This window comes from Thermobia domestica, chromosome 8 (genome assembly GCF_964235325.1).
Source record: "Thermobia domestica chromosome 8, izTheDome1.hap1.1, whole genome shotgun sequence".
Lineage (NCBI taxonomy): Eukaryota > Metazoa > Arthropoda > Insecta > Zygentoma > Lepismatidae > Thermobia > Thermobia domestica.
The window spans coordinates 148,888,159-148,960,247 of record NC_137461.1 but is presented as its reverse complement, the minus strand read 5'-3'; the positions used below and the strand labels follow the sequence as shown (position 1 = coordinate 148,960,247).

At 37.0% G+C, this 72,089-nt stretch overlaps 1 protein-coding gene across 1 annotated transcript; it reads right to left on the bottom strand.

Annotated features, from left to right (window-relative positions):
• Positions 1-42,861: 42,861 nt before the first annotated feature.
• LOC145692339 (uncharacterized) lies at positions 42,862-50,222 on the bottom strand. Its single transcript, XM_081767636.1, has 3 exons — positions 50,004-50,222; positions 48,061-48,166; positions 42,862-43,013 (listed from the first exon to the last, which is right to left on the bottom strand). Exons 1-3 carry the CDS (start codon positions 50,220-50,222, stop codon positions 42,862-42,864), a joined length of 477 nt encoding a protein of 158 aa, XP_081623762.1.
• Positions 50,223-72,089: the final 21,867 nt, after the last annotated feature.

The following is a 72,089-nucleotide window of genomic DNA, read 5'->3' as shown; positions in this document are numbered from 1 at the left end:
CTGTCTACTAAAATAAAACTTGCCCTTCACTAATGTTTATATGGAATATGAGACTCTTGACTGTGACTGTCTGCAGCAGGGAGCAAGAAGGGATAGTTCACCTCACCACCTCAAAAATATTCGATTTGTTATTTCCACATACTACCCAGCTTAATATACAATGTGTCAAAAAATCAACCTACTAAGTTTAGAACTTTATTTCTTATATCAAATGAAAAAAAAAAAAAAAAAAAAGTTTTGATGAACATACTGTAGGTCAAAAAATGTCTATTTTCAGATTTATAATCCGCCAAAAGTGAGGAAAATCACGTTTTAAAAACACTCTAGCACAAAAGTTATGGGTTCTATCGCACGTGATTCGACGGATTTCGCAGGAACTCGTATGCGCTAGTAATAACTATTTGTGTGTAACAATCTTCTGGTATCCACGAAAAGAGTATCCAATTAATATTTAAAAGTGTATCCTCGTACACTAAGTTACTTTTTACAAATCGTTACGTTGATATCAGGGGATTGTGAAACGTGGGTAATTATTTAGATAAGAGAGAATACTAGGTATTGCCTAATTTTTTCAATCGCTTGCGAAAAGGTCCCATTATTTTTAAGCTAGGGCGTTTTAATTCTTTTTTGGTTTATAATACTGAAAGAACTCTTTTTAAGACCTATATGTATTAAAACGTTTTACTTTCATTTGATATAAACACTCATCTCCCGAAGTTTCAGTTGATTTTTTGACATCCTGTATTAATACTAGGCTTGTATACAAATTTTAAAATAACACTGGCACATGGATTCACAGGAAACCTCATAGATGATATAGTAATTAATGTGAAATATGTAAGCATCTCGTAAATCCATCTTTGATGCTCTCAAGTCGAAATTAATTTGACAAAATTACAGATGTACATGAAAAATTAGTGTTAGAGCTAAGGGAAGTGGAGGAAGAAAATAACACATTTCTTGCAAATTGTCTGAGGGCAATTGCGTATGCTGTGTTGGGCACTCGGTTTCCCCTCCCGGAAATCTCGACTTTTCTGTAAGTTTGGCCTAATTTTAGGGGTAGTTCTGCAAATTGTAATACAATCTGTCCTCATACTGAATTTAGGCCCCCACCAAAAGAATCGGACCGAAAAAAAAAACGAAAGGATTTTTTGGTGGAAAAAAGTAATGAAATTGGTAGGTGGAAAGGTGAAAATAAGCACCATTTTTGGTTTAAATTTGGTGGAATGAAAACTATCTTAATTAATAACACGGTTTCACAAGGGACATAGGTATGTCTGTAATAATTCGCTACTCTGAATTCAAATCTGAAATTAGAATTTCGCTACCAGGCATAGTTTTTTAGTAATACAGGGTGTCCCATAAGTACATGACACTGCTAAATATTCAGAATATTGACGGCATGTACGGTATGTATACATATATACAGAACACGGCGTATATTTAGAAAAGGAAATTTCGAATGTAATATCTGGCAACACTATCAGTTTCTATTTTCAGAGATTAACAAGATTTTCCACCAGTGTTTTATTTTTCCAATGAATCCAATCTGGCACTGACTTTGATTCTTGTGAGATTAAGCTGTTACTTCTACTTACTTAAAACTCAGGTCTTCATGAATGAGAAATCAAGAAAAACATGAACCAGTATGTTATTAGACGACTGCTTATGTATCAGGAGAGACAACAAAGACACCCACTACAAAACATAATATAAACCAGTAACTTCTTAATCGCTATTTCATTCTCAGAGAACTTTTTTGAACATGTGTCTGTACTTATGTAACACCCTGTATTACTGAAAAAGCAACAATGATAACGAAATTTTGATTTTAGACTTCAATTCAGCATGATGAATTACTATAGAACTACAGATCTAGAACTGTAAATGAAGAATGCAAGGGACATTAAACTCTGTGAGTTGATAACTTCAGAGACGTAACTAAGCTATTTTGCGCCCGGGACGAGATATTCTTTTGTCGCCCCCTTCCCCAACGTAAAATGTAAATATATAGCTACAGTAAAAAAATCTTCGTTTTGCACCCTCTCAATCCGACGCCCTGGGCACGTACCCCGTCTATTCACCCTAATTGCGGTCCTGGATAACTGACAGGTGAAAAAAATAAACTGAGTTGATAGTTTCACAATTTTTTTTCTTTTTTGGCTCTATATGGTTCTCTATTTCCCATATGCACATATGCTATAGATTAGGTTTTTTCTAACATTTGCCTAAGCTCTTTTATTTCACGGAAGATAACTTGTGGTTTTAGCTTTAGTCGTGAGTACCAACATTTTGTAGTTTCAGCAAATTTTTGTATGGACACGTTAGTATTTATATTCTCCACAATCTAAGATAGGATGGGAACTTTTCATTTCTACATCTATTTTTTCCTGTGATATATGTTTTGATACCTCTTCTATTATTTTGTGACATATTACACTAGTAAGCATAATTTTATGCACTCTTGCATATAAGAAATGGATGCAATGAACGTTAATACCAGTGGCGGACGGTGGATTGTGGTTTCGGGTGTTGCAGTACAAACGATAAGAGACAGAAGATATAAAGTTGACTCATTGACTAATCAGCATAACTTTAGATGCAAATGCTATGTGACATATTAAATTAAATTAAATTCTGTTTTTAAAAAATAAAAAATGCAGAACATTTTATCCGATTAATCACCTTAATTAATTAGTAAGCTCATTATCCTCTCTTTGATTTGAACAAATCTGACTAATACATGCTGGTTGAACTCTGGTATTCTTATTGTCTGGTCTTTTTCGATGGAAAGCATAACCAATGACTATAACCTTTCTTGGGACATTCAGTTCCTTGCAAGTGTCAATTCTTTCTCATGTGAAAAAAAAAAAAACTTTTCGTCTTTTGCTGAAAGGCACAGGCACAGTTAACATTAATTTCAGTGCGGACGATTCAATCTAGCAAACTCAGTCCCTGACAGTGATCCAAATTCCTCTTCAGCGTTGACTGAAGAGAATTCGTAACAAAGATTAGTGTTACAAAAGAATGTACATTGAACACACTTTATTCACAGTTTATCCAGGAAAATTTAAAATAAATTCAGGAAATGTATCTGGTGCAAACAACACTACTGCCATAAGATATCCTGTAAATTTAAACTGGATTTTTGTTTCGAACACTCTCCTGAATTGCCCTTTGCTTGTTTTGTCTAAGCCTTAATTGCAAATTTTTCCTCAGTTGAAAGTTGGTCAATATGTTTTGGAAGTTGTTTACAGAAGTCATGGTATACAATTCATTCAGAATTTGTAGGTTATTTACAGAATTAAAGCACACGCAAAAAATTAAACCTAATAATTAAAAATCAAAACAGCTGATACAAAAGAGGTACTGGTATATGAATTCCGAATGTCAAATATTCATAAATCAACACACACACATGTGCGTAAAAGAAAAATACTACATTCCAAATCATACGTCTTGGTTGTTACGCAATGCACGATGAACACTATGTACAGATGGTGATCAGAAAAATGAAATCACCTGAACGAAATTGCAACTTACCAAATTAATATGGTGTCGGGTCACCTTTCGCCTTCAGAACAGCCTTGATGTGACGTGAGATGGAGGCATAGAGGTCGTGAATGGTAGCAAGTGGAATTTTACACCATTCCTCGCGCAGAGCATCGGCCAGTTCTCTGAGAGGGGATGGAGGTGGAAATCGTCGCCGGAGTCGTGTTTCCAATACGGACCACAGATGTTCAATTATGTTGAGATTTGGGGATTGGGCGGGCCGGGGGAGGTGTTGAAGTTCATCCAGATGTTCCTCAAACCACGCTGCAACAACGCCAGGTGTGTGAATGGGTGCATTATCATCCTGGAAGATTGCGTCATTGTCCGGGAACCACATCCGGACCATAGGATGCAAGTGGTCTCCTAAAATTGCGACATAATCGTTGGCAGTGATTTGTCCGCTAAGTGTGACCACAGGACCCAATGAAAACCATGATATGGCGGCCCACAGCATCACCGATCCGCCGCCATGTTTCACAGTTGGGCGGAGACACTGCAACTCATAAGCTTCTTTGGGCGTTCTCCACACACAAACACGGTCCGTGGTTGGGAATAGGGTGAAGGATGACTCATCCAACCATATCACTTGTTACCAGTCCTCAGCGGTCCAAGTGGCATGGTCGCGGCACCATTTGCGGCGTCCGAAAGCGTTATGGTCCCTGATGAGCGGTTTGACCCGTGCAACACGACCCCGTAGGTTCATGTTATGTAATTCGCGGTGGACTGTGATTGCCGAAACAGGGTGGGGAAGGTGCTGATTGAGTTCCTCCGTCACTTGCTCCGCAGTGGCACGACGGTTCTGCGCTTTAATACCCGGCCTCACGTGTCACTCATAATTTTCTTCCGCCCACTGTTTCCCCGATGTGGTTTTCCCGTGTGTTGTGTAGGCCGTCATCGCCTTCGACATTGTCCCACGCGACTCATCTAACACAGTAGCCACTGCCGTCACACTCGCTCCACATAATCGCGCACCAAAAATTTACCCTCTTTGAAAATCAGAGAGGTCTCCCATTTTACACTAGCTCCGTCTGCTGCAGCCACTGGACACTGCTGTTCTACTGCGCCTGACGTAGTATGGAGACCGACCTAACACACTACCACCAGCGGTCCGGCGTTGCGGACTTCACGACACCTCTGCCAACCCATACATCTGACGTGTTGCCAACTACAGGTGTTTCCATTTCTCTGATCACCATCTGTACTTCCACATGAGGCGAAACAATGCTTACCAATGTGATATGTTCTGGAAAGGAAAACCTCGAAACCCGCCAGATGAAGGATCAGAATGTAACAGAAGCCAAAAATCAAAGAACATCAAAACAAACATTCCTGCCAGTTCTACACCCAGAAATGTTAACTGGGAGGGTCCAAAGTATTTGAGGGAGGTCCAATACGACTACATAATATGGAACCTGTCTTATTCTGCACCCGAAAAGACGATAAGTAATTCTTACTTATTGTCACCTATATTTTTAGAAAAAATGATAGAACGGTTATTTCTATAAGAAAAGAAAGAGAACATGGTGAGGCGTAAAATAAAATATTTAGCCTACACCAATCGTTTCTCTGTTAAACAAGTATAGTTCGTTAAGAAAGTGTACAAATGTTAGTCAAGTTTCGAAATTTTTGGGAGGTCCGGACCCGGTGGACCCCCTCGTGGATACGCCCCTCAGCATTGCTAACTAGTCCCAAATTCAATGTGGCGTTCCCCATCATACAGTTTTATTTGGAAAATATCAAGAGTATAAAATATACTTATTTTATAAAAGAAATATGTTTATACTAAAATACTATCCACAGAGGGGGGGGGGGCGATTCCACATACTGACTTATTAATATTTGATTCACAAATTACTGTAGAAGAAGCCTTCATTATCAATATAAGCTAAGAATTAACTTGTAAATGCGGGTTTACTTTCATTTGTTTTCTCCTCTACTAGATATTTACTTTCTTATTTTGTTATTCTGCAATCACTTTTTTTTTTTTTTAATTGTCATTATATTGATTTGCTTCAGTATGGTCCCGTAATTTAAAAATATGAATGTATAAAAACAAATTCCATTTGTTAATTGTTAGTGAAAGAAAATTCAGAAATCTTATTTAGCGCGAAAAACCTTCTCGTTCACTGGAAACCGTGCTGTGTTGCAGAAGCACTGCAACGACCAGTCTCTTTAACTTCTGAGATAGGGGAAAGGAGACTCCAATTGTCGCGCTGAAGAAATCTGGTCGTTATATGCTGGCTGCAACACAATATAAATTCGAGACTCTGTGACGGACTATTTTTCGCTTTTTAAAACGGATTAACGGAACAGTTACAGAAGTAAAAATACAGATGGTGATCAGAAAAATGGAAACACCTGAACGAAATTGCAACTTACAAGATTAATATAGCGTCGGGCCACCTTTCGCCTTCAGAACAGCCTTGATGCGACGTGGGATGGAGGCATAGAGGTCGTGAATGGTAGCAAGTGGAATTTTACACCATTCCTCGTGCAGGGCATCGGCCAGTTCTGTGAGAGAGGATGGAAGTGGAAATCGTTGCCGGAGTCGTGTTTCCAAGAGGACCACAGATGTTCAATTATGTTGAGATCTGGGGATTGGGCGGGCCAGGGGAGGTGTTGAAGTTCATCCCGATGTTCCTCAAACCACGCTGCAACAACGCCAGGTGTGTGAATGGGTGCATCATCCTGGAAGATGGCGTCATTGTCCGGGAACAACATCCGGACCATAGGATGCAAGTGGTCTCCTAAAATTGCGACATAATCGTTGGCAGTGATTCGTCCGCTAAGTGTGACCACAGGACCCAATGAAAACCATGATATGGCGGCCCACAGCATCACTGATCCGCCGCCATGTTTCACAGTTGGGCGGAGACACTGCAGATCATAAGCTACTTTGGTCGTTCTCCACACATAAACACGGCCCGTGGTTTGGAATATTGTGAAGGATGACTCATCCGACCATATCACACGTTTCCAGTCCTCAGCGGTCAAAGTGGCATGGTCGCGGCACCATTTGCGGCGTCCGAAAGCGTTATGGTCCCTGATGAGCGGTTTGACCCGTGCAACACGACCCCGTAAGTTCATGTTATGTAATTCGCGGCGGACTGTAATTGTCGAAACAGGGTGCGGGAGGTGCTGATTGAGTTCCTCCGTCACTTGCTCCGCAGTGCCATGACGGTTCTCCGTGACAATGCGTTTTAATACCCGGCGTGACCTGTCACTCATGATTTTCTTCCGCCCACTGTTCCGCTTCCCCGATGTGGCTTTCCCGTGTGTTGTGTAGGGCGTCATCACCTTCGACACAGTCCCACGCGACACATCTAACACAGTAGCCACTGCCGTCACACTCACTCCACATAACCACGCACCAACAATTTGTCCTCTTTGAAAATCTGAGAGGTCTCCCATTTTACACTACCTCCGTCTGCTGCAGCCACTGGACACTGTTGTTCCACTGCGCCTGACGTAGTATGGAAACCGACCTAACACACCACCACCAGCGGCCCGTTGCTGCGGGCGCCACGACACCACTGCCAACCCATACATCTGACGTGTTGCCAACTACAGGTGTTTCCATTTTTCTGATCACCATCTGTATGTTATTTAAAGTGTATATATGCGAATATTAAAAAGTATTTTTTCTGTTCTTTACTACTATTGATAATAATATTTTTTTCTTGAAATATTTTGTTCGTTGCGCAACGCTGCAACGCTAACATTAGCCGCCACTGGTTAATACTGGTGAGAAACGAGAAGGAACTGATGGAAAAGGAACGAAAACAAAATTTGGTACGATAGTGAGCCTTGTAGTCTTAGTTCTGGAAAAAATAGTGGAATAAATCCTGTGTCTATGATGACGCCGGATCTTGTTTATCACAGCTCCTATCAAAACTCCAAAGCTGGCCTCTATCATATTCCAGCGTACCATATTTTTGTGAGCAAGCCAATAGTCTTATGTACTAATTCTTTACTTTGGAGCGACACGGGAGACAGAGAGAATAAAATGTGGTGAACTTAAAATAATAATAATAATAATAATAATAATAATAATAATAATAATAATAAAAATAATTCCTACTTTTCTTTGCACTCGCCTAGAGGCTATGTCGTTCAACGTATATGTGTCAAATTTTAAATTTAAAGTTTTCATAGAAGACCTTAAAGGAATTTTTTTCGAGTTTTCTTCCTACTCCTAAAATAATGGTATTGTGCTGCCAAAATGTCTTGAGCCGTGGCAAAAATGCGAACTAAAACTCACACCCTCGTGTTGAGCCAATAAGGGTTCAGCTGTTGCTAATGTGAGTGAGTGGAGTTCCTTCAGCCGATAGTGAGTGAGAGAATGTGAGTGGAGTTCCTTCAGCCGATAGCAGCGCTTGCAAGGGAAGACTAGGGATCAAGTCAATGTGGTATATGTATAGTTAACTCAAGGGAGAAAATCGAAAAATGCGATTTCCTCAAAACTGGCACTAACGTTTTTTGTTTGTTTGTTCATAAATTGATATTAAATTGACAACACTATAATGTGGTATAGGCCATTTCTCTGAAAAATATCTGCGAGAAGTAGTTTATTCTTGAGAGTGAGTTTTTCCTCCACTATTTTCTCAAAAACGACTGGGGAGATTTTGTTTATATTTCATAAATAAATATTTCACCAATAACCTAAGGATATTGCTTAACTCGTTTGTCCTGAAAAAATGCGATAGGTAGTTTATTTTTGGGTTGAGTTTTCACCGGCGATTTTCTCAAAAACGACACACGCGATTTTCCTCTTATTTCATTGATAAATATTTTGTTAATAACCTAACAATACGGCATAAGTTGTTTTTCCTGAAAAAAATATGCAAGGTGTAGTTTACTCCGGATAGGTGCTGATTGCCACGGGTGCTGACTGCCACAGCCAATTATTGGTGCTGACTGCCACGACTGTCGCTGATTGCAAATATGAAGGTGCTGACTGCCACGAACCTGGGAGAAACTGTATTTGGAAAGAGAGGAATTAATCCCTCATACTAAATTTATGATTATTAATTAATTTAGTAGGGGTTAATTTAGTAATCATCACAGCAAATCTATGTGGCATCCTATAAGTTACAAAGTTGCTCATTAATTGGAACGACATACACTTGGATGTTTATAAAGGGATTGTCTTTTCTGTTATATGTACAATTTGCACATTTCATTGTTTATATTAATTGTTTTATTTCATTATTTAATGGATATGATGGTCTGAAGCCAGCTGACAAGGGAAGTTAAGGAGAAGCACTCGCCTGCAGAGAAATAAGCATGTCATTTGAAGGACCAATTCATGCTGATTACAACAGGCAATAAAACTCCTGTAAGTTGAGAACTGTTAGAGATATTCAGCTTGGAAATTTATATGAGAACATGAGTGGATGCACGTTTCAATGCGTTAAGTATTCTCACCCATGGCGAAGCCTGATGGTTTGAACTTGCTATTGCTTGATCACTGGGGTCCATTCACAGACAAATTGCCCATTACAAGTTGCATGACGGATGGCAAAGACCTAATGGTTGAGAAGATACCAAAGAATTGCACACGATTTGTGCAACCATTTGATGTGTTTTGATTCCGATTAATCAAAGATTATGGCAGGAGATTTGTACATAGTATGAATCTTCTTCATCTGGAGTAATGAAGACCAACGTTACAATGTACCAACTAAACAATCAAATAAAGTTCGTGTCCATACGAATCACTTCCGATCACCGCGATACGTTGGATTGTTTCAGTTTGCGTTCTGCAAGGCAGTTTACGAACAAATTATAGGCCTATAACTTTTGAATCACTTGTCGAATTTGCTTTCTGCTTTGGTTCCCCGAACTGTTCTTTTGACGGATGCAACACAATTGCACATATAAAATGTTCATGGTGCAAGGGAGTATTTTGCCTGCGTCATTTCTTCATAAAACAAGAACAATAGTGATCAATTTTTCATCTCTAACCTATGATTATTGTGAACAATGTAATGACTAATTGTATCTAACAAACCCGTTAGTTATTGCGAAACACTTTTTTTCTGTTACTTCCGATACCCTTCAATTCGTATGTCAATATTCGTTACTAATTGTGTTGTACTTAACACGTATAAATGCGTATGTCCTCATTTCATCATATAAACTTCCAAGTTGAATATCTCGAACCGTTCTCAACCGTACAGGAATTTTATTAGCTTGTTATAATCAGCATGAATTGGGGCTTCAAATGGCATGTTTAGTTTCTCTACAGGCGAGTGCTTTCTCTTGAACTTCCCTTGTGAGGTACAGCCAGCAGTGCTTTTTTGATGGAACTTTCAAGAGCTGCTCGAGACAATTTGCACAGCTGGGCATATATTCCGAAGTTGGGCGTCCGCTTTCGTCAAGTTTTTTTCACTGTTATCTCCTTTCCACACTTTCTGCAATTTGTTATTAGGTTCATTAATCCGTGCTCTTCACAAACTTTTAAAAGATTTTGCTCGTTATCAATGTATTCCTTCACAAATGTTAAAACTGCTAGTTCATTGCCCTTATACATTCGCCATATTGGTAACATAAATGCTCGTTTCTTTCCCACAATGCAACTGTTTGGTTACCTTGCGCCAAGTAGTTCCCTCCGCTCGCCATATAGTCCCATGTTTATAACAGCTTATATATAACAAATAAACAGATTTTTCGACACTCTTATATATTATCAAGTACACAAACGATCAAATTATCCATATATTTCCTGTAAATTTTAAAAAATTTTGCTGGAAATGGACGCCCAACTTTGGAATTTAACCCCACAGCTGTACACAGTCCATGCTGACATAGGGAGTTCAAGTGAGAATACATAAATCGTACCAATTTTGTACGCACCGCTCCCTGACAAAACTGAAAGTACACTCATGTTCAAAATTATTGTCGCATATCAATAACTGTCTTCTTGTAAGAATATAATTTGATAATTTTGCAGAGTACTTTTAATACTTATATTATGTGTATAATCAGGAAATTTTTTTTTGTGATAAATTTCATAGGAAAAGAATTATAAATACGAAAATCGTAATGAGTAAAATAAAATGTAACTAAATGGACAATAAAATTTTATTTTCGTTTTATTGTTCTTATTTACTGCTCTTTTGACATGAAATTTACCACATGCTTGTCTTTGCTGATTATGCACATACTAACATTGTAAGAAATATCGGGCGAATTCGTTATCAAATTATATTACTAGAACAACATATTTATAATCATGTGACAATAATTTTGGACATGAGTGTACATACAGAGACCTGTTTACCTTTGTTAGGTGTTGGTCTGAACAACACGATCCTAAGGATCATCTAGTTTCTTTCATGCTTCTTGGCGCCCGGTAATGTTACGTCTAGCAACTTTCTCTCAGGCTCGTGGCAGTCAGCACGCCATCGTGGCAGTCAGCACCTTGATATTGGCAATCAGCGCCAGTCGTGGCAATCAGCACCAATAATTGGCTGTGGCAGTCAGCACCCGTGACAGTCAGCACCCCACCGTTTACTCCTAGGGGTGAGGTTTTACTCCACGATTTTCTCAAAAATGACTGGTGATTTTGTTCATAGTTTATAAACAATAATTTAATTAATTGTTCTAGTATAGACATACGTCTATTGAAAATACCTTCAAGGGGTGGTTTAGTTTTGGGGACCAGAAACAGATTATTTTTTCCCTATTTCCCAAATACATGTTTCAGTAATTAGAGCGACTTAACATACTTTAGGAAATTGGAAAGAGAAAGTTTAGTGCGGTGGCCCGTACTCTATTTCTTTGTATCTTATTGATGATTGTTTTAATTTGTTGTGAATTAGTAGATTATGGCCTTCGCTACGTCCTACTAAAAATTCTCTGGGTTGTGGGTGGCCGTCTATGGGGCCAATGTTAGGGACCGGACTAGACGTTTAGACTTTATAGTAACGAGTGGATACGTCATACATTTTGTAAGTAATTCAATAGCACTCGCGTCGGAATGTGGTTTTCAATTATACGCACAAGTCGTAAAACTGTATGAAATTTGAGAAACTAAATGAAATACATATCTAAAGAGAATGTTGATTCTTATCTTGAGGAAGCGGGGAATATTATTTTAACTGTTGGCCTATGAAGAATACAAAGAGTCATGACGAATTTTGTTTGTAAAAGGATTTTTCCACCCCTTCAACTTTACAAGTACTCGTATACAAATTTTATGCACAATCGGTTTTCTTTAATCAATTATGCGTCCCAATAATATTAATCAATCTCTGTATATATACTAAAACCGGAATTGGTAGAAACACTCCCGGTTTCAATATTAAAGAACAAAATATTACAATATAGATATCAAACTACTTCACGTGGTATACAAGTGGCTCTACTATTAGTTTGTAAATGTGTTCTACGATTGCCATCGGAAAAGCTTTTTTTTTTTTTTTTTTTTTTTTTAATATTTTGATGTAGTATGGTGCATATTTTGTGAGGTTTCCTTATAGCCATATTTCTTGGGTTCAAACTCAGACGTTAATGAGTGAATTCATCTATTCCATTCCCGATTTAAAAGAAAAAAATCCGGGTTAACTTTAGTTTTAAAAATCTGATTTTCAAAATTGAGAATTTCTCATGCTAGTTGCAATCGAAATTGATGAGGAATGAGGCGTTAAAAATATTTTATAATAATAATAATAATAATAATAATAATAATAATAATAATAATAATAATAATAATAATAATAATAATAATAATAATAATAATAATAATAATAATAATAATAATATCTCTTTACCATGCACTACATCACTAGCTCTATTGAAACAGTAAGATTTCTTCTCCGGACCGATGGGTTTCTATCAGTACAGGGAGATTGTCTCCTAAGAGTATTTTTCAAGCAATGCTATATTTGGCTTAGTCCCTTATGGTTTTCATAATGTATGTTTACAAATTTATTTATTTATTTTATTTATTTACCAACACAACAAAATAAAATGAAATAGCCAACATACATTATGAAAATTATAATGCAGTAGGCCAAACAGAACATTGCTTAAAAAATACTTTTAGGAGACAGTATTCTTTTCCTTTCTTCAATACCTGCCTGGCTTTTCTCCTGCTTGCCACTATTTCTTTTCCCATTTCTTACTACGGTCATATTGATACAATATTCTATAGAAGCATTGTAGAATCTAAAGGCCAAGCTTTACTCGATCACTGATTTACAAAGGTTTTGAGTTTATCGTCCTTTTTCACCACCAGTGTTATACCAGACCTACACCTACAGTTTAAGGTGGAATCTTAATTATCGTAATGCGTTTAAAATTTCGCCCACCAGGATTCGAAGCCGGTACCACGTGGACCAAAGGTGCACCAGGATAATAATAACAAGTGTTATATTTTCCTTAAAAAGTTACTTGTACTCTGCTAACTATTCATATAGACTTCGGCCAGGCTGAAGAAAGAAAAGTGCGAAAATGTTATATTCATTTTGCTTCAGCTTTTTTTTTTTTTTTTTCTAACTGTAATGCACATTCATATCTTCCTTCGATGTGGCAGCAGTAACAGATGCAAAAATGCTATTGCTTTGTGACAACAGACAGCATTTCCAAGAATTATTTTATTCCTCTGTGCTGTGTTTCTTCAACCGTAAATACCGAGAATTCTTGGTAAATCATGATTTGATCATCTTTAGGGATGATGGGAGGTTGAGGCACCCTTGAACAGAGATGGTCATCCTCCCTCATTTTGCCCTCATGAAGGCCGCCCTCACCCTCACCTCACCCTCATTTTAGTAGTTGAGGGTGAGCGTGAGGGAGAGTGAGTGTGAGGGCGTCAATGGAGGGTAAGTGTGAGGGAGGGTGAGGGAAATGCGTCAATGGAGGGTAAGTGTGAGGTAGGGCGTCAATGGAGGGTGAGTGTGATGGAGGGTGAGGGTGAGGGTGAGGGAGGGTTAGGACAATGACCATTTCTGGTATAGAATAATTGGATTGTACTATTATAGAAAAAGATGCAACTCGTGAAATCTCCGTATTAGGTATATTAAAAATCTCACAAAAGCTTATTACAAACCAGGAATTAAAAGGAGGGCGCTGGAAAGAGGACGTGATAAAATGGGGGTCGTTATACGAATTAGGTTGAGAACCACTGAGCTATATCCACAAACTGTAATAGGCAATTTCTTACGTCAAAATAAAGAAAATGTGTATGTTGGCTGGTAGGATACAGGAAACAGGTTCGAAGGTGGAGGTATAGAAGCGTGAAAATATAAATATACATCGCAGCACGCATTTTCCCGAACATGGGAAACAATAGAACTGTTGGTTAATTAGACATTCTTATTCCCACCAACGCATTCTGTATTCACTGTTATTAAGGCTTATTATTGCCTATTTCGCATCCGCCTTTAAAGTGGATTACTACCGGAAAGTCAGTGCAGATTTTAGTTCAATCCTTTAACAACTGTGTAATGGAACCCTACACATTATAAATATTGCACTATAAAATAGAATTCTGTTTCAGCTAAAACAAAAAGATACTGAGTGACTTGGTTACGTATTCCGATATCGAAAAGAAATAACTAACAAAAAAGCTTCATTCGATCTACAATGAATACAGCAAGAAGAAACTTGCTTTTACTGTTAGATCTCACTAGATCTGTGCTCAGTTTGTAAAATATCTATATGTACAAGTGTAAAATATTTTAAAGTAACGATCTCTTTATGAAATAGGAACATGGTATTATGGTTTTTCGTGTTACGTTTCACATTTTATTTAAATTATATTACAGTGGCTCAGTGGTAGAGCGTTCACCTCTGATTCTAGGGGTCTCGGGTTCAAACCCTGCTCCCGCCAAGTGAACTTTGTGGTGGACAAACACCGTGTGCGTGGGTTTTCTCGGGGTTCTCGCGTTTCCTTCTACTTTCTTCATTCCACTATTTCATTCATTACTCATCATCACCGTCTCCTTTAGCCTAACCGGCATAACCGTGGGACGTAAAACTCAAAAATTTCATTTTCATTTTTTACTTCAACCCAAGGGACGCCATGTTCATAATCGTTACTAGTGATGGACAGGATTCATTTTAGTGTGTGATCTTTCCAAAAAACTGTTTTGAAGATTAGTGTTTCCTCTGATAACTCCCATTATCCTTAAACTTCCTGTTAGGTTACGTTAGGCCTGTCCTAATATAGCTTTTGTCTGAGTATGTAGTAAATGTAATATTTTTTTTTTTATTATTATTAACATGGCGGTAGGTGTAGTTATTAAAGGTTAAGTTAAATTTTCAATGTCAGTGTAAGTTAGAACAGTGACTCTTACTTATTCCTGAGTTGATCACAGCTTCCAACGATAAAGGGCTAAATCAATAATTCATAGGGGTTCTTTTACCTTCAGGAAGAGGACCTTTTTCATTAATAGTTTCAATATGTCTCTCGCGCGGCATTAATATAATTCTGTAATTGACAAGCCATGATTTAGTTGACAGAAGTTCCACCTGACTCTGACTTTCTACTCTACCCCACTTCTTAGTTCCCGAGCTGGTTTAGAATGGTGAAATCAGTGATTTGTTCAGTGTGCAAATAGTGAATTCGTATGATAATATGGATTAATATGTTTAGTGATATGTGTTAGCATGTATAACTTTTTTAGTTGATGTTTGATATGTGTAATTTAGTATGTGTTTAGTAGTCGTGATGTGTGTGTGCATGTAAACTTAATCTATTTCAGAACAGTGTATTGTTGTTTGATTATTCATCTTTTTTGATCCGTCGTACTAAGTACATTGATTCATAATGACAATTCATAATAATCCCGTACCATGATTGCATTGCTTATTTAATGATGAAAGAGTACAAAGAATATTTAATAGTGCAAAGTTAGTTTTCGTACTACTATTGCCATCTCGTGTCGGGCTAAGAACAACTCGCTGTTTTGTACCTCAGTAACATAAGGATCTAGTCAACCCGAAAATTACCCTTCTTTAGTAATTATTGATGCTTAAATATTACTTCTGGTCCATATGAATAAATATGTATAAAAATTATATTATAATTCGGTATCTCCGAAAAGCACAATCATTTATATAGTTCAGTGATTGAATTATTAATAATAGTAAACTTTGCTTTTTCCCTTAACCTGAAGTTTGTCTATATGGCTTTTTCTATTGTCAGGCTTCAGTTTCAAATTTTCCCTCTCCGTTGCTTTCTATGAACGATAGCATTGTTGACATTTTCAGAAAATATAATTGCATGCACTTAAGAGGATAATTAATTATATTGAATTTTCATTGCATACAAAATAATTCGAAGCCGTGAAGTGCAATATACTATAGTTTGATTGGAAAGAATATATTATCAGTTCATACAAATTTACGCGTATTGATTAATGTACTATACTAATTTGTTAATTTTAATATATAATAAGACTGCTTTGAACAGTCTTGGGAGTAAATGATAAAGTATAGAGTGTCTGAAAATAAATCGACGTGATGGGAAAATGAATAAATATATTAGTGAGTAATGATAATGTTAACGATATATATATATATATATATATATATATATATATATATATATATATATATATATGTGTGTGTGTGTGTGTGTGTGTGTGTATGTGTGAGTGTGTGTGTGTGTGTGTGTGTGGTAGTGAGTATGAATGAATAAATAATAGGGCACCGTGCATTTGTAAATTTTGCTACAAGGTATTGGTTGTATTTATATAATAATAAATACATTAGTACATTAATCATTACGTTAGAATTTTGTGTGAGGATAGTGTGACATGTAAAAGTGATATATTGTATTTTCACTTCGTGGCTCAACATTTAATAATAATCGGACATACTAACTGATCATCCAGCCTGACGATACGAATGATAGTCATATAGCAAATGATTCCGAATGTTTTACAGTTAAACACAGAACCTAACAGCTGTTTTCAGAATTGGTACAGTTCAAATAGAATCGTTCAGCTTACATTTGCGATACTACTATGCAACTCTAAAAAAATTTTCACGTCACCTTATTAATCGGAACCCATTGCTGGGGCAGTTAATAGTCAATCATTCCACAGGGCTTATTCCTTGTGAGATGGTTGCCTAGAGGGCACGGACTCGTACTTAGGCACTCAGAGATAACGTAGGGTAACGGATTTTAGTAGGCCAACTGTTTCGGCACATATGAAAGTATATTTGGCTGTGAATTATTGTATGTCTAAATTCGACCACTTATCTTTGTAGATTTAGTTTTCTCGTTTATTCTTTTGGCACGCCACTTTTTCTTCCCTACCTATCCCTCTATTCTCTTTTTCAAGATTGTTTCTTTTTCAACCTCCACCCAAGTTTTGAACTTGACAAATATCAACCATTTAACATATATCTTTTGAACCTGAATTATCAACTCAGATGTCACGAGACACGATTCGTGGAGATATTCGTTGGTGTTGAATATTAAGGAAACTTTCTTCCATCATATTTTTTACCCACTGCAATAGCGAGCGATGGTTCTGTACACGATTAAATTTTACTTTCGTTCTTTATTATTATCCATTTGGAATTCTCCGTTCTATTATCAGTTATTTATACCTTTTTTCTATTGGTAACTATAAACTTCAATGTTGTTGTAGTTGTTTGGGTCCAAAAGTAGTATTAACATTTTGGAATCATATATTTATACATATTCTGTTTATGTGCCTGCCATGCGAATTAAATGTCTACAAGTCGAAATAGAATGCCTGAGAATATTAATTTTATCATTATATGCGGTCACTTAGTTATATATGTGATATATTCGGATTTTCTTTCGTGAAGTGTTGCAACCTAAAAGTTTAGTTTGTCGGGGTTATTAATTTGAAAGTTTAAATAATTATTGAGTATATGTATATTAAGATATAATTATGTGTGGAATATAAGTATGATATTAAAATAAAAAGTATAATGGTGAATTGAGTAAACAAATATATGTAAAGGGCCTTGGTACCTACTCCAAATGGTTCTTGGTTACCATAGTCCCGAAATATCCGATAAAATAAAATGTGAATGTTAAAAAAACACCACCGCATGTTAGGTATTCTCTCTAATCTTTGTAATATTATTAAGTAACACATGAAAGAGCTAAAATCGTCTGAATTACACTAATTGCACGTAGCATGGGTTAATGCAGGTCATCATAACACTAATGTATTATTGAATCTACCTTCAAGTTAGTAAACTTAAATCATCCTATAGAATTCCATTTCGATTCATCCCCTTCCCTACGAATCCTCAAACTTAATCAGTGTTTTCCACTTAAGTAGTCGTGTTCTCAATTTAAACGAAAATCCTTCTGGACTTGTGAAATTCTCTTTTCTTTATATATTATCTGAAACTATTGATAAATGTGTGCACCTGGTAATACAAGGTGATATTAACGGAAAGATACTCAGTGAATGGGATAATAAGTGAAATGACCGCATATGTAACATAGTCACCGTGATATTACTGACGAAACTTTGTTCTCTTAATCCCAGAAATGGAATAAATGTATCAGTAAATACCTCTACAGACCGAATAGTGTCGGTTACGATTAATAAACATAACCTCATTTCATTAAAATGAAATGAAGTTAAATGCATGGACACCAGAAAGGGTGCTTTGATGTGTGATATTATAGCTCTTCTAAAAGTACGAGACAGGACTTGTACAATTAATTAAAATTCTTTATATATGAGATAAAGGCTCATTCTAACCTGGTATCCATAATTAGTGTAATTTTCTACAGCACTGGGAGAAGATGAAGTTTACACACTATTAATATAAAATTTGGCACCCTTATTAAGAAATATCTGAATTTTCGAATTTCTAAAGGAATTAGGAGGAAATTGCTGTTTAGCTCCCCTTTTGGGGGTGTAAACACAAAAGTTCATTTTCCTTATAGGACATTCAATGTTAAATTTTGGGAGCAGTTTTCTCCAATAATTATTCGTAAAAATGTTGGGGCAAATGAGTTGTATTTGTTACAAAATGCAAAAACACTCATTCGCAAAGCTAGTAAAGCCGTCTCAAACATTATTTTGGGAAGGCCCCTTTTGGGGGGCAAGGGGCGTAAAAAGGTGGTGGGTGAAGTGTTACCAAAATCCCAAAATTTACTTTCGGAGTGCCAGTAAGCGTCAGATTAATCACGAATGTCACAGAATTAATGCTCCAATGCTCCTTACATGTAAGAGTGACTGATAATGGGGCTACAGCCCCCTTTCAAAAATAAGAAAATCACCATAAATATCCTTAGACGAGAAGAAGGTATTTTTTGTTAATTAATGTGAAATTTGGCGTCATTGTAGCAAAAGAGTATGTGTTTTTGAAATCTGGAATGCTATTTTGGTAACGTACCGTCTTAGGAGGGCACAGGGGTGAAGCATCTGATGATGGGCTTTTATAAAAATTCAAAATTTTGTTCCAGAAATGTCAGTGAGCTTCAGATTATTCACGAATGTCACAGAACTAATATTCCAATGCTCCTTGCATGGTCAGTGACTTATATGGGGCTATAGCCCCGTTTCAAAAATTAAAAAAATCGGCATTAATACCTTAGTATTCACATATGGGAAGAATGATTTTTTCTCAATTAGTGTGAAACTCGGCGTCGACGTCGGGTTAGCCAAAAGTTATGCATGTATCAAATCTGGTATATTATTTTGGTAATGTACCACCTTAAGGGGACACAGGGGTTGAAGCATGTGTTATTGGAGCTTTATAAAAATTTCAAATTTTGTTTTGGAAATTCCAATGTGTGTCAGATTAATCACAAATTAATATTATTAAAATTAATATCCCGATGCTCCCTGCATGTGCCAATGACTGATATGTTCCATAGCCGCCCTTCCAAAAATCACATAATTTACGGTAAATATCCTTAGCAGGGACGTACGGGAAGGAGGTAAATATGCTTTACAATTAATGTGCAATTTGTCATTATCGTAGAAGAATGTTTCGATTTTTTTAAATCTAGTGTAAATGAATATCATCTGTCAATGTAATAGATTGAGGATATAGCTTCGGTTTTTTTTGTTTTTTTTTGGCATCACTGGAATATAATCAAAGAATTTTGCGTTTTTAAAAACCAAATTGGTCTCTTCTTATAGCATAAAGTCACACATAAATTCACCAGCATATTTTTTGCACATCAAGCAAACCAGCTCGAAATACAACACAAAATGACAATGGAATATGCCGGAGGTACCACGAACGAAACAGTTTTAATGATAAGTAATATTTTAAAAATTAAAATATTGTTTTCTTTATTCATAGAAAAAGCGTATCTTTTCCCTACTTCTTCCGCAACAACTGTATGATCCCACTTTCCACGCAGTAGCTTACTCGTATACTGCACGTGTAAGCACATAAGGAAATCGTATACTACGTACACATGGTTGTAGTAAAAACAAATATCTCGCGATGGGGAACCCATGGTACAATTTGTACCATACGGGTGTTTCATGGCACATTGCGTTATAACTCCCCTATTTGAGCTTTTTCGTCCGTGTTTTTTTTTTTTTTTTTTGTTTTGTTTTGTTTTTCAAGTCCAGAGGCATTGTAGAAGACCTTACGTGTGGTTTCACACCTTCCTGCGTCGAGACATAGGAGGTAATGACGTCATAATTCTAAAATATATATTTTCTTTTATTACTTTTTTGGCGGGTCTATGTTCATTATTTTTTGGCGGGCTTATTTTTGCACGTAGAAAATTGAAATTTTGCACAAACATTCAGTCCGCCGAGTAGTATTTACCAGATTTTTTTCAGATTTCTGCATTAAAACAGCGGGGGAACAGAGGGGCAAAAAGTTGAAAAAGGGATATTTTTACCAAAAATCCCTTTCTTCTGGATTTTCCCGCCTTAGATTCATGATGGAGACATGCGAATGGTATCGCCTGAAAGGCAGTTCTATTCTGAAGAGAATGATGTGCGAAACATGACCATAGGGTAATTAGGGAAGTGTCAGGGAATTTTTAGCAAAATATACTTCTGTATAGGGGGATTTTGGACATTTTCGGTATTTTTTTCTTCCTTGTTTATTTTTGCACCTAGAAGATTGAAATTGGGCACAAGCATTCAGTCCTCCGAGGAGTATTTAGCAGACTTTTTTTCGTATTTCTGTGTTAAAACAGGGGGGTACAGAGGGGCTAAAAGTTGAAAAAGGGAAATTTTTACCAAAAAATCACTTTCACGGGATATTCCCGCCTTAGATACATGATGGAGACAAGTGAATGGTATCGCCTGAAAGGCAGTTCTATTGTGAAGAGAATGATGTGCGAACCATGATCCAAGGGTAATTAGGGATGTCTCAGGGAATGTTTACAAAATAATTCTCTCTGTATACGGGAATATGGTAGATTGTCGGTATATATATTTTTGGGCGGGCTTACTTTTGCACCTAGAAGATTGAAATTGTGCATTAACATTCAGCCCACTGAGTAGTATTTATCAGCTTTGTTTCAGATCTCTGCGTTAAAACAGGGGGAGTCCAGAGGGGCTAAACGTTGAAAAAAGGGATATTTAGACCAATAAAATCCCTTTTTTCGGGATTTTCCCACCTTAGATACATGATAGAGACACGTGAGTCATACCACCTGAAAGGCAGTTCTATTCTGAAGAGAATGATGGGAGAAACATGACCCTAGGGTAATTAGAGATGTGTCAGGGAATTTTTTATCAAAATATACTTCTGTATAGAGGAATATGGGACATTTTCGGTATTTTTTTTTTTTTTTTGGCGAGCTTATTTTTGCACCTAACAGATTGAAACTGTGCACAAACATTCAGTCCACCGAGTAGTGTTTAACAGATGTTATAAGATTTCTGCGTTAAAAAAGAGGGTCCAGAGGGGCTAAAAGTTGAAAAAAGGGATATTTAGACCAAAAATCCCTTTTTCGGGATTTTCCCGCCTTAGATACATGATGGAGACATGTGAATGGTACCGCCTGAAAGGCAGTTCTATTCTGAAGAGAATGATTGGCGGATTATAGTCCTAGGGTATATAGGGATGTCTCAGGAATTTTTTTTTACGTGAGATCATGGTGTTTTGCGGTAATTTGGGGCATTGTGAGTATTGTAGATAAAATTTCTCCTGCCCTTAGTATTCAAGATAGAAACTTGAAATTTGGCACACACATTCAGTATACCAAGTACTATTTATCAGATTTTTTGACATCCCTACGTTCACACAGGACCGCTCCAGAGAGGCCCAAAGTGTGAAAAAAAATCACCCGAAATTTTCCGTTTGATATCATTTTTCCCTCTCCTGGTATATGATATGAGCATGCAAGTAATACCTTTTGAATGCCAGATCCATTCTAAAAGAATAAGGTATGAACCATGATCCTAAGATAAATAGTGACGATGCAGTAGCCGCTTGACTGAAAGTCTAAAAAATACCCCCAAAACCCCGGATCCCTTAATAGCTAAATAACCCATCACCGCTAATGTATTTCTACTCAAACGGGAAGTGGTAGAAATATAATAGTATTTCATGTTTCAATATCGATCTTCACAGAGCGAATACTAATAGGTAGAGAGAAATGCATTTTTGATATGGACTGATTGTTCCAAAAGTAGGTGTCATCTTGACAGTTCTTCCTCTATACAAACCGAAAATAGTAGAAATCTACGTTTCCTATAGTGGCAAATGATAATAACAAGTGAGAAGCAATTAAATAAAACCGAATTCAGTATCGCGATAATAAACTCTATTTCCGACTTTATTCCTCTGGTGCAACCAAAGTGGTAGAAAGGAAAATACTACTTCCGATTCTAATATTAATTTTCATAAAGGGAAAAGATAATAGGGGTGACAAACTGTTTATGGTAAGGATTCAAAATCATAAGAATATTTTTCATCTCAGTTCCATTCTTCTATTGGAGCCAGGAGTAGTAATAACTACTACAACCTCCGGTTTCAACATTGATTCCTACATATTAGCAATTGCAAGAGATAGGAAGAAATAGCGAAACATAATTGTCTTTGAAGAGGATTTACCATTCGATGGATAGGTTGCATTCCTCCTACTATCACTCTATTAATGCGGGAAGTTACAGGTCTACTTTCGGTTTCAATATTGAATTCGCAAAGTCTGGAAGTCTACTGTTGCTTCACAATGTGGAACGAAACTAGAGCGAAACTAACGAACAAACGAAACTAACATTTTAAAATAAGTAATTGTCATAATAAAGAATGGTAAATTTGAGGGAGAACGGTAAATGGAAAGAATGGCAACCTTGAGAGGATTGTGTTCAGCGCTTGGGGAAGATGGGGACCTCTGGCCGGTATGTACATTCTCTAAACACATTTCCGTTTCCATTTTCTAAATATTGTCATGTACCATCGTACGTATAAATCTCTCTTCCATACAGAGAGATTGTTGCTGATCCAAGACGAAAGCAGAATTCCTCCCATTTCAATAGTATATGAAAGACTCAACGGGAGAGGTTACAACCTCCACCAACACCTCTTGAAAAACGTCACTGTTTGAAGGAATTTCTTTACTAATGAACACACTTTCAAAGAACTACAGTTTGATGTGTTATGCCCTATGTATTTTTCCAGCTGTTTATGTTTTTAATTTGTAATCATTTTTAGAAAATACTTTTTTCTGCATTTATATGTCTATCTGTCTGTATATATTACCTATTTGGGAGACCCGGGTTCGATTCACGGCGGGAGCTCATGTGGTTCGGATTCCACGTTAACCAGTAGGTCCACGTCTCATATAGCCTCGCTGCTGAAAGGGACGCTAAACTAAAATCAACAACAACAACATCTATTTACCTATTTAACAACTGTTCAATTTACCATCTTGTCATTCAACATCCAAACACTGTATAAAAATAAAGCTACAAACAAACCCAAGAAATAATCATGGAAATAAGAAACATAATAATTTTCCCTTCCAGCCCTTCTTTTTTTCTTTTTTCTCATGTTTCTGAAGCCAAAAAGCCGGTACGATTTCTTCTTCGGTCGGCAGGAATATCTTGCTTTCCGTTGTCATTTCACGGCACATATATTTGTAGTGCTATCCATCCTGCTGTCACTCATAAAGTGATTTATCGGTCGACATTCACATTTTAAGCAACCACGACCCGAAGTTCAGACAAAAAGATGGCCGCTAGATGCGGACAGAGAGGTTCACACAGTAGTCAATAGAATTTCAAGAAAAGTAGGCACAAGCTCAAAATTTGTGAGTTGGAATGTTACAGCTGCGTTGCGAAGTTTTTAAAGTCAAAAACAGAAGCTTGCTTACTGTGTTTTTCTTTTTCAAAATCTAAGACAGGCAAGGCATAGATATGTATCTCCTCTAGGTTTGTTCAAATTTCGACGTTTGTAACTTTCATAATAAAGAAGAAAACAATGAAAAACGTTGCTATGCTTTTTAAATGGGCTAACTTTCAAGGTTGCTAGGGGTACCAGATCAGGATAAGAGATGGCGCTGTAAACTTACGTATTGGGGAGCATTTGCTCTCAGTTTTTCTTCAATTTTTTTACTATTTACATTTTATTACTATTGACAATTTTGCTATTTAATACAATTTTAATATCATGTCTTTCAATTTTCACATCTACATGCGCCGCTTATCCCTCCTAGTTACATTGAAAGTGTGATCAACAAGTCAATTTAAAACGGACAACTTCGGCCATTTTGACACGTGCCATTTTAATACAAATATTTAATTCAAATAGCTTTTAATTCAAACCCAACACAGTGAACAGTCCACATGGCTTTATGGCTGGGACTATAAATCTCCCGTAAGGGGAAAAAGTGAAAGTGAAAGGGTACCAGATCACCTTAACGGTACACAGGAATAACACAGTAACAAAGTACAGAGTACCTCAACTCAACATTCTGTATATGTGCCATTCCATACTCTGGCAACCTTTCGATTTTTTCGACAGGCTACGTGTGTTTTCTGTCAGTTACCCAAGCTAATTTGTTTATAACATTTACAAATTTAATATGTTTATAATATCAGTAGGAGGGTCAAATTTAGAAAATACACTTACATATAAATTTAATCTGTTTAGGGGTATAAAAGTATGTGGATTTTCTATACCAAATGTTTTTCCAACATATTTACTCGTGTAAAACGCATTGTAAGTAAATATACATTTATGCGTACTCTCTAAATGTACTGAAATAACATAATACCGTTCAGAAAAGTCATTTAGAAGAATCCTGTGAAGACAACACTAATAAATATACTGTGATAAAAAAAAGAATTTTATTTTGAAATCATAATATGGTAATAGAATGCAATTTTCTATGTGTTTCTATAAATTCCCGGAAAATTCCAATTTTTGGGAATCTTCCCGGGAATACTAACGAAAAGAATTTTCCCTAGAATTTGCTCATCACTAGTCACTACTCTTTACTTTTAGTTGTATTGTATTTGTTATATATGGAAATGATACTGACGAAAAAATACTCAAATTTTGAATTCGTGAATTTGGATATTAGAATAGTGAATAATGTGTTTAACCTTTGTTATTCTTGGAATTTAAGAAATGTTCAAATACTTCACTTGATTTAATAAATAAATAAAAATAATGCAGTCGACAATTGACGAAGTATATAAACAAAACTGTGAATACTTGTAATGTACAGGGTGCGGTGCGTCAAAATTCAGGTGATAGTGCTGTCCCAGAAAAGACTGTTGGGCTAGAGTTCCACATTGGTCGTAGATGATGAGTGGGAGAACCTAAAAAATACACGTCTCCACTACGACAGCCTTCTTGAAATTCTTTATTTTGAATATCACTTTTTAAAATGGGAAAGTAGGCATATCAGCATATATTTTAATCAGGAATTTATTAATGGTTTTTGATCATTAATGCAATGCTGCTGTCCATTTTGTCATATCACTAACCGATGTTTATCGCCTGTTTTATCGTTGCTGATTCCAGTGACTGAACAATAGTTCTGACGACCCAGAAACCTTGATCCTTCAGTAAAAGAACCAACGTAGCATACGGTGTTTATCCCAGGAATGTGGTGTGAGTCTAACGTCCATTCGGAGGATACCTTCCACTGACAAGTGGCACCCATAGAAGATCCAGTTTCCCCAGCATCTCACAGAGGACGATCCAGGCCGTCGGATGCACTTTGCAGAATAGGCAACAGCGCAAATGGCAACCAATTCAGATTTCCTCTTGACCGTGCTGTTCTCAGACGAGGCTACTTTTTACGTCAATGGTATATGCCGTTAAGATATGAAATTTACACCTCGGCAGCAGATTGAGGATGCATGTGCTTCTGTGCATCCAGAGACATTACTGGCTGTGCACGAAGGAGGGGAAGAGGCGTGTGGCACACACCGTTATTGCACAGGGTAGTCATTTGAAGCATGTGTTGTGATAGTATAAAAAGGGATAAAATAGGCGATAATTCATCAATAGTTAGCGATATGACACAATGGACAGCAGCATTGCATTCCTGATCAAAAACAGTCTTAAAACATGTGCCGTATGCCCAACTTATAAAGGTACCAAGAAAAAACTATCGCTTTTTCTCCACAACCTTCGAACATCGATATGCCAGCTAAGACGTACCCGGCAGTTCAAAAATAGTCCCTATCAACATTGACAACCATCTGCCAAAGCTCTGGAAGACCATGGATTCCATCGCGGTAGAGCTTGGTGGGCCGTGAAGCGAAGAAGGTATCAAGTGCATTTTGCACCTTTACTAGGAATTTTAACTGGCGTCCTCGAAGGTGATAGTCCAAGGAATGGAACACGTAATATTCGGACGGTGCAATGTAAAGGAAGTATGGCGGAGCAATAGTGTTTCCCATCCAAGACGTAGAATGTTAGCCCGGATCATCCTAGCAAAGTAGGGCTTTGCCTTTTCCTGTAACAGGCGGACCTGTTTGCGATTCAGAATTGCTGGCTCCAGAGTTTTGAGTTTTTCTTGAACACGGCTCAACTGCTGACAGTACACAGTTGTATTGATGCTCTGACCAGCTGGTAGCAGTTCTCAATACACAATGCCGCGAGCAGCCACAAAACAGAGAGGAGAATATACTTCTGGTGCAGTGCTGCTTTCGGCTGTTTTGGAACCGGTTCAATAATGAGGGTGCCGTGGAGCTTCGTACAGGAAACGCTTCTCATCCCATGTTAATATCCTGTCCAGTAATGGCTTCTTCCTCAGACGAGACAGTAAAGAAACAGGTGTATGCTTGCGTTGCCTTCTGACCTGGAATCAAATCATGTGGGACCATTGACGACCCAACTTGTTGTGCTGCCCAAGTTGAGGGAGATCCTGCCGAATGTTTTTTTCCACTCACACTGAATTGTAGTCCCAGTTCCTCACATGTCTAGCTACTGTTCGCCTCAGTTGCTGCCTGAAGATCTTCATTTTGTACATGTTTATCTTCCGGTACGTGGTGCGTCTTCGTGTCTTTCGTCACCGTATTTAAAATTGTCAAACCATTGTTCACTGTCTGCATAATCACGACACCCTCACCAAAAGGATAGCATATCTTCCGCATCTCTGCAGTGGCGTTTGACCCCAGTTTGAACTCACATACACGTCTTAATGACGCTCTATGGAGGTCCCATATTTACTCTGTCCATGCGCAAGTTCACGGTGTAACTCAACTGCAATAACCAGGTAGTTTGTTGAATATACCCACACCAACAACTGACTTTCGCCTTATTTCCATTCGCATCCAACTCACGGGGAGAAGGCCAATTTATCACAGACCTACACAAAAAGTGACAGAACATTCTTGGTTGAATTTATACAATTTAAAAATAAACTGATATTCAAAATGGCAATTTTCAAGATTGCTGTTGTGGTGGTCACAATTTTGTTTATACACTTCATCAATTATCGACTGCATTATTTTTATTTATTTATTAACAGACGCCAGGCACATCTCAGACGCCATTTTAGACTGGATATATAACGATAATAAAAGGAAGGAATTTCGGATGATATCGGCCAGGGCCTTATACTAGCTACCAAATCGGCATTTTGCCTGGTGGGACTGAGAGAAACCCTGAAAACATCAGGGAGACATGAACCCGTGGCGAACTTCCGAATCCCAATACAACGCGCTACCAAGTGTGCCACGGCTTCTTGGTGCACACGTTACTGTTCGAAACTTAGATCAATTAGTTACGTATTACAGATTGATAACTTCTACATATTTTTCACTAACAAGATGTAATTTATGTGACATTTACAACATGATATGGTCATCATGTATGCAAATACGGAAGTTCGAACTAGCTATCAGAATTGTGCTACATTGTTGCTAACTTTTGTATTTTTCATTGTTTTGCTTTTCTGCGCATTTTCTTTGTTAAATTACAACAGAAGTAAATGACTTACTATTTTGAAAATCTGCAAGGTGGTGTATTCAAGGACTGGTGGAGGCTCTCCCTACCCACCTCTTTCTTCTTCCTATAAAAAACTGCTAAACTTTGTAACATTTTACTATTTTTTTTGTTCTGTTCTTAAATGAATATTTCAATCATAATCGTTTCTGAAAATTCAATTGGCTGCTGTTGGTACAAACTTTGTCTTTAGTTCTGTAAATCCCGTAAATTTCACTTTGATATCATTCATAATGGTAATGTTGTGAGACTCTGGAAACATTGCTAATTTTGCAACTATAGGGGCTACGCACTGTTGTACATATCTTATTATAACTTTGCTTTTGTTTGCAGGATTGCCATTAAACTTGGAATTTACCTCTTGATACACCCAATTCATGTGTACAACTTTTCATGACAATCTATCATGGTTACTGGGAAAGAGTGGTTGAACTGTGGTGGAATGACCCTATGCTGTAAGAAACTAATATGAACTTTGAATACCAACCATAGACGCTTTGAAGTTGAAAATAAAATATCGTTCGTTTCCATTTTTCTTCTATTTCTGCCCCTTTTTAGTACAAACATACAGTACATCTATAAAGTTAACCCGAAAGATGTGATGAACTTTTAGGGAGTGATAACTGAGATTAAACAAAGTAAAAAGTTTCCCTAAATTTTATCGACTACTACTACATAAAATTTACAGAGTTGACAACGTTTGTTCCAACTCTTCTCCAGGTAAATGGAGCTGAACATAAAACATTGAAAATTTCGGGAATCGATTCATGACAACACAACAACAGAGAAAGATCCTATGAATATAAGCATAAAGATTGCATCATTTCGGAGACCCAGCCGGCCGAATACCGAAGTACTATGAGTGAATGTGCACTTTTGGTCATAGTTACTCTACATGTACAGTACCAGTAACTTTGGCAGACACGCCTGTGAGAATTCTGCAAACTCCCCGCAACAGCACTCCCCAGATAAAATTGTGAAATGAAAAATTGATAGAAGCCGTACAAAACTCCACTTATATCCGCCAAAATTTGACTTTACGCTCTCTAGGTGGCATTTAGTTTGTAAAACTATGGGTATTACACTCTCCTCAAGAACACGTCTCGAGAGAATAATTGACACAGTCGAGAGAAAGAAACGAAAATGTAAAGATTCATGACCGCACTTAACCACATATAATCTCCACTAACTCATGGTTCATTAATTTATGATAATTTACAAAAATGAAAAAAGCAATTATTAATAAAATATAAACATATAGAAAAGTATTTTGAAAGAAAAGAATGCAAAGAAATCACTCCGAACGACCGGAAACTTGAACTCACCTTGTTTCAGTCAACAAGCTGACACATTAAGTATTTACCCACGATTGAAGCTTACAAACGTGGATTTAGAAGTTGTATTTACACAGATCGTGAGTTATGTAATGACGCTTGATCTGATGATATGTCCAACCCTCCATTCTTCTCTTGCAACTGTACAATCATCTGCACAAGCTCGGTTACTTCGTATCTCACCCTCGCTCGTAGATTACTTTTTCTCTATGTTTCGTAGATTTTCCTAATCACACTTTTGATCCTCGATTAATGCAAGATGTATTTCGGTGCAACAGTAAGTTTTCAAGATTGTGGAGAATTTCATGCTCGATTTTGATTAACAGATGAAATGCTTTCATGAAACCAGAAGACCTGAGCCATACAATGCCTAAAGACCGTAAATAAAATTCAAATATCAAATTGTGCCGGTGCTGTGCCATCAGTTGTAGCTCAGAATACATAATAAGTAAATGCAACCAAATGGGGATGGAAATGATGCACAACACGGTACTTAACTGTAAAATTATGGTTGAATTTAATAAAATTCAAATGTTTCTAATTTGAAAACGCTTTTTCACGAAGCTTTGCAGCCCTTGTAAACAATGCAGACGACAGTTAGTACAGTAAAATTAGGCAGAAAAACACCTAAACCCGGGCATCCAAAAAAACAAAGGTTTGGCTGTTCCAAATTATTTATTACCCTTTAATCTAAGTGTGGTAAAAAGTCTCCGCAGAAATAGTGTCGGGTTTGGGAGAGGGAAGGGGTAGAAGGAAAGAGATTAGAAAATTATTTTTTCTCTTTGTTAAAGATACAGTTATATTTTTGCTCCGCAGATGTCTCTAAATTACAAAATCTCGACATTTCCTTTGCGTATTTTTATTTTTAAATCAACATGCATAATTATTATTTTAAGATTAATGTTTAAAAAAATGTAAACGACATTCTCTTGTGTATCTACTTTACATTTTACGTTTAAAACCTAGTTCTGATCATTTACTATGTCTTCCAAACAAAGGCACACTGATCAAGTATAACAAGTGGTATTACCGGTAGTTGTTTCATAACAGTTTTGATTTGCTTTGTGGACGTGAAAACGATATTATTATCGTTGTAAGTATGAGTTGTGTATTGCAACCTTGTGTTGATAAAGGTGGTGAACTTATTCGGTTAACTCAAAATGGGAGAGATAGAATAATAGAGTGTAGTGAAATTAAGCAAGATGGTGTGAAGGAGAAATTCGAAAACGAAGTAGTGTTGGAAGTGCATAAGGATTGTCGTAGGCGCTACACTTTAAAACCCAAGCCACCCCCAACAGTTCCAAATCTTGAGCTTAGACAAACTCCCCGTGCTCCATTTGACTTCAAAACACAGTGTTTCTTGTGTGGTCGCCAATGTGTGGACGTATCGAAATGCAGATATCCATACCAAGAAGAATGGAGTGAGGTACAGACAGTTGAGTTGATAAAAGGTATCCGTGAAGACGCAATACGAAGAAATTGTGCTTGGGGACGAGAAGTACTTCTCAGACTTAGCAATGTCATTGACCTAGTTCAAGGTGATGGTAGGTACCATAGGTATTGTTTGTCAAGATTCAAGGTGGAAGGCTCAAGTAAACCTGGGAAGCCAGCAACTAGAGACGGATCAATAGCAGACTCTGAAAGAGCTGCAGCATTTGATAAATTATGTCAATATTTAATTGAGAATGATGAATGCCAGTACACGTTGAAGGAATTACAAAAACTGTATAACGATCTGAACCCTAACGTGGAATCATACGATGACAGCCACCTGAAAAGAAAATTGATCGGGCGTTTTGGTTCCAACATACATGTAACAGATCTTCCCGGAAGAAGGGTCGTAATTTGCTTCAGTGGAACAGCATCCAGAATCCTGTCGGACGTCTGGTACCAAAATCGGCAAGTTGTTGAAAAAGATGATGAATTGAGAGTGATTAAAACTGCAGCAGCAATAATTCGACGAACACTGAAATCTCAAGCTTATGATTGTTCTCAGTTTCCAACTCTTGAGCAAATTCAAACGGGAAGTCCAGATCTTATTCCAGAATTACTGAAGACACTGCTTTATGAAATCATTAAGCCTACCAGGATAACAGAAGAAAATAAAAAAAAGTACTGAACGGAAAACAATTGCTATTGCTCATTCCATAATTGCAGTATCTCGGCCAAAATCATTTGTATCCCCTGTTCAATTTGGTACAGCAGTGTTCCTTCACAGAAAGTTTGGGCCCAGGCTCTTAATTGACTTACTGGCAAATATGGGGTTCTGTTCTTCTTATAACGAAATATTAAAATTCGAAAGGTCAGTTACCAGTGAGGACAAATTAAACATAAATCAGGGCTATGTTCAGTATGTCTTTGATAATGCTGATTACAATGTACATACTGTGGATGGTCATGCCACTTTTCATTCCATGGGTGGTGTACTGTGTGTGACACCTGAATCTGCACTCAGTGTTGACACCTGTGTACCTCGGAGGAATGTCAGTACAAAAGAAATTGAACACAGTGGGTTAACAGAATTACAGATATACAAACGTCCAGATACATCTGGGTATACACGTATAACTGCTTTAAATTGGAAAGTAATGCAAATTAAACCTTTATCAGCTATTACCACCCACACTTTGAACATGTTTTTGTTGTCTGGTATTTGGCTTAATGGTTCGTGTACCGATAGTAGGCCTGGTTGGAGTGGTTGTATGGAAAAGCTGCATGCTGGACAACCGTATGAAACATCAGCAGTTTTGGCTCTTCCATTTGTGAATTTAGCACCCTCAAACCCTTCGACTATTTACACCGTTCTCCTTTATGCTGCTCAGGAAGGTGCTAAGCAGGGTCAGGATTGCACGATGGTTACGTTCGATCAACCATTATATGCCAAGGCTCGGGAAATTGTAGCTGCAGCCCCTCTCAGTAGCCCTCTGAACTCACTATTCATTCGCCTTGGAGGGTTTCACTTTCTCCTTTCTTTTATAGGATCAGTAGGTCACATAATGGCTGGAAGTGGTTTGGAAGAGGTGTGGAGTCAAGTATACGCAAAAAACAGCATTCCGCAAATGATGCAGGGGAAAGCATATTCCAGATCTATTCGTGCTTTGTTCCTAACCCAAGAGGCCCTTATAACAGTTTTCCTTGAGACACACGATCCTGATGTTAACAAGGAAGATTTAAAGGCACTCTACTCGCAATTAACTTCTTGGACAATAGGTGCTGATGAGATAGTGAGGTCTACTGCAGTCAAGAATTTAGCAAATACTTTAGATGAGCAGCTGCAGAATTTCAAGGAACATGGTAGAACACAAAAATTGTGGATTCAATTCATAGAAATGGTACATCTTATCAAGATGTTCATAAAAGCAGAGAGAACTGGAGATTTTTACCTCCATCTTCACTGTGTGCAGCAAATACTGCCTTTTCTCAATGCCACAGGACACTTGAATTATGCGAAATCGGCGCATGTGTACTTGCAAGATTGCCTACATCTACTGAGTATATTACCCGAAGAAGAGTTCGGCAAATTTATCACCAGAGGGTTCTTCACCATTCGCCGAAGTAACAAATTTTGGTGTGGTGTTTGGACCGATATGACCATCGAACAAGTGTTAATGCGGGCGATGAAAAGTAGCGGTGGGTTGACTGGTGGCAGAGGAATCACTGCATCAACTATCGCTACATGGGTGAAGTCGATGCCTGCAAGCTCCAGAATCGTAGAGGCAGTTGAGTGATTTGCATCTATTAATTATGCTTCCTCAGAGCAACACGTAGAGTTACGTGATGCAAACCAGAAGCTAAATGCCAAGCACCTAAAAGTTTTAATAACTTGGTTTCGACTGCACAACCCTTTTACAAAACCTCCTCAGTTGTCTTCTCTCTCTACAGGTATATTGGCTGACTCTACTACAAATTGTGACGAGGCCAGTGATATTGGTCTTTCTGCAATAAAAGAGATCGAAGGGCTAAAATTCAGTGAAATCCATTTAAAAAGAAAGTATACCGTCAAATCGTTAGCAGCCGTGACAAAATCTGTCACCATCCGAAATGACACCACTCACGTCAACCCCAACCAGTTGTTCCATCGCATGGTTTGTAGTGTGAGAACAGAAGAACATTTAAGAGAAATATTTAAATATGAACTATGTACATACCCTCCCTCACTGTTCGATGAAACTGGTTTGATGAGGAAAGGAACCAAGTCTTCAATCCTAAAAGTGTTACCAAGTGCAGGAACCAATCCACCTCCTGATGATGAAATGGCACTGAGGGTATCATATGTGGTCGACGGAGGGCATCTTCTACATCGTGTTGTTTGGCAACGCCCTGCAACGTTTAAAGTAATATGCCGGCAATATAGTGACTATGTTCTCTCCCATTACGGAAGAGCTACTGTCGTGTTCGATGGTTATAGGGAAGAACTCAACACAAAAGATGAGGAACATCTGCGAAGGTCTCGCTCAGCTAGCAACATAGATGTGAAAGTAGAAGACCACATTCACGTCACCTTTGGGCAGAGTGATTTCCTTGCCAACCAGAACAACAAGGAACAGTTAATATCCCTTCTGACATTACACTTGAAGGAGAGAGGGTGTCATGTGCTTCAAGCATATGGGGATGCAGACACTTTGATTGTTTCGACAGCAATCGCAGAGGCTCAAAATGGGATGGAGGTGCCAGTAATAGGTGATGATACTGATCTGTTGGTTTTGTTAATTACTCTTGCTCCCCCATACTGCAGCTTACGCTTAAAGATGATTGTGCCTGGTAAAGGAAATCAGTCAAATAAAATTTACAATATTCAAGAAATGCAGCATGAAATAGGGGATATGAAGGAAGTTCTGTTGTGTGTGTATGCCTTTACAGGCTGTGACTCTGTGTCCTCAATATATAGGAAAGGTAAGACAGCCTCATTTAAAAAAGTTAAAAGTGATGAGGAACTCAGAAAAAAATTGCTTATTTTTAATTATCCTAATGCACAGGCAGACGATATTGCTGAAGCTGGCCATGATTTTTTTCTATCTTTATATGATTCCCACAAGACACGAAATTTGGATGCTTTACGTCACCAGATATATTTAATGACAGTTGCAAGACAGCCAGTGCAAGGTGAGTTTAAGTTAGCTATTCTACCCCCAACGAAAGCTGCAACAAGGGAACATTCACTGAGAGTCTACCACCAAGTGCAACAGTGGAATGGATTCAAGAAAAACCCACTAAAATGGGGCTGGAAGAAGGTCAGTGGATATCTGCGTCCAACACCAACAACTCTTGCTGCTGCTCCAGAATGGTTGCTACGCCTCATCTCTTGTTCATGCACAGAAGAGTGTTTAAGCGACTGTGATTGCCGAAGAAGTGCCCTTCAGTGCACAACCATGTGTACTAACTGCGCTGCAGTAATACAGATTTTGCCACTGATTCTGATGCGGAAGAAGATGTGTTGACAGATGACGAGGATATGCAAGAATTTTCTGAAACAAATTCAGATAGTGATGAGAATGATGAAGAGAAATGAAAACTCTCTGTGCTTAATGCGTTAAGATAATAATTTTCGTTTTAGGTTTGTCTAATTATATATGTTTTTTTGCTTTCTATACAGTAAACTCTAATTATCCTTGTAATTGGGTGGCGCGGCAAACTTATACCGGACAGTGTTCAAAATGGACAAACAAGAATACATCTATACGAAATTTCTTTTGGACAATTTAATCGATCATTTGAAAACACACATGTTATGTGGAGCTACAATGCATACCTCTTCTTAATGTCAAATTGAATTGAAATTTACAGGTGAATTTCTACAAATAACATTATTACTACTTAAACAGACAAGTTTGTTGATTTGATTTCTCATAAAAATGTCCACTGGCTTTGTTTTTAAGTGTTAAAATACCTTTTCCTTTTTGTGATTTTATTTTCCTACGTAGATTTTCTTCAGTAAAGATGATCGCGGATAATCGAGAGTTTACTGTATTTGTTTTAAAGGTGTCAAGCATATAGCCTAGATTAGATGTCAAGGATTGTATATTAAAGTATTACTTATATTATGAATATGCTTTTGATCAACAATATTATCATTTTTCTAAACTAATTTCAACAACTCATACCAACCCCCGCCCCCTCTCCCCTCCAAAACCCGACAGTCTTTTGGCGGAGACTTTTTACCACATTTAAAGTAAAGTGTAATGAACAATGTGGAACACTCAAACCTTTGTTTTTTTGGATGCCCGGGTTCGGAGCTAATTTTACTGTACTAAGTGTGTAAATGTTGCCAACTAACAGACTAAAAAGTTTACAGAAAACCTCGAGCTAACAAGTTAAGAAACAAACCGAAGAGCGGGAGATTGAAAATGAAATGGCATGAACTTCTGATATATTACCAAGATGCATTTTCTTTCTCCTGAATCTTTGAAGTAGCATATAAATATAGACACAGAACAATAGGAAGCATGGCTACCCGCAGTGAGGAAGGGGAAAGGGGATGTTGCCTCCCTTTGTTTTAAAAGGTTTTTGGAAGTGCATGTCAAGACATACTAATTTGCTTACTTAAATGTTGTAACACTTAATATATTCATATTAAATACTATAGTATCTGGTATTATAGATTATTTACTGTAGTTAAAAAGCATAAGCGCGTAAATGACTGTTGTTTTACTTGATGTATTATGTGCCCTCGTGTATCAAAATATTGTGTATTCGCGACTGAGTTTGTGTGTCAGTCTTTTGTCCTCCCCTGGAATCGGTATTTTACCCCCTGGAAAAAGTCCTGCGGATGTCCATACCTGGAAGCCGGGCTGAACAATCTCTTAAAATTTCCCTATAACTGCAAATCATGGCTAATCGTGGTTGACGATAAATCCTCGTCCTTTGATATCAGGGAGTTCGCATTAATGGTTCAAAATATTCAATCTATCACTACTAAATTTTATTTAGCCTGCCCATAGCGTCAAGGGATAACATCGAAAATTAGAATCAGAGCTATTGGATCTTACTATGTTCTCTAGTCTCTGTTGTCTTACTATGTTTATTAGCTTGACTAGCAGATCTACTAAAACATATGCTCTTTACTCCTGTCCATTTCAAGACTGTTTCGGATCACTACGTAACTCTCAAGTAGAGGCAAGAGAACATGTGGATCTAATAATTGTTCATTAAAAAAAAAGCGAAAGAGTTTATATATTGAATATATTAGAATGTTAGTATCCCTTGAAGATTTTTTCAGATATTTTGTTACTCCTGAGAACGGACAATCATTCTTGCGACTCTTAAATGTTCATTTAACCCTTAACGTACCAAGCCTAACTCGTCAACGTTTACAAAGCTGGAGTCTTCTGGCGACTCCAAGTATTATTTTAATTTCTCAACATAGTATTGCAACTCAAATTATTATTATTATTATTATTATTATTATTATTATTATTATTATTATTATTATTATTATTATTATTATTATTTTGATGTCTAAAAGCTTTCCTAATTTAAATGAGCATTGTTGACATCAAATATTATGTTTACTTTAACAATATTCAGTTTTTGTACAATTTTACACTTTGGTGTTCGTAAATCTGAAATAAGTTTAACAATGGAGCTTTTACATTTTCAAGTATGTTTTTGTTTTTTGTATTTTTTTAACGAAGGCATCGTTGATCTAATTATGTAATAGATAGTATATCCCAAACGGATGCAGGACACACATAAAAATCGAGAATAAATTGATTCTTATAGTTGCAGCAGTATCACCAAATATCACTCTCTGGGGTCCCTAGAGGGTATGTTAAGGGTTAAACCCGATCGTTTCTTTTAATCGATATGCGAATTATAACCAGGGGTAAAAGTGTGGTGGAACGCGGGAGAACGCCATCCCCGACCTCGAAAAATATGTACGGTGTCCCCCAGTTCCTAAAAAATTAAAATGGGCAAGGATAGGCGGGGGGACGGCGTGACGTCATGCCGCTTGCTACCGTCCCCCTACCTTTTCAGATCCACTTTTACCCCTGATTATAACATACAGAATTAACATCAGACGTTACGCTACTTCGAATCGGTGAAATAGCTTTTATCTTTCTTTCTTATCTTTAAAATAATAGGCCTACAACTTTTTATATCCAATTATCCGAAGTATAATGCATTTAATATATTAAATAGAAATTTAGGACAAGGGCTCAGTTTTTCTTTTGGGTAACATAATGGACATTTGCAGCCAAGTTAACTGAAACTGACTAAACAGTCTGACTACGATTAAAAAAAAAAAAAAAAAAAAAAAACGAAATATAATCAGAAGTGAGCTACACTGACAATGAGCCAAATGACCATTATTCTTCCATAAGAAAATAGTCCCCAAGAAATTCCACTTGTTCAACCTAGGTAGCAGTTATTGTATTTTTAAATCACACTAAGAACATTTTAGTTTCAATTAAAAGCACATCTCTACATGTGGATTGATATCTTACACAAAAATATTAAATTTAACAAGAACACAGCCACAACCACTGACAAATACGCAGAGCGCGCGCTATAGTTGATGATGGTCATGCAGGCAGGAAGGTTACCAGTGAAGGATTACATGCACGTGCAGAAGCAGAAATATTGCGGGAAACAGACGAAGCATTTTCTCCTGCACCAATCACTGAATACTCGTGCGCGGAGTGATATAAATTGAGTTACGCGGTTTGTTTTTGAAGGGTGCAAAGGTACGTGAAACAGCGAGTAGTTGTGGAAAAGGTAAGAGAAAGAGAAAGATTTTAACAGATATAAAGGAATGAGCACTGGCCTGATAATTCCAACAAGGCTGGCGTCGTCCTAGTCATCTAAAACGATCAATGTTTTCCCCTGGAAGAGCCTGGATAAGCTGGAGACAGTCAACATCCGGATCTCTATCCAGTTGATCTGCAAGGGGCGTCGATAATGTGTCTTTACGATGATGTTTTCCTACACCTTCATTTCAATAGTCTGCTGACGAACTCAAAAGTGTCTGCGGTGATAAACCAACAGAATGGTACTCTCGACTTATGGAGCTGGCTATTCTCCAACGGTGCAATCTGCTTCTCTCGTCGATCCTGCACCTATCCTAATCGTGTGTCGAATACCCCTTGTTGTTGTGTCCCTCGTGGTTTTGTTCGGCTGAAGAATGATGACCTCGGAGCTCAATGAATCGGGAAGTATTAGGCTATGCTTGAAGGTATGCCGAAAGGTGATGAGGAAGCTAGTCGAGTTTATTAACAAATATGCGTTTACAACAGGTGTCTGAGAATGTACAATCTTGATCAAAGTTTTCTTCCGTTGAGTTTTCAAAAGTTCATGATTCTTTCGTTAATATGTAATTTAATAAAATAATTGAATTTAGCAAATTAAGTTAGAGTATACACAATTATCTGATAGTCACGTCACGTGTAATACACAGTTACTTCACAAAATGGAACCAGGATAACTCACTAACGTTTAAGTAGCGAGATTAATGGTTGATTTATCCATTGCTTATTATGGTCTTTGTAACTAAATGGACAGCCTTTGAAAGTCTCATTCTAGAGGTTCTTGGATCGTTTCCGAGAGGCTGGATTTCCACATTTTTTCAAAGAATTGTAAAACAAACATTGTAAATAGTTTCGCGATTGCTACTGAAAAATATTTATCCCATAAAGGGAAAAAAGCCCAAGGCAAATGAGGGAGGAGTTATGTCCCCAGTTAAGTGGTAAAATTAAAATTTCATTATCCTTAATGGTTAAAATTTTATTATCTTCCATGTGTTTTGCCTTATCCTTTTCCTCTTTCCTTCTTGTTTCGATCTTTCTCAGTCCTTTTAGATGCTTTCTCTGTCTCTGGTTGATGTATATTATTATTTTATCCTTTTGTTTATTTAAATTCCTCTCTTTCAGATATTAATGTGAATATAATTTCAGCCTATCTATCTCGTCGTTCTTTCACATGTAAGGAATGCTCAACTGCTCATTCTTGCTTGCTCCAAGTGGATGAATATCCCTGTACGTCATGTTTTGGCTCATGTCTGTACTTTCATGTTGGTTGTCTAAGTATCAGGTGGATAAGGGAAACAATTTTCCTGGAGGAAAAACCTTTACCTTAAACCTCCACTTAATTATGTCGCTTTGTACATGATCGAACTACCTTTCATATGTTCCGTAGTCTCATTCGCGTTACAATTGAAATAATGCTAAACAAATCAAACCGAAGAAACAGCTCAAGTACACTAGTGACTATTAAATACAGGGTGACCGCGTGACTATGTTATAAAATGTATGGGATGATTCCTGACACGGAAACAAGAAAAAAAGTTCAAATAAACTTTTGTCCAACGTACATAATTTCGGAGCTACAAGGCGCCGAAAGCGTGGGAAAATGACATTCAAAGCTCTATAGCTCGACTATGGTGAATGATAGAGCTAATGCGGCATGGTCACGTCAAAGACACCGAAGCTGCTGTATTCAAAAATGCTTAGGTCGAGATCCTGCAATTCGTGCACTAGAGATTCCCTAGCAGGAGCGTAGGGATTTCCGGATAATCTGTCAAGAAAGATGGGCCGAAAAGGATACGGATGAATAGCTGTCCCAACTGCTAGCAATAATGCGTCTGTACTAAGTCGATATCTCGCACAAGCACAAAATGGCGAACAGTTTTATACGTGCCATGCGTGGTTGCATAACGCGCACTAAATGAGAGTGGGAAACATGAAAGGAAAATGTGAATAATTTGGTACAAATGGTAAATACATGATATTACGCTGTCCTATCATTGAACAGACGCTTTTAATAAAAGGTAATAGTCATGAAACGTACTAAAATGTTGTAAAAGGATCACACTATTAAAGTCTTTCTTCCATGTAGTTTTGTCATTGAAAGCAAGTAAAACTAAGGGGAAAAACCGGGGGATATGGGTGCTTTCTTCCAGGCAGAAATTTTATTGTATGTGATGATACGAGCCGAGGATACTTTTTACGAGAGGAGGATTTTCCCGCCATCCCATGTTACTTTGACCACTGCCAGAGAACAACAGTAAAATATCCGTTTCTTATCATTAGCCGTAATGTGCATTACCTGATCATTGAAAAAGAACAAGGAAAAACAATTTATCAGGACGTTTGTTTTAGTCGCTGCTTCCACTGTTTTGCAGGACTGATTCTGAGATTTTGTCTAGAATGCGTAACATGTCGTCATATTGTTATCGTTTAGAAGATATTTTGTTTTCACAGACGGTGTTATCACCTGAAGTACGTCACAGTTTGCAGGCTCGATCACGAGCATTTGTTCTTCCTTCTGTCGTAGAAAACAATCGAAGGTAAGGAAAGTATAAGACAACCATACTAGAAGGCGTTGTGGAAGGTGGAAGGTCATTCTTCATGTGGTTTGTTCGTAGCGTACGAGTTCTTTAGTGCAGTTTGTGCTTTGCTTGTTCGAATGTGAGATCAAATGGAGTATTCGATAGCAGAACTTGCGGACATGATATTTGTATACGGTCAAGCAAATGGCAACAGTCGAGAAGCTGATAGATTATATCGACTGAAGTATCCACAAAGAAGACATCCAGCCCATACTATGTTTGTCAGACTTTTTCAACGCTTACGAGACACGGGGAATTTACAACCTCAATACTACAACCAAGGAAGACGAAGAACCACAAGGACTCCGGACTTTCAAGAACAAGTGCTTGATCGTTTCGCCCAAGACCCAACAGTAAGTACCCGGAAAGTAGCACGTGAGAGGGGAGTAGCACAAGATACTGTTTGGAAAGTAGTACACGAGCAACAGTTACACCCCTATCATCCGCAGAGGGTTCAGGTCTTACGTCCAACTGACTTTCAACCTCGCGTTCGGTTTTGTGAGTGGTTTCTCCAACGCTCTGTAATTGGTCCGCAGTTTGCTTCCTACGTGCTTTTCACCGACGAAGCTTGTTTTACGAAAGATGGGATATTTAATAGTCACAATAGTCATGTATGGGCAGACGAAAATCCTTATGCAATTGTGGAAAGGGGACACCAAGACCGATTCGCCAGAAATATGTGGGAGGGTATTATCAGTGATCAGATAATAGGTCCATATTTACTACCACCACGATTAACTGCACCAGTGTATACGAGATTCCTGCGAGACATACTTCCAGAGTTATTAGAGGATGTCCCTCTTGGTGTTCATCAACAGATATGGTTTCAACATGATGGCGCCCCAGCCCACTTTTCAGCTAGTGGTCGAGAGTATTTGAATCAAACGTTTGGTGACAGATGGATTAGAAGAGGCGGTCCTTGTAATTGGCTTGCACGTTCCCCAGATTTGACTCCACTTGATTTTTTTTTCTGTGGGGTCAGGTCAAAACACTTGTTTATGAAACGCCTATAGACTACGCAGAAGAACTATTAGTACGAATACTCGCTGCCTGTGATACTATAAGAACAGATCCTGGTTGTTACAGTGGATGCGTCAGAACTTACTGCGACGCTGTAACGCCTGTGTCTAAGTAGAGGAACGCCATGTCCATCACCTATTGTATTATAATTGGGAGATTTGTCTCGTTTACAGGTAATTGATGATGTTCTTGGCTGCATTCAATCCTGCTGTAAAATGTTGATTGAAGACATTATTCCCATTCTTGTGACTTTTGTTTTTTAGGAAACAACCTCTTTTGCATTATGGTTGTTTCGCTCAGTTCTGTTTATTTGTTTTCAATGACAACAATACATGGAAGAAAGACTTTAATAATGTGATCCTTTTACAACATTTTAGTACGTTTCATGACTATTACCTTTTATTAAAAGCGTCTGTTCAATGATAGGACAGCGTAATATCATGTATTTACCATTTGTTCCAAATTATTCACATTTTCCTTTCATGTTTCCCACTCTTATTTAGTGCGCGTTATGCAACCACACATGGCACGTATAAAACTGTTCGCCATTTTGTGCTTGTGCGAGATATCGACTTAGCACAGACTCATTATTGGTAGCAGTTGGGACAGCTATTCATCCGTATCCTTTTCAACCCATCTTTGTTGACAGATTATTCGGGAATCCCTACGCTCCTGCTAGGGAATCTCTTGTGCACGAATTGCAGGATCTCGACCTAAGCATTTTTGAATACAGCAGCTTCAGTGTCTTTGACGTGACCATGCCGCATTAGCTCTATCATTCACCACAGTCGAGCTATAGAGCTTCGAATGTCATTTTCCCACGCTTTCGGCACCTTGTAGCTCCGAAATTATGTACGTTGGACAAAAGTTTATTTGAACTTTTTTTCTTGTTTCCGTGTCAGGAATCATTCCTTACATTTTGTAACATAGTCACGCGGTCACCCTGTATCATATGAAATTATTTATTCTTCATCCATAGATATATTTTCACATATGCGAATATAAACTTTTTAAATAAATGTGGTCCAATTGATAACACATAATGAACACATACTGATTTGTCTTATTGCGTTTTTGATATGTCATGGATCTATTTCAGTAAAAACACGACTGTTGCTTGCTGTAAGTTATTATCTCAAAAATAATGGAGTCTTGTACTTGATTATTTATTATTACTGACATAGTCGTATATTGTATACTACATTGAAGTTTACTGACTAAAATTGGACCATTGACAAAACCATACAATCTCTGTTTAGTTTTAGAGATTTTAGATTTTTTTCAATCAATGGCTAATTTCCGGAAGCTTCCTTCCATTCCAAAGAAGTCATCGTGTGTTTTAGGTTTTCCGGGTCGTTTGTTTTCATCCGTTCTCATATTACCAATTTCAATTATATATTTTCTGTGACGTATCATTTCTTCATGCCACTTTTCTGAAAAGAGACACAAAACAATTAGCAAGATCATGATTATTTTAGAACATAAATAATACTATTGTTGCCAAGTCACTGATACAATTTGGAAATACGGATTATTTTTCAAAAGCGACAATAAAAATTAGTCACAATATACGCTACGATCCTGGATTAATTTTTTTATTCATAATAGAACTGTTAAGTGTAGTAGGATTAGAAACTAATGTTGAATTTACAAATTTTGTACTTTCAAGGGTTTCATACCATTTTCTTCTTTCCTGACAAACAACTAAGAGCTAACTTCTGAGAAGTTGTATTATTGTTAGTAGAAATTTTGTGACAACCATGGTAACACTAGCGTTGTAAAAAAAAATAAATAAATAAATAAAAAAATAAAATAAAATAAAAAAATCTTGATCTATAAAATTGTATGTTATTTTACATAATACCATGTTCATGTAAAATAAGTTAAAAATTTTTAAGTAGTTTTCGATTCATGATCGGAAGTGTTTCCTACCCTCCAGTATGTTTATCGAAATGGACATGTTAATTTTCCAAAGCAGCATTTATTTACACAGCTATATGCACTGTTCTGATTGTACAAAATCTACAACTAACCAATGATTGGTTGCCAATGAGAATAACACACAAAATTAACTTTTCTCAAAGATGAAAAAAATTGCAGCTCTTATTTCTGTGAGACTTAATAGAGATGGTCGCAGGACGTTACTCTGATTTCATATCGATACTATGCTCAATTGACTTGCTTTTACACATGAAACAATTACGCAAACGGAGAAATAATCCGTCGCAAGCGTGTTTGAATTATCAGCGTAAAAAATTCAAAATTCAACAGATATTGCAAAAAGTTTGAAGTAACTATTTTTTGAGATACATTCTTGATTTTTAGTATCGGAGAGCTGTTTTTGGTGCGCAGTACAATGGTAAGGTCATAAAGTGCGCATTTTGCAAGATAAGGACAATTATTAGGACGGAGGGTGAAGGGCAATAGCGTCTTACAAGTTGCAAATTGCCTTCAGTTTGGCACACCGGGTAGATAAGCTGATACAATTTAATTCCCACCCTTATTCGACCGTATTGTCACTCGAGCTCCTTAATGGATAAGTGCTTAGGGCACGCCCCTTTGGGGTGGGAGAATCAGGTTCGATTCCTGGTGAGAGCTCATATGGTTTGGATTGTGCTTTAACCAGTAAGTCCCGTCTCATATAGCCTCGCTGCTGGAACCCCATTAGGAAGTTTCGGTCGGAAAGAGGGATTGCCGCCGTCGACAGTGGCCGGCCGCCGGAGGGAGCCAGCAGCCGTTCGCGGCGGCACGACGATCTACTTGCTCAAAGTTGCCGACCTTTTGCCGAGGCGGAAAGTGCTCAAAAATCGTAAAATAAAATGCCCTTTGCTGACTCTTTGCCGACTGTTGCCGACCGTCAGATTCGGCAAAACAGTCGGAAAGGCCTCTCATTGCTAAGTACCTCAAGCCACGAGCGAATCAGCTGTCCCTTGTGCATATATACGAAATATGTTTATCATATTACACTTAGCAGGAACAAATGCTCACAAGGAACGGACATGAACGTGTCACCCAGACATCCGAATGAAACGTAGCCCATTCGATAAACATAAGAAAGATACGATGTTAATTTACAAAAAATTAGTTGCTCTGGACAACGGAGTAAGTCCCTGAGGCTCATTAATCCCTCTAGTATAAAGAAAATCATAACTTGCAGTGAAATTGCTATTGCATCAACACTGTTCATTTGAAAGTCATGGTTTATAGTTCTTTCTATTTAGAATGAAAGAAACTTGCCTATTTAGAAAGAAGCTTGCTCTATTTAGAATGAAACAAGAAGAATGAAAGAAGAGGTGTTATATATATTGGGGACGATAACGTACTTGAACAGGGAATATTGGTAGAATGTCAGGAAAAATCTCTCCCATCAAGTTTCGCCCCCAATCGAGTGGCCCCGGTTAAAAGCACACAATCCAAATGTATCTAAAAAATACTATAGGGGATGAGAAATGAGTGTGCTAAGTTTTGTTTCGATAGACGGAATAGGCATGAGAAGAAGGTATGTATACCAATACGTTCCACACATACAAAACCGAACATCTGACCTGACCTATAAGGAGAACATAATATTAAAAATATAAACCCAGTACTATTTATCTTGATATCAAGAATTGTACCACATTCTTTGTTGAATGAAGTAAGTATTTTAAACTCCAACTTTGCTATAGTTGTATTGGGTTAAACCCACGTTATCCACCAACAAACCCACCCATGCTCTTTTGTTTCTCTGTTCCGTTCTTACTGTGTCATACTATATCTGCTCCTTTGTTTTAAGAATATACTTCCTATCCGTGTACGCCATAGTACTTTTCAAGTTATATTTTAATTGTGTACTCCTACCAGTGTGCGACTTACTGGGGATGATGAGGGAAAAACCTTTCTCTAAAGAATTCGATGTCTCCCATAAGTTTTGAACTTCCCTATGCTAAATTTCTCGGATGTGCAATTTATTCCCCCCTTATTATGCCCTTAAATTCACACAATTATTCCTACAGGCTCCGATGTTGCTTCAGAGGACGCACAACTTCACAATAAAACAATTTTTGAAGACATTTTTGCGACTTATCCCAATTTCCCTCTCACAGAACAATATGTGCGATAAGAATTGAAACTTTTGCTTCATTTTACAGAGAATGTGATACAATTCTTCATATCAGGATAAATACTACCGTACTGCGATTGAATTTTTTATATTATGTTCTCTTTATAGATCAGGTCATAGGTTTGATTTTGTATGTACAGAGCGTATCAGTATATAACCTTTCCCCTCATACCTATTCTGTCTATCAAAACAAAATTTAGTACACTCATTTCTTATCCCTATTGTATTTTTCGAGACATATTTGGACTGTGTGCTTTTACCCGGGGACACTCCAGAGGAGCCAAAGTTGATAGGAGGTATTTTTTGGAGGGAATATTCCCGACATTCTCCCAATTTTCCCTGTTCAAGTACGTTATGAGTCAAAATACATTTTATCTCTGAAAGCTTGTTTCATGTTGTAGAGAATGAACTATAAACCATAATTTTCCAATGAAAAGTGTAGATGCAATATCTATTTCACTTCGAGTCTATGATTTTCTTTATACTAAAAGGTTTAATGGGCACCAGGCAGGCACTGCGTTGTCCATAGCATATATATATATTTTTTTTGTATGAACATATCTTTCTTAAGTTTATCGAATGGATTAAGTTTGATTCGGACGTCCGGATGACACGTTCATGTCTGTTCCTTGTCAGCAGCAAACTGAACATGAAGGTTAACAAAAGACAAGCATTGAAACCGTTCCAGAAAATAAAAATGAAGATCAAAATGGGATCATGTGGAGGAAAAGGGTCAAACATGATGTAATTTAGGGAGCAACAAAGATAATATACTGTACATGTGTATAATACGTAATAATCATAATAGATAGACAAGAAGGTCATTGAAAAAAATCAAAGGAATCTAGCTAGAGAAAACTTTCCTGTAATGATAACATCCAATACACACCAGTCTTACTAGTGAGTATGAGTTAATTAAATATTATACTTTTTTTTGCAACTCTTACGAGGGAACCTATCCAAGTGCAACTCTGACTTCGAGTCGAGACTATGGTCGTTTGATACCTTGTAGCAAAAGAACATAACACGAAAAGTGATACATCCTCGATCGCAACCGTTGCGGAGATATAAGCGTGAAAAGTTAGAAATTGAGCTCCGTACTATAGATTACAAGTCAGCTTCCGAGTCAGATTTTTCGGAAACGGTCAGGTAAGGAAACTCAGCGAATACACATCAAATTATTGTTGGGAGCCCACCACCTTTTGAATGAAAAAATGTTGCCCCCGGGGCACTCGCAGGGTCCCAGGCGGGGTCCAACTCAAAATTGGCAAATGGAACCGGGGATCAAGTAGCATATTGTATGAAAGCTATTGTTAAATAAAAGAAGATAGAACAAATCTCAACTCTCTATGATGACCCTGTGCAAACGGACAACTGGTCAAAATGTCAATACAACCTACATCAGAAAATATATGGCCACTCTTCTAAATCCGTTAAGTTGTGACAATAACAAAACAGAAAAACACGTTTAAAAGTGCAAGGTATTGAAGTTAAACAAATTGTTGCAGAGTCTCTCACAGAGTTACACAACGGACTTTATCCAAGTATAAGTGTGACTTCGAATGACCAATGGACCATAGAATGACCATGGCCATTGGATTGCGTGTCCTAGAAGAGAAAGGATACTTTGTCAATCGCAACCGTCGTGGAGGGTGAAAAGTTCAAAAGGCAAAAGTTTCTGTTTTGTTATTGTCACAACTTAACGGATTTAGAAGAGTGGCCATATATTTTCTGATGTAGGTTGTATTGACATTTTGACCAGTTGCCCGTTTGCACAGGGTCATCATAGAGAGTTGAGATTTGTTCTATCTTCTTTTATTTAACAATAGCTTTCATACAATATGCTACTTGATCCCCGGTTCCATTTGTCAATTTTGAGTTGGACCCCGCCTGGGACCCTGCGAGTGCCCCGGGGGCAACATTTTTTCATTCAAAAGGTGGTGGGCTCCCAACAATAATTTGATATGTATTCGCTGAGTTTCCTTACCTGACCGTTTCCGAAAAATCTGACCCGGAAGCTGACTTTGTAATGTATAGTATGGAGCTCAATTTCTAAATTTTCACGCTTGTATCTCTGCAACGGTTGCGATCGAGGATGTATCACTTTTCGTGTTATGTTCTTTTGCTACAAGGTATCCAACGACCATAGTCTCGACTCGAAGTCAGAGTTGCACTTGGATAGGTTCCCTCGTTAGTCACAAGCACAATTCACAACCTGACATTAAATGCTACATTTTTTCAAAGAACTTAGTAATTAAATATACATAGTCCTATCAGGATTTTCCATACAATTTCTGGATTAGCAGATTATATAAAACTAAAAATATATCCTTTTATTCTGTAAATGTAAATGTTTATAGTGTTGATTGGTGTCTTACTGTTCAGTACTTTCATGGGTCCAGCTTTCCCTCCATATTCATCTGGAAGTATGTCCTTAGGTACAAATGAGTATAGCGTTTCGTGATTCTCTTCGAACAGATGCACCTTAAAATAAAGAAAAGAAGGAAAAAGATAGGAAAATAGATTTGTGCAATATTGTAATTCTTAGTAATTTGTAAGCCATTAGAATCAAAAGGTGTGTATGTTTAGCGTAAGCCTAGATTTATATTTTAGTCCAGGAATTTTAGCATTTTTCTTCGGAAAAATTAGAAGCCAAGGTTTTTCTTCACAAAAACGTTTATTAGGTCATTCTAAATGAAATATCAAAGGTCCCCGGCTTTCTGCTGTACGCTTCCCCTTTTTTCGGGGGGTGAAAGTGGAGAGGAAAACGCAATTTAAAATACAATCAAATTCAGCTTATTTGCATGTTAACCTAAATATTCCGAATAAAAAACAAAATTTACCGGGAACGCTTAGCACATTCGCTCGTAAATGTTTCACAGGAAGTCCCAAAGAATATCGGGTCGGGTTTCGGAAATATGACGTCATCAAAATGGCCGACACCAGAATTTGTAGTGTTTTGTGGGAATGGTTATAACTTTCAGCAGAATAGTAGGAAAACCGTCGTTTTTGTTTCGGATTCAATTATTTACCAAATGTACGGAATGAAACGTGCTGTCTGTATCGTTAACTTCTTTCGAGATACAACAACAAAAAAACAAGTTTTTGAGTATCTGATTTTAAGTGTAAATGCAAATAACTCAGTAATCATAAAATATTTCAAAATATATCTTCAAACAATGGTTGTAGAGCATTATAAAACTTTCCAACGGTACTTGTAGCTGCATTTTTTTGTATTTTGAAATGTAAGGAAGGTATGTTGTTTTATTTAATAGGCCGACTCTTGTAAAGACAATATAATCGTATTTTTTTATTTTGAAAAAAAAAATTGGATATAAGATTCAATATCGCATTAGAATCCGTAAGCCACACACACCCCAGATAGAGATACAAAAATGAGGATTTACAACGTTCGGCGATAGATTCTTATCGTTTGTAGAATGAGAAAGGTAAAATTCAGAGTAATAATGAATAAGAAGTGTAAACTACTCAACTCACCTGAAATGGTTTACTTGTGGAGTTCCTTTTCTAATTGATAAATAATAATTATAATTATAGCAGGTCCACCTCGTTTGTCACTTCTATTTGTTCGGCGTCCATGAATATTTCATGTTCAGAGATTCCTTCCGTTGGAGTGACATTCAAGCAGGATTGTCCGTGGCAATTTGCACAAGCAAGAGAGCAGCACAGACCCAGCTTTCGACATCCACACACGTTGCCGCATCCTTTAGAATATGAACAGAAAATCATTTTTAAAAGGGGCGGTGGAGCAGATGGCTGCGCTGATCGAATTGGTACTAACAAATTGTCTTTCACAACCCAACCCCAGTTCTCAGGATTTAGTTGGTTCCCGAGCCATGTTTGTACGTGGTAATAAACCCGAAACAAATGTTGTTGTGCTGCAGCTGTAGTCGGTGGTAGGGCTTTTAAATCGACAGACTTATTTCTCTTGGTTGATTTGGTGATATAATGATAACGGTAATCATTTAGTGAAATGTCATTTGCAAATGCACCGTATAAACCCAAAACAACTGTATGCCATTTTCAGTTATTTCTGCATGGGAAACATTACTTCTATTAAAAATTTCTACGACATGTTTTAAATCTTGACGATTTTGTAATAATTTCAAACAAGCTGATTTCCCCTTCTGAAAAATGGCAGATGTTCCATCACAGCCTGGAAAAGCGGTAGAAATAAAATGCGATTTTTGCATGCACTTTCTAAACTCCTTGATGAGTAAATCTTCCGCTTTGTCTTTCCTTTTCCTGGCTTCTAGAAAAAAATGTCTAAATTCGGCGGAGTTTAAGCCGTCATGATTACTAACAAATCAATATCCTCACCAACAATAACTGTAGAATTAGAATTAACTTTTGATATCGTGAGTGCGGTTTCTACAATGAGGACATCAGCATAATTCTCTGCTTGTTTGACATCAATATTGTCAGCCTTGAATTTATCAGTGAGCAAACCAATCAACCTACTTTTGTTGTTTGCATTGGCGAGAGCTTTCTTGGCTCGTAGTCCCAACCATGTTTCCATCAAGTATAATTGTTGTTGATGCTGCTTTCGAGCACCGTCGAAGTTGCTCCATGCCTTTTACATTTTTTCTGAGGATTACCATATCCATCAAATACGATGACAGTGTTTTGACCGAAGTGTTTTTCCAGATATGCCACATATTTATCACAAATATCCATGAAAGAATCGTTTTGACGCCACACCACTCGATGAAGAAGGAACCCTCCATCAACGACGTAGTTTGCGTTTCCGAGATCAAGATGAACATCGATCGGGTTGAAGATGTTGAATAAAGATGATTTCTTCGTTTTTCTCATTCCAGTTGCATCAAAAAGAGCCATTGGGTAAGGAGCCAGTTCGAAATTTAAACATGCTCGAAGGTCATCATCTGATCTTTTGATTACGCTGAATCGTTGAAACAACAGCAGTGGATCGACAGGCACAGTAACATCATGTACCGTAAGGTGACTGTTCACTGTTCAAAGAGAAAGAGCCCTATCAGTACGAGGATATTTTGTCATGAAAATTGTCACCAACTTTTCTTTCCATCATGGTTGCTCCAATGTTCAGTGCATCGTAGCCGTTTATCTTCTCCACATTACCTGTAATCCCTGTTGCTATAGACATGATCACTTGTACATTTGGGAAAGCGTTGTGGGGATACTTTCCTAACATCTTCTTGGTCCCGTTTGAAAATGAAATCTTTGAGTTTTACGTCCCACGGTTATGCCGGTGAGGCTAAAGGAGACGGTGATGATGAGAGATGAGTGAAATAGTGGAATGAAGAAAGTGGGAGGAAACGGGACAACCCCGAGAAAACCCACGAGCACGGTGGTCCCGTTTGATTCGAGATTCTCGTGCATCTACATGCTGTTCTTCACTTGCAAACGAAATCCCACAAAAGTTTTCTAGTCCTTCAGAAATGTTGCTCGCACTTAACAAACCAACAACAAACTTAGTTAAAACACTCTCTTTTGTACTTCTTCCATGCACAAAGCCTCCTCGCATCTTTAAAGACATCATGAGTGACTGTTCAATTACCATATCTGTTGGAGTTCCACTAAAATATTTGTCTGATTGCTTAACAGTGAAAACGTCTGCAGTAAATTTTCTATAGGTGTCTCCATCTATTATGTTTTCTAACTTTACCATGTCTTGTACAAATAAGTTGGCACTTTTAGCGTACAAAAAATGTCCTGCGGCGTGGAAATACGGAATCATCCTCTTCACTGCAGACAAATATGCCTTCCAATCACCCATCCTCTCTGCCCTAATAAACTCTTTGAGGATTAACACCATATCTAAATACTCGAGCCATAATTGTGCAGATGGACCTCTCTCTTTTAGTTGGGAACACTTATCTTAATACTTACTTTTAATATCACTGAGGAATCTTAGCTCTTCTACTATTGAAAATGAAGGTGTTGTTTCATATAGGTCTTGTAGCTTGGCTTCCATAAATTGTTGTTTCTCACTGGACAACGACAGTTCATTGAAAATTATTTTAGACAGAGCTAGTAGCAGAATTGTATGACCTCTGACAGCTCGAAAGTAAGCATGGCCCATCAACATTTTGTCAACAGAATGAGAAGCGTAAATAGTACTCAACACTTCTTTGAGTCCACTGCCAACCATGATGAAACCAATTGATCCAAGAAAGGACATGCACATATGAAAACCTCCTAGTCTGACCACTATTTTGGATATCCCAGAATTTTCACCGGATGAAGCAACGATTTCCCTTGCTTTAATATAAAGGGGCTGGTCAAAGGTTATTACACAAGTATTGTGCCCATACTTGAGACTATCTTCGAGAACATATTATAAAGTGCTGTAAATTGTGTTGTAGTCGCTTGCAGGACTGTTTACAAATGGCAAAAACATGACACGTGATTTGTAGTGGTCTTCGTGTTGTGTCAACAACTCCATGTCTCCACTCCACCCAGGAATGTGCAGTACTTACTTATATTTAGCATAAAACCACAAGACATCCGCATTTCAAAGACTAGAGATAAGTGTTGGGCTGCAATCAAGCTGTTCCACAATAATGTTTCCAAGTGCTCGAACACCCCGGTTTTCATAAACCTTGATTAGTATTTGTGTTGTTTTAGTTATTTCTGAGGCATTTGGGATCTTTTTCAATCTTGGTACATTATCTGGAGAATCATTAACCTTATCATGGGGAGCAACAATTCGGATGATTCCCATTGAATGAAATGTATTCATGCCATCAATTGTTGCAACATTATGATCTGCGTTGTCACCAACATACTGAATGAAACAACCTTCTTCAGGAAGAGATTGAAGGCTGATGATGCATCACATTGGAAGATTCATAGAGGACTGTTTCTTTATAAGAAGAAGAGAATCCTAAGGATGATAAAATCTCTATTAGACGTTTGTAGCCAAAGTATCAATGTAAATGAACGGATACTCCAAGGAAGGGTATAAAGGACCGAGGACGAACCGCGGACATAATGCTATGACATATGTCAGTTGACTTTCTTTTCACAAGCTCTGTAGAACCCTTTCTGTTTGTTAAGATGATTTCCTCTATCACAGAGATTAATGACTCAGGCACACTGGCGTTGACTTTAGAGAACAATTCAGTACTGGTAGGATAAGTATCTACATCACATGATGCAGAACGTATTTCTTGACGTATGATTTCAGCTGGTTTTTGCACAACTCTCATCCTTTCTTTCTGCGGATCTAATAGTTTATTATCGTAGGCTTTATAATGTTCTACAACCTTTATTTGAAGACATATTTTGAAATATTTTTTTGATTACTGAGTTATTTGCATTTACACTTAAAAGAAGGTACAAAAAACTAGTTTTTTTTTGTTATTGTATCTCGAAAAAATTAACGACGCAGACAGCACGTTTCATTCTGTACATTTGGCAATTAATTATCTTCAATCTGAAACAAAAGCGACGGTTTTACCACTATTCTGCGGGAAGTTATAACCATTCCCACAAAACACTACAAATTTTGGTGTCGGCCATTTTGATGACGTCATATTTCCGAAACCCGACCCGATATTCTTTGGGACTTCCTGTGAAACATTTACGAGCGAATGTGCTAAGCGTTCCCGGTAAATTTTGTGTTTTAATCGGAATATTTAGGTTAATATGCAAATAAGCTGAATTTGATTGTATTTTAAATTGCGTTTTCCTCTCCACTTCCACCCCTCGAAAAAAGGGGAAGCGTACAGCAGAAAGTCGGGGACTTTTGCTATTTAATTTAGAATGACCTAATGAACGTTTTTGTGAAGAAAAACCTTGGCTTCGAATTTTTCCGAAAAAATACCCATTTTTTGACTAAAGTTCCTGGACTATTTTGAGAACAGGTAACTCATGTCTGCCATAAACCTCGTTAGCAGGTAGTTTTGTTTTCGCTCGGTTTTAATCCAGTAATACTTCAATTATTTCTAGCATTACTAACGGACTAGCATAACACTAATTTGCAGCAACAAATTCCTTGTATAAATGTATTCGTTGCGCAATATAGAATCCCTCTACCTAGCTAAACGCATTTATCAAATCTGAATCAAATATTTACGACACACATATTTAGTGAATGCGTATTTTCCTTGTGGGAAAGAGCTGGAGATTAGGTGGTATCGAAACTGTTACCAAGCCAATGGAGAGAAAAGCTGTAATAACACAGAAATACCGTGATGCCAGTTCAACACATACTATACAAGGGAAAATATATATGATAACGTATTTGAGAGTATAAAACATGACCATAAATCATGAAAATGAACATGTATCGTACCAAACCAATAGAAAAACAATACGAACTGTATGTGTTGAAAATAATACATTTCTCAGAAACTTGAATCTGATAAAAGAAAGGAAGCGAAACTATATTTGAGACATCACTAAATATAAGGGATCCCACAAATTCTTGTAAACTTACATTTTGTGTCAAAAATAATATGAAACGTATGAAGATTAGTACAGCCCAATGAAACAATAAAAAATCTTCTAACAATCTTTCGTTGCAATTGTAAGGAGTTAAGTGAGCTTATGAGTGTACTGAGAAACTACATTTTCAAATTAGAAGTATACGAAATAATAATAATAATAATAATAATAATAATAATAATAATAATAATAATAATAATAATAATAATAATAATAATAATAATAATAATAATAGTATAACCAAAGCCATCGATTCTACGGATTTCAAAAGCACAAAATGATAGGCCTGTAAAATATTTGTTTCTTTGAAGTTCGGAAAGTGATTATTTGTAAATGTCTCACGAGGGCTCAGTGGTAGAGCGTTCACCTCCGGTGCTTGGGGTCCCTGGTTCGATCCCAGTTCGCGCCATATGGAGTTTGTGGTGGACAAACACCGTGCTCGTGGGTTTTCTCGGGGTTCTCCCACTTTCTTCATTCCACCATTTCATTCATTTGTCATCATCACCGTCTCCTTTAGCCTAACCAGCATAATCGTAGGATGTAAAACTAAAGATTTCATTTTCATTTTTTATAAATGTCTCACTGTGGTGACTCGGGGAAAATATCGGCGTTAAATCCTTGAAATGTGTGTTACTCCTATCACTACCACTATCAATTATAATAATAACAATTACTGAAACCTATTAAAATGATCCAAAAGAACAAATAATACATTTGATGAAACTGCACAACAAAATAACAAAAGAATTCTAAATATAAAAGAAAGAAATGGAATTAACACAAAAATGAAACATCTATTTGAGGACATGAGTTGAACTAATTACTTAAGTAGGTAACACTGTTAATCTATTCCTATCGTTGTAGGAGAAGAGCGTCTAGCTAGCCCAGTACTTTGCCCAGTGTTTCTCTAAGAATGAAATATATTGTTATTGATGTAAAATATATGAAGCAATAATTCTGAATTCACTTACGAGTTCTGATGAACGTCCTTTACCATCACTCAAATTTTGATCTTTAATCTAATTGGTTGAATTGATTTTGAGTTTAACGTTCCTTCCACTAGCTAGGCTATATGAGACAAGACCTATTGATTAACGTGGAATCCGAAACACATGAGCTCCGGCCGGGAATCGAGCCCGGGTCTTCCACACCAAAGGCGCGTACGGTAGCCGCTTAGCAAAGAAGGAGCTCTGCTCCTTTTTTTCATGGGTTTCTTCATACACTTCACCGTTCAAGTGAATACTTTAATCCCTTGTGATAATAATTGCGAACCACCTTTGACAATATAATAATATGAGAAGGTGTGTTTGAAGAAAATCTGTGGTGTTTTCTTTTTATATATTGTTCAATAAACTGAAGGTATTGCGTGTTCCAGTAGCCAAATTCTTTTTTTTTTTTCAATCCGTGAGGCTATTGCTGCTTTGAGCTTTCTATTTCTTTCCTTGCTTCATGAATACAAGGACAGAAGACACCAACGTATTAATTTGCTTCGTGCTAATAATGCCTTTTGTACCATTTGTGATGTTTTCTTTCTGTTACGATCATTCGCTTCCAGTATTTGCTAGTTAGTTTGGGTATGGTCTCGTGCTCTTTTAACAAGTGGTGTGATAGTTGTTTTCGTCAAACCTGCCGCTTGGCTTGAAATACCTTGTTTCGTAAGTTGATCGATTTTTGGAAGTGGCCCTCATTATTGCCAGTTGAATTTTCTTGATCTTAGTTGTGCTGTATGAAATGGACGCTGCAGGTAGTTTCTTGTCACCGTGCAATGTTCTATATTTTTACATGAACAACACAAATCCTTCTTGAAGTAAAATGATATTTATCTCTGTAGATAAACTATAGCACTACATCTGTACTGCTCTTCTATTATATTTGCGAGTAACTGTTCGTTTGCTGCTAGGTTTGTTGGACTAAGGTTTAGCGTATCTTTTAGCAGTGAGACAATATAAGACATGTAACTAAAGCTGAACATAGGGTCCGGACCACTTCTACTTCCACTCTTGCTCCACCATCTTTAAGCTATCGTTTTACCTTCGCTTTGGCAAGAAGTTTACCGGAAGATTCCTCCTCAGCTTTATTTGAGTCATTCATCCACACTGTTGTGCATTGAAGGCAGAGTTGAGTATAGTCTTCGATTGTGAGACGTTGAGGTTATTTCTTGGACAGTTGTTCTCGGAACGAATACATTTCTAAGAATAGCTAAACCTATGATACATATCCTCACTGAGATCAGAATCTCAGAAAATTGAATGAAGTTCGATGATGTGGATACTCGGCCAATAAGAAACATTTTTCTTCACCTCACCGTATGGATACACCCATGTCTAACAGACGAAGGTTACGTAGATTTATCTTCTTAATATAGATTTTCATTAAATTCGGTATTGCTACATCAGAGGTTGAAACAACTTATTGAATAAGCTTCATATATGCACAGTAGGAATATATCAGTTTTGTTTTAAGAGAGATAACAATACATTGTATATCCATTATATTTGAACAAAAACAATGTCATACAACAAAGGACTACATAAAAGATGCCTACATCACATATTGAAGGTAAATTAGTCTGTGTACATGCAACTCATATAGAACGATTAGTTACATAATATATTGAATTACAAATAAAATAATTGGATAGTGAAGTAATAATAGTAGTTTGTAGTGTTTTTTGTCAGAATAGAAGTACATTAATAGGTTTCAGCAGTTGTAGTAGAATTCGTAGTAACAGGGGTAAAAGTGAAGTGGAATGCAGGAGGACGCCCCTCCACTACCTCCAGAAAAGTTCTATGTCCTCCCTCCACTTCCTAAAAAAATGACAATAGGCAAAGATAGGCACAGGGGACGGCGTGATGTTATGGTTCCCCCTACCATTTTAGATTTAATTTAACCCTTGAGTATTAGTGTTAGCATTGTTTGATATTTACTTTGATAGTGACAATGATCATAAATATTTGATATCAGACAGAGGAAATAGCTGTAGTCTGACTTGTCCGTTCGTGGAATACGAGTGGAAAATAGCATTAATAACAGTTAATACGTGTTTAATTAAACTTTATTATGTTAATGGATAGCTTATTTTAGTACTTAGTGTAGAACGTTACAAGAATTTGACCATATGTCTAATAATTACTTTGTTTTCGTTTTTAGAAACATCACAAATACCTCAGTGTTACAATATACTCTCGAAAATTAAGATTGTATGGGTCGTTTCTACAGAGAATTAAATAATTTCAATATCAGTAGGTTAGAACTACTTTTAGCCTATTGCTCACACAGATAAACAATTCTTACTCAGTGTATAATTTGTTATTAGAGAATTGGAGCAGCTTAACTCTTTCGCTGCCACTTGAGTCCAGTACCCCAATACAATGTGTCACCTACACTTTTGCAAATTTAGCCTTATGCAACAAACTAGCTATATCTAGCGGAACCCAAGCACACTACACAAAACGATCAGGCTAACACTATGTGCCAACAGAGTATAAAAGCTCTATACCTGTTAGCTGCTCTACAGAGAATGTCTACAATGAGAACTACCTCTTGACGCCAAAGGGCGTCAATGTCACACAACAATAGGTATGAATGACACAATATGGCGTCAAGTCACAGCGAATCAGTTAAAGTGTTGGGAAGTAAATAATTTGATTTTGGGGGAAAATATTGGGATATTAAATTTTGTATTCCATTCAAAATTAGTACAACACACCACCACAGAAAGTAAACGAAAATAAACATCAATACATAAGGATAGTCAAATACTAGTCATAATTTGCTAAATGTTATATGACAAACGTAGGTCTGTAATGAATCGGGAAAAAATACATAGTTTCCAAAATCATCGACACTTCCTTTACTTCTTTACTTTACACTGCAATATTTCGAATTTAGCCAGAAAAATTAGTGCGTCAAATAATACACCCTTCTTTGAGCATTGCTGAAGAATATGCTGTTTACTTTTAATTGTCTTTAATTTTAAGCTATAGTTTCTCACGCAGTGCACCATTTTTCATTTTTTTTTTAAAAAAAATTCCAGTTTTCTTTCTTTTACGACAGTCACTGTAATTTAAAATCATACATATTTTTCTATCAAAAATGAACGTCTTTCTTCTTCTGCGAGGGCATTGTGGCTCGGTGTTAGAGCTCTCGCTACTGAGCCGTGGGTCCCTGGTTCGATTCCCGGCCAAGTAACATCTCCCGTGAGATTTCTCGGGGTACTCTCGTTTTCTTACACTTTCTCATTTCACCAATTCTTCCATTGTTATTCATTTTCTTTAATCATCGTCTCCCTTAGCCTAAATAGCATAACTGTGGAATATAAAACTGAAATATTTCATTTTCTTATTGTTCTGGGATAACGAACGCCAAGTTGCTTTATATTTTTGACCGCAATGAAGCACTAAGTATGAAGCTTAAAACGCTTCGCCACCAAGTAATGAAAAAACTAGTCATTGTTCCCGTTTCGAAAGTCAAAAACAATAGATTTTATAATGTCCTAATTTTTTCAGCCTATTCAATAATTTTGTTACGGCGAACCATTTAAGAATTCTTGGCCTAAACTTACAAGTTTATGTAATGTACATTTTTATTCATAGAATGTATATCATACTTATCCTTTTATTAACACAAAGCCTCAAATTCTGAATTGCAAACATATTAACTCTTATCTCGATTAAACTAGAACCATATATTAGGAAGTCATGCCTCATACATTCGACAGCTGACAGCTGAAGTTTGTAGGCACGCAAAAATTGCTGGAATTCTTATTATCAGACGCAAGATATTGCGACGTCAAGCGGACTGAACTTTCAACAAGACTATGCTACAGATTACAATTTCATTTCGATAAAGCCGTAAGTGCTGTGCGTACACGTGAAGAAATTGTGTTTATGTTATGTGCATAGAATACTTTATTAAAAGCAACAGCTATAAGATGATTCAGTCGCTTCCGTTCTGGAAATTTTGACGTAAAAGATGTTTCTCGCAATGTGCGATCAATCTTAACAAAAGTGGATGATATTCTGTCTAACCTTGCACAATAACCACCATGAACGTAACCATGACATTACCAAACCGTTCTAAACAATTCGGAGAAATCTGGTTACAAGAAGTTGCCAAATGATGTGACTCAAAAGCATATACTCGATAGAATTTCTATCTACGAATCTCTACTGAAACGTCCAAACTGGAGTCATTTCTCAAGCTGTTGTCACGAACTGTGGAAAGTGGATATCTCACGACAAGAATGTGCGAAATAGATCGTGCAGGAACTCCACAGTTTATTGCAAAGTCCGCAATCGCACCAGTGAAATTTATGCTTTGTATTTGGTGGATTGAAAGTGCGTCGTGACCTGTTGCTCCCAGGTAGACCGATAAACTCAAGTAACTGTTCTCTTGATAATTAATGCGAGGGCTACCTAGAAATTCAAAAGAAATGTCCCGATTTGGTCACCCAAAACTGTTATATACTACTCATACTCGTCAGAAATGGAAAAAATAAAACGTCACTGAAAGGTTTTAGACATCTACGGTGTAGCCGAAATATGGCATCCTTAACATATCGTTTGTTTCGACCTCTAAAGTGCTCTCTGAATGATGATAGGATAAATTCAAAAATGTCATGAAAACCATGTGTTAGAATTTTATCTACCAAATAATACAGATGTTCTGTTGCGATGGGATTATGATGTAGCCGGATAAATGGCAGAAGGTAATCGAACAAAACTGTGCATATGGGGTTTTCAAATGTCAGTTTAAGATAACAATACGTTTTAGACAAGCTGATATTTTCATGACTAGAAGTAAAAATACAATCACCACATTCTTCGCATGTTACGTGTCCATATTATCCTAATTTACACTGTCTTCTTACAGAAGCCTGTTTTGTTGTGTGCTGCTACCTCATACCTTAAACTACATTATTTTTTCTCTAAAGTCGCTTTACGTATCTATTCAGAAGTTTGATGAATCTTTATTTCATATTACTATTTTGACACTTCTCGGAATCACAATATAGAAATAAAATATAATAAATTTATGTCTTATTCTACTCAGACTACACATTTTAGTAAACAGTTTAAAACAATTTAGAAAACAAGATTATATGTAAAATGAAAGAACAGTATGATTACATAACTCACCCTTTTCTTGTGTTTTTCAGGAAAGAACATTAGAAATATTTTCACAATCCTCGCTGCGAAAGGATTTAAGTTGAAAACGATGAAATGTTTGAATCTCTCTGGATAGCCAATCTAGAATAAAAATAAAACCAAATCCTGTTATTTACTATTTTCAATCCTGTTATCCATAAGTTAGACAATCGTTTTTTTTTGTGTGTGTGTGTGTGGGGGGGTTTCAATGAATTTCAAATACAGTACGTACTAATATACTTTACAGCATTAATTTTCTATTGAACACAAAACACAAGCAGCTGTGTAATTCTACCAAATAGCAAAAAATTCACAATGAAAGTTTAGCTTGCTCTGGTATAATCCATATACTATTAGAAGTTCCTGTCATTCGCACAGGAAGAATAATGTTTATGTAAAACGCACTTTAAATGTCCTCTTTACGTTATAATAAGTGTTTAGTGAAAAGTTTATATACTAAATTTTACATCTTCAACTTAAAAATATTTCTCACACTCAACATACTTGTCCTCATATAGACTAGGTACTGCATAAGACACAACTCGAAATCAGCATTCCAACTATAAGAGCGAAGTTTCGGAAACGGAAACGCTTGCTTTCAATTTAGAGTTTATATACAGAAATTCATACCTCAAATAAAAGTAGAACACCACATTTGTTGAATAAGGGGTTGATAACTTGAATATTATTCAAAGGTGCCCTATCGTCTTTAAATCTTTTGAGAATATTGCATTTTTATTGAATGAAGACATTCTTTCAAACATCTACTGCATAATCAGTATTCATTCTAGGATCATGGGTTACATTTCGTTCTTTTCGCAACGAAGAAACGTTTCAACAGTACCGGTATAACGCAATGCGTGCATGAAATACATCACAAAAAAAGATTAGCGAAAAAAGTTCTCACCCTTTGAGGCAGCGCGGAGTACATTACACAATTTTATATCTTGAAAAATACTATGTGCTATAGCCAATACATTTGCTAAATTCTATGCTGATATCTTTAACCATTTTAAATTATTGCTTTTTTGAGGTATTTTGTAGACTTTCACTCAATCATCTATTGCGTCAAGACTGTTTATCGTAGGTTCATGGTTCATACCCCGTTTTGCTTCTAGTAAAGCAGTATTTCCAACTGCGTCCATAAAGTTTCCCTAACATGTACCACATGCGCTAAATTTCCGCTCAAATTGGGAAAAGGGATTTCTTCTTAAAAAATCCCTTTTTTATCGCGAATATCTCCGCTTTGGTATAGGATACGATCATGCGAATGCTACTAAAATAAACTTTGGTTTGTGGTGAAAAGAACGAGATACAAAGAGTGGCTCTGGGATGAACAGTTTTGATGCTACAGCCGATTTACATATTTTTCCTTGATAATACCTTTTTAGTGAATTTCTATACTATCATTATCATCATCAAGACTGTTCATGTGAGAAAATGAATTGTACCCCATCGATTTCTTAATCATGAACAGGTCTTTCAAATGGTACCACTCGCATGCCTCTAGCATGTACCATAGTGGAGAAAATTCGCGGAAAATGGAAAATGTTGTCAAAAAATCCCTTTTTCCCGATTTTGTTCCCCTCTGGCCAGCCCCCGTGTCAATTCTCAGAGCCCCAAAAAATCTCAAACATACTAAATACTATGTGTAATAACTGTACGAAGTTTCAATGTTTATCTTGAAAAATAAGAGAGGAAAAATATATTGCCCCATGTGCAAACAGTATCAGCTTTCTCCTATGTGAGCACTGGATAACTCATTTTTATATAAAAATTTCCTGACTCATCTCTAATTATCGTAGAGGCATAATTGATACCGTTTTGTTTGGCCAAAACCAGTCTTTTAAACGGTACCACTCTCATGTCTCATGTACTATAGTGGAGGGGCGCAAAATCGGGGAAAAAGGGATTTTTTGATAAAAAAATTCGTTTTTTGCGAATTTTCTCCATTATGGTACATGCTAGAGACATGCGAGTGGTTCCGTTTGAAAGACTGGATTATGCCAAAGAAAACGAGGTACGTATCATGACTTTAGAATTAATAGTGATAATACTGTAGATACTTTACTATAGTAATTGACTAAAAATGAGTAAAAAAAATGAAAAAATAAAGAAATCGAAATTTTTTGACACACGTCTGTTGACTCTAGCAACATGAGTCATACCTAAGTTTCTTCAGCGTAAGACAGCCTTTCAAGTTGTACCACTCAAATTTCGCTATCCTGTACCTGTGAAGAGAAAAATGGAGAAAAGGGATTTTTTCTTTAAAAAATCCCCTTTTTCTCATTTTGGACGAGATTTTCCCGCTTCTGGTAACGACACGAAAATTTGAGTGGTACATTTCCAAATTCTGTCTCATAGCGAAACCAACGAGGTACAAACCATGATTCTAGGGTAAATAGTAATGTGTCAGGGATTTTTTGAAAAAAAAAAAACTTCTCAAATATACCCTTTTTTAAACCCATCGTCCATGTTTGTGACGTCACAGCCCCCAGACAGAGCACGCGAGGATGCAAATTGCCCGCAAAATATATTCTATGATGATTCCGTATTTGAATGAATGAAAGAAAAACGATCTAAAAAGCTTAACTAGAGAATTATAAAGCAAATTCCGAAGGTCGACGCCATGGCACAGGTGTAGTGCCATCATAATTTAAAACGGTTAATAGTTACAAGGGTAAAACAAGAAAACCTAAATGCTCTGTACGTCACTTCTAAATAAGGAATAAATATAATATAACATGAAAATTGCAGCACTATTGAGGGTGTAATGGTTTGTATATTATTCTCTTACAACTAATAAAAGCTTTCCAACTGTACCCGACAGATGTGCCTGTGACGTCTGTAGAAAAGGGGAATTCGAAACAATTTGACAATGTTACTAAAATTCACATATCAGAAATTTAGCGCCGTCTGCAGAAGCCCTCAGGAAAAGTACACAACCCTAATATACACTGAAAGTGCAATGAATGATAGGCAATATGCACAAAAATACATTCCCATATATTCAATAATTATGCAAAAATAAATATTAGCCAATGCAAATTTAAGTAAAGTAGTAAATAATTACGGCCTGAAGTAAACAAAGGACATTAGAACTAATGTACACTCAGCCACAGAAGTAATCCCCGCCCCCCCTAAGCACTCTAATTCCATTACTTGGGGTCCAGGTAATTTGCAGTTGTTAGAACGCCTAGACAGATGCAACCCAATTTACACGTAACTTTTCTTGGCACTGACAGCAGTTGGTAGCCCTGATCCAGGTGTTCATGCAGGTAAAATTGTCAAGTAGGTGACTAATGAAACAGTTCTCCATTCTAAGATCAATCTCTCTGGTTCAGAGCGTGTTGTCCAATGAACATCTTATGTTAATCTCAACATTGCTGTGTGTGTAATGTTATTTTTTCATTATATACTGTATATTCAAAGAAATAAAACACTGACCACATATGAATCAGAAAATGCTTGAAAGTAGCTGAAAATATCAAATATAGAACAACTACTGGAAATAACTTTGTAAATGATTGCCTCCACTGAAAGACCTCCAATTCTCCACATTCCAACATCTTTTTCTTTCTAGAGAAGAGAAGATCTTGCTTATCACACTGAGTATGCATTGAAATTGAAATTGAAATTGAAACACTGAAAAAAGTTTCAGACTCTCCGGGATCCGAACCCGGGTATACGGAACGGAAGTTCAATGTGCTAACCACTCACGTACCGCGCCACTTAAGTTTCCAACAAAACTAATAACTAGTTAAAATTCGTTTCATGGAAAAATATGAACAACATACTGAAATATAACAAAAACAAGCAAATATGAACAAAATAAAAATAAAAATATAAATAAGAAAATATAAGCAACATGTGTGAGTGTCTTAATGACTTACTCGAGGCTTCCTTGTTTAACTTAAAAAACAAGTTATATACACGTTGCTCAATGAAGAAAGTATCACGAAATGTTCTTCAGTTGATCCACGTCATCGGCAAAGCCGTAATTTGTGTGTGTGGGGGGGGGGGCAACTGCCCCCCAGGAAGCTCCTCGCCTTTCGAGGGGGCCCATTTTAACACAAAATTTTCTTACTCCATATACGATAGGAACATGAAATTAGAAATGAAGCATCAAATCCTGTCGTTACATTACATAAACAAAACAGCACAGAAAAGGTAAATAGAACAAAAATGGGTCGTGGACCCACTTGAGTAATATTTATTCGTATGGCTTTGAGATTTATCAATATTGTACCTTTAATAATTTTGCCATGTATGTAATGGGCCCGCGGAGTAACTAACGGAACCGCAGACCTTGCCGTGCGGGAAAGCCCACAGGCTCCGGGAGCCCATAAAGATTAAGAGAAAGTTGGGGAGAGGGGGCCAAATAATTAGAAATCAACATTTCCTAGGGGCCCAAATAAGCTTATTAACGCTTGCAATCCCCAGAAAACAGTTGAGTTGATTTTGAGTTTAACGGTCCATTCAGCAGCGAGGCTATATGATACGTGGACCTACTGATTAACGTGAAATCCCAACCACATGAGCTCCAGTTGTGAATTGAACCCGGGTCTCCCACACCAAAGACACCCCAGAAAAGAATCTAAGTTACGGCACAGGTCATCAGTTGCAAGGATGGTCCCGACTTACATTACATTTCGTCTAAATATAACTTCTAATTTCCAAAGAAGAAAAGACGACAGAAATTATTTTCACATTCTTTAAGTTGTAACAACACATAGAAATAGACAGTTCTATGTTTATGTTCCATAACTACTAGTTTATTTTCTTATATTCGTATGAGGAGTTTGTGGCAAATTGAGGCCACATGATCATGAGGCTGCTGATCATCTGACGCAATCCACTAGGGGTTCGAATTCCTCTGAAGACAAAGGTCGGAATTTTAATTGTGCTCAGTATTTCTGTGTTCGTATTTCTGTAGTGTTTGAAATACGTCGAAAGGAGATGAGGTGCCAGTGGTGAACAATGCTCCGGTTAGGGCAATTTGTTTAAAAGAAATTGTGAAAGCAGGAAACTCTCATTGCAGCTACTTGGGTTCAAATCCCGTCGTGGTAATTATTAATTTTTCTCAATGGGAAGATAATTTTATGTAATTGGTATTGTAATTATGTTATTCCTTTATTATTATTATTATTATTATTATTATTATTATTATTATTATTATTATTATTATTATTATTACCACAGAAGGAAAGAAAAGGTAACAGAGTCGAAGGTATTCATAGGAACAGAAAAGATATAGAGTACATCAGATGTTTCTAGGTTTATCCATGAACGCAATAATATTATTACGTTTACGGATTTACAGATAGAATTATCATTTTATGACAAGAGATGGAATATAAAGATTTGTTAGCTGATGGCAATAATGCATTTTGTTTCGCCCTTCTTCTAAGTAGAAAGGAGAGGTGACATCTGCAATAGGATCATTCTCGTGACTAGTGATCCCTATTATAAGTTCGATCACTATTAGCAATTTCTGCACAGCTACAAACAATTCCTTGAAACTCAATTTTGACCCATACTACAGCAGTAAGACGTATTTAGCCCTTATGTATTCATGAATTCTTGTCCAAACACGTTACTTGCCAGACAGTTACGAAGACTGATACACGTGACGTAATTTTGTGTTATTAGCGTTTCACTTGTAAAAGAAGTTGTCTCAACTCTTAGAACAGAGAAATTGAATATTTTTATGTTAGTATACATCAGAAGTAGCAGTTTTGTATATTGTAAACATGTACTTAATTGCCACACCCGGAATCGATCTCGCGTCCCCAACATTACGAAGCTAACACTTAAGCCACTACTCTAAGACAACACTGTCCTGGGAGAAGAAAAAACTGGAGTTGTAGTGAATTCAGTAACTACACACTTTTACGATTCCAGTGTAATAATGCTGAAACTTTCTGATTTCAGTCGTGATAAAATAGTAAAGTATTAAGCAAAAGGAATAGTCCAGAGAAGTCAACTTTAAATTGACAACTCATATGTACGGAGGCGTTGCCATATGCTCTCGCCTCGGGCCCTGATTTTTCACGGCACGGCATTGGACAGCTACTAATATTGATTGGAATATGTTGTTTCAGGGCACTAGATTATTTTTTAAAAGTTAATTCATTTAACGAACCTCTCTGCTCACAGCATTGTAGACAGCATCTTCTGACGCGACAAAACGCCAATGAACAACAAAATTACTCCCCCAAAATATGTTAAATCGTCTATATGTGTGATTTGATTACATTAAGGTGAGTCTAAAAAACACTAAACATAATACCAGAAACTTATTCCGCAGGAGGTTCGAACCACCAACCTTATGATTACTGGGCGGGTGTTTTTCCGACTTCACCACGGAGACGATGAAAAAGACATCGCTTGTAAAGGGATAAATCGTTGACATCGTTTTAATCTCGTCAAATCAGAGTGCTCTTTTGACCGTATATATGAGACGATAACTATTTGGGATAAGATAAAATGCGTTTACCATGTAGTTTTATAACAAAATGACGCGTGTCTATTTACTTTATTTCATAGTTCTCCCATACTCACTTTCTAATGATCGACGACAGTTGCCATCTAAAATCAAACAATTATCGCAATCAAGATTTTTCACTTCATGATGTTGAGGCAGTGGTTATACTTGACCCACGGAGCTCACTTTAGGAACAATTCGTCTGGAAAAAATAATATATAATAATAATCGCATGCACATGACTGGCAATAGTTCTTCCCCGACGAATCGAAGCAGCGCGGATCAAAACGAAGCTCTTGCTGCAACGCGGTAGTAACTTCAAACCCCGACGGGAGATGTCTGTTTCGACTCGACGAAACCCTGCCGGCAGTGGGACACCGTCTCGTCTTTATATTGACGATCGACGTTTACTCGCAAGTGAGCACTAGGTGTTGGCGACGTTTACGGCATGGGGTAGGTTCATTTTCGTATAGCCTTGCTGCTGAAAGGGACGTAAAACTCAAAATCAACTCAACAAAAAATACAGCACTTCGCATCATATATCCATATATGCTTACAATGCGCTTTATAATAATTGCTAAAAGCTTGTTTATTATATGGAGCGCTTAGAGCACAGGGCAATAAACCAATAAAGTTGTGAGAAAAATAGACATAAAATTTGTAAGGTAAGTGTCTGCATTTTGGTCTACGTACCTTGATTTGGGAGTTTCGAATGTCATCCGCTTTTAAACAGAGAAGTATCGATAATTCAACGAGGAAATAATTAGGCCATGATAATTTAATTAAAATTCATCGTAAGTTTGCCCATGACAAAAACTTTACCATTTTATATCGTAAAGGTCAGATCCATCATTATTGTAACAGAGCGGTGCTTGAGGGTGACCGCAGAAATTCAAACTCCGATTAGTTAGAATTTGAGAACCTAATTTTACTACAAGTACAAACTCTTTAGTCGGTAGAAGAGAGAACGTGGATCATGTGTCAGAGTTGATGACGATGTCTTTTCGTGTGTCAGTGGTTCCTTGTAGGTGGTAGGTCGGAGTGGGTCATGGTGGGTAGTGGGTCTGAGAGGGCCAAGTTAGGTTGTGGATCATGGATCAGAGTGGGTTGTGGTGAGTGGTGGGTCAAGTTTTCATTGACCCACGCCATCTCTGATCAAATTTGTAAAACCAAACCAAATCAAGAGCAATACTACTACACAAAACGCTCAACATAACTGTCTATTGCATAATCCGAATAACTTTAATATATCCACAAACCATCATTTGTCATATTTTACCGGAATACGTCATGACTTTTCTAACAACTTGATATTTGAAGTGACAAGTCAATGACTGTTATTAACAATGACTGTTGTTAATACGCAAAAGTTCATTGATCTCATCATTTATTCACTTATTCTCTTATGATCATCAGAAGGTTACTTCCCGTAGATATAGGTAAAATGTAGTATCCAGGCTTGGTATAGCCTGCAAGTAAACCAACGAAAAGCAACACGATAATATTTTCCTCCTTCAAACCATCTCAAGTGGAATGTGTTGACTATTCAACAAAAAGACTTGAAATCCAATCAGAAAATTCATAAAATATTAAATATGCAGCCAAGCCTCGACTTTGTAATAATAATAATAATAATAATAATAATAATAATAATAATAATAATAATAATAATAATAATAATAATAATAATAATAATAATAATAATAATAAGGAAATAACAGAATTGCAAAATCAATTAAATAAACAATACCTTCCAATTAAGAAAAAACGATTTCCACGACGACGGGCGTAACTTGTGGAGGCCACTGCTCCCCTCGTTTAGGGAAGCTCTCCGCCGTTCAAGAGTTCCCATTTTAAGACAAAATTGTCTTACTCCATATACGATACGAAAATTAAATTATGAGTGAAGCATCAAAAAGGTTCACTACATTACATAAACAGGACAGCACACTAAAGGTAAATAAAACAATAATGATTCGTGGGCCCATTTCACTAAAAAAATGTTTACTATTAGAGGCACTAGAAATAATATATATTCGTATATTATTGTCAGATTTGTCAATATTGTCCCCTCAATGAATTTCTGGTGTATGGAACGGGCCCAGAGGCCTAATTAACCACCCCGCAGACCTTGGTGGGCGGGAGATTCCGAGAATTTCGGATATCCTCTGATCTTATTGGCCGATACAAATAGGACATCAAGAGTCATGGCCTACATATAGCGGAAATTAAGGCAAACTGCTGTCGGACCTCGAGGCCGAGTGTTCTAGGGCAACGTTCTAGGAATGAAAATACATTTTGGCATGAGTTTAAACCTTGCCCAAGTATTTTTGAAACTTTCATAACAATTTTTCATTAAATTAGCTTGCAGGTTTACTATACGGATCCATAGTAAAATTAATAATAATAATAATAATAATAATAATAATAATAATAATAATAATAATAATAATAATAATAATAATAATAATAATAATAATAAGTAGAACTAATAGTGATAGTAGTAGTAGCATCATTGATAGTAATTATATTGTTTATATAGGATACTTGAAGAAAGTACTTGAAACTACACACAGCATTTGGCTCGATTTTCTTCGTTTTGACTCGGCTCGAATCGAAACTCGAGTTAAGTTCGAGTCAGGTTGGAGGAAATTTTTGGAGATGAGTTCTCGAGTCTAGCTCTAAGATATCTTTTTTGAGTTGAGTCGAATTGAAGTGAAAACTCGCTCGTGCCCATCCCTACAATTCTTCTTTACCTTCTAGTTTCCAAAGAAGAAAAGACGATAGAAATTATTTTCACATTCTTTGAATTATATCAACACGTCTAGAAATAGTGTGTGTTATGATTATCTAACATAACTATTAGTTTATTTTCTTGTCTTTGTCTGAGGAATTGATAACAAATTGTGAGAGCAGAGAGCTGAAATTAGTCACCCGGATTCGTATCCCGGCGTGGCATTTATTATTTTTCTTGATTGGAAGGTATTGTTTACGTAATTGATATTGTATTTATTTTATTCCTTTATTATTATTATTATTAATAATAATAATAAATAATAATAATAATATTATTGCAAAGTCGAGATTTGGCTACATATTTTATATTTTATGAATTTTCTGATTGAATTTTACGTGTTTTTGTTGAATAAACCACACACTACATTGGAGGGGTCTTGGTGGAGGGAAATATCATCTGTTGCCTTTTATTTGTTTACTTGCATCATACACGAAGCCTGGATACTACATGTCACCTTTCTATATCTACGGGAAGTACCCTAAAGGTTTTGATGATCATAAGACAATAAGGTTTGTTAAATTAATTAACTTAAAAAGTAAGCCAGTGCCCTGAAACACCAGAGGACTCCATTGAATATAAGTATCTGTCCAATGCCGTGCCGTCAAAAATCAGGGCCCGAGGCGAGAGCATATGGTAGCGCCTAAGTACATATGAGTTGTCAATTTTAAGTTGACTTCTCTGGACTATTCTTTTTGCATAAAATTTTACTATTTTATCATGTCTGAAATTAGACAGTTTCAGCTTTATTACACTGGAATCGTAAAGGTGTGTAATTACTGAATTCACTACAGCTCCATTTTTTCCTTCTCCCACAACAGTGTTGTCTTAGAGTAGTGGCTTCAGCGTTAGTTTCATAATATTATAGACGCGAGTTAGATTCTGGGTATGACTGTTCAGTAAATCTTTACAATCTACAAAACTGATACTTCTGACATATATTAACATGAAAAATATCGAATTTCTCTGTGTCTAAGAGTTGAGACGACCTCATTCAAAGGTGAAATGCCAATAACACAAAATTAAGTCATTAGTATTAACCTCATTCGTAACCGTCTGGCAAGTAACGTGTTTGGACAAGAATTGATTAATACATAAGGGCTAAACACAACCTTACTGCTGTAGTATGGGTCAAAACTGAGTTTCATGGAATTGTTTGTAGCTGTGCAGAAATTGCTAATAGTAATCGAACTTATAATAGGGATCACTAGTTACGAGAATGATCCTATTGCAGATGTCACCTTTCCTTTCTACTTAGAAGAAGGGATTACAAAGTGCAACAAAATGCATTACTGACATCAGCTAACAAATCTTTATATTCCGTCTCTTGTCATAAAATGATAATTCTATCTGTAAATCCGTAAACGTAATAATATTATTGCGTTCATGTGTAAACCTAAGACACTTCTGACATACTCTATATAATATCTGTTCCTATGAATACCTTTGATTATGTTACTTTTCTTTCCTTCTGTGGTAATAATAATAATAGTCAAAGAATGACATAATTACAACAGCAATTACATAAACATTATCTTCCCATTGAAAAGAATTAATAGCTGCTACGACGAGATTTGAAGCCAGGTAGCTGCAATGAGATTTTCCTGCTTTCACAAATATTTTTTAAACAAATCGCACCAACCTGAGAATTGTTCGCCACTGGCACCTCATGTCGTTCCGACGTATTCCAAACACTACAGGAACACGAACACAGAAATACTGAGGACAATTACAATTCCTACGTTGCTCTTCAGAGGAATTCGATGGATTGCGATTGCGCCTGATGATCAGCAGCCTCATGATCATGTGGCCTCAATTTCAAACAAACTCCTCATGTGAACATAAGAAAATAAACTAGTAGTTATAGACCATAAACCTAGAACTGTCTATTTCTACACGTGTTGATACAATTTAAAGAATGTGAAAATAATTTTGTCGTCTTTTCTTGTTTTGAAATTAGAAGTTGTGGTAAAGACGGAATGTAAATAAATCGAGACTATCCCGGCAACCGATGGCTAGCGCCGTAACTTAGATTTTTTCTGGGGGTGGCAAGCATTAATAAGCTTATTTGGGTCCCCTACGAAAAGTTGTTTTTTCTAATTCTTGGGCCCCCCTTTCCAATTTTCTCTTAATTTTTATGGGGGACCCAGAGCTTGTGGGCCCTGCCGCACGGGAAGCTCTGCGTTTCCGTTAGTTACTACCCATTCCAAACATGGCAGAATAATTAAGGAGACAATATTGATAAATCTCAAAGCCACACGAATAAAATATTATTTCTAGAGCCGCTAATAGTGGGCATTTTTTTACTGAAATGGATTCACGACTCATTTTTGTTTTACTTACTTTTTGTGAGCTGTTTTGTTATGTAATGTGGCGATCCTATTTGATGCTTAATTTCTAATTTAATGTTCCTATCGTATATGGAGTAAGAAAATTTTGTCCGAAAATGGGGCACCTCGAACGGCGGGGAGTTTCTCGGGGGGAGGCAGGTGCATTCTGCCCCCCATAAGTTATGGCTCTGCC

Excerpts from the sequence above, each read along its gene's own strand:
- LOC145692339 (XM_081767636.1), bottom strand. The coding sequence starts at position 50,222 with ATGGAAACATGGTTGGGACTACGAGCCAAGAAAGCTCTCGCCAATGCA. Across the intron at positions 48,167-50,003 it reads GTGAGGATATTGATTTGTTA|GTGCATCTGTTCGAAGAGAA; the intron begins GTAATCATGACG and ends CTTTATTTTAAG. Across the intron at positions 43,014-48,060 it reads ACCCATGAAAGTACTGAACA|AAAAGTGGCATGAAGAAATG; the intron begins GTAAGACACCAA and ends GTCTCTTTTCAG.